Source organism: Populus trichocarpa, chromosome 5 (genome assembly GCF_000002775.5).
Source record: "Populus trichocarpa isolate Nisqually-1 chromosome 5, P.trichocarpa_v4.1, whole genome shotgun sequence".
In the NCBI taxonomy this organism is placed as follows: Eukaryota; Viridiplantae; Streptophyta; class Magnoliopsida; order Malpighiales; family Salicaceae; genus Populus; species Populus trichocarpa.
The window spans coordinates 1,020,558-1,092,646 of record NC_037289.2 but is presented as its reverse complement, the minus strand read 5'-3'; the positions used below and the strand labels follow the sequence as shown (position 1 = coordinate 1,092,646).

The 72,089-nt window shown below is 33.6% G+C and overlaps 4 protein-coding genes across 6 annotated transcripts; all 4 read right to left on the bottom strand.

Annotated features, from left to right (window-relative positions):
• Positions 1–4,238: 4,238 nt before the first annotated feature.
• Positions 4,239–6,177, bottom strand: LOC18098581 (hyoscyamine 6-dioxygenase). The gene is made up of 4 exons (XM_006382325.2): positions 5,918–6,177; positions 5,407–5,663; positions 4,968–5,289; positions 4,239–4,688 (listed from the first exon to the last, which is right to left on the bottom strand). The coding sequence occupies exons 1-4, from the start codon at positions 6,122–6,124 to the stop codon at positions 4,437–4,439; spliced, it is 1,038 nt and encodes a 345-aa protein (XP_006382387.1). The 5' UTR covers positions 6,125–6,177; the 3' UTR covers positions 4,239–4,436.
• A 14,934-nt stretch (positions 6,178–21,111) lies between these two features.
• On the bottom strand, positions 21,112–25,161 carry LOC18110712 (receptor-like protein 15). The gene is made up of 2 exons (XM_024600873.2): positions 24,638–25,161; positions 21,112–23,694 (listed from the first exon to the last, which is right to left on the bottom strand). The coding sequence occupies exons 1-2, from the start codon at positions 25,014–25,016 to the stop codon at positions 21,422–21,424; spliced, it is 2,652 nt and encodes an 883-aa protein (XP_024456641.2). The 5' UTR covers positions 25,017–25,161; the 3' UTR covers positions 21,112–21,421.
• Positions 25,162–28,086: 2,925 nt separating this feature from the next.
• On the bottom strand, positions 28,087–62,140 carry LOC18098576 (receptor-like protein 9a). The gene is made up of 6 exons (XM_024601207.2): positions 61,463–62,140; positions 61,160–61,318; positions 60,700–60,858; positions 60,202–60,336; positions 57,367–59,521; positions 28,087–28,659 (listed from the first exon to the last, which is right to left on the bottom strand). The coding sequence occupies exons 1-6, from the start codon at positions 61,824–61,826 to the stop codon at positions 28,572–28,574; spliced, it is 3,060 nt and encodes a 1,019-aa protein (XP_024456975.2). The 5' UTR covers positions 61,827–62,140; the 3' UTR covers positions 28,087–28,571.
• Positions 62,141–65,880: 3,740 nt separating this feature from the next.
• LOC112327529 (uncharacterized) lies at positions 65,881–69,647 on the bottom strand. 3 transcript variants are annotated; one of them, XM_024601202.2, is made up of 9 exons: positions 69,232–69,647; positions 68,185–68,712; positions 68,041–68,106; positions 67,689–67,855; positions 67,416–67,572; positions 67,233–67,320; positions 66,752–67,152; positions 66,529–66,633; positions 65,881–66,457 (listed from the first exon to the last, which is right to left on the bottom strand). In XM_024601202.2, exons 1-9 carry the CDS (start codon positions 69,361–69,363, stop codon positions 66,161–66,163), a joined length of 1,941 nt encoding a protein of 646 aa, XP_024456970.2. In that variant the 5' UTR covers positions 69,364–69,647; the 3' UTR covers positions 65,881–66,160. The 3 variants fall into 3 exon arrangements, with proteins under 3 accessions (XP_024456970.2, XP_052308743.1, XP_052308744.1); XM_052452783.1 differs by having other exon boundaries at positions 67,233–67,317; positions 69,232–69,645; XM_052452784.1 differs by lacking the exons at positions 66,752–67,152; positions 67,233–67,320.
• Between the last annotated feature and the right edge of the window lie 2,442 nt (positions 69,648–72,089).

Genomic DNA, 72,089 nt, shown 5'->3' with positions numbered 1-72,089 from the left:
TTTTAAAAAGTTCTTCAAAATATTTTCTTTTCGTAATTAAATAATTTATTCATTTAAGTGTTCTATACTTATATTTATTTAGTTACTAATCAGTATTTGTAAAAAAGTTAACAGATTAATTCTTGACATACAGGAACATAAATAAACTATCAGTTATTAAAAATAATAAATTTAGAATCTTATTTCACATTTTCCATATTATATAATATATATTATCTAAAGTTTCCAATTAGGTCATCAATGTTGAATAATTTAATTGCAATTCTGATGTAGAGAGACCTCCAGAAAAAAAATCAGGAAAAACACCAGTAAAGAGAGAAGGGTCAAAAATTAGATATTGCTGCTTAATATCAGGAGCTGCAGTTGCCGATTGGAGTTGCCCCTTTTGCCAGATTGCTGCTTAAGTTTAGGGCTTTTGATTTATGCTTTAATTTGAATTTATTTACTTTTGGAATTTTTAGTATTTTTCCTTATTTCAGTTATTTCTTTCCTAACAGTTATAGTCCTAGTCGAATTAGGATTTGCAGCCTATATAAAGGCCGAATCTTTTCATTGTAGGACACTTTGGATTAAATAAAGAATTATCTCTGATATTTTTATTTTCTAAACTCGTAGATTTGAGTGTGTTACTCTTTTGTTTGAGGATTCGAATGATTTTTCCAATAAGCAGGCAGCGCCCTACTTCTTCATAAGTTTTCGCTACATCAGTTAGTATCAGAGCATGCTTAATCTTATTTATATGGAAAACACATGAAATGAAAGCAAAATCCTTGGCGGCGGTGACCGTGAGGACAATGTGATTACATGAGCTGAATTCAAAGTTTTCTAGCGTGAGACCCAACAAGCGCAACGTGAGACCCAACAAGCATTGCGGGAGGTCCAAGCAGCTCTTGCTAGACTGATGGCAGGGAATAATCAGAGGGGCAATGGTCCTACGGGTCGTCAACCTTATCGTGAGAGGGCGGAAGTTTTTGTGAACGCCAACCAGGGATTCCACGTAGGCAGCTAGCCTATGAGGATAACCTGAGTGAGGATAACCTGAGTGAGGATGAAGAAGATGCTGAAGCCATACTCCGGGATATTCGGAGGGGTTGCCAAAGGGAGCAGGATCGACAGACCTTTTATATGAAGATGGACCTGCCCAGTTTTAATGTTCAACTTCAGATCGAGGGGTTCCTTGATTGGTTGGTATTAGTAGAGAGGTTTTTTGATTATATGGATATTCCTGAAGATAAAAAGGTGAAATTAGTCGCGTACAAACTATTGGGGGGAGCTTCTGCTTGGTGGGAGCAGTAGCAAATTACACGGTTGCGACAAGGAAAGGGGATGGTTCAGACATGGGATAAGATGAGGCTACTGTTACAATCCAGGTATTTGTCTCTAGATTATGAGCAGATTCTGTTTAAATAGTATCAAGATTGTAGGCAGGGAAGTAGAACAGTCGAGGCTTTCCTAGAGGAATTCCACAGGCTGTCGTCATGTAATAACCTGCCGGAAATAGAGGCGCAACAAGTTGCAAGGTTTGTTAGGGGGTTGTGTTGGGCTATACAGGATCGAGAGTTACGATGCAAACAGTCTACACCCTAACCGAAGCCATTGCACTAGCTATTAAAGCAGAAACTCAATTGGACAAATCAAAGGCGGCGGTCGTAGCAAGAAATTCCTTTGATAATAATCGGGCTGCAGTAAACAAAGGAAAGGCCCCAATGACTCAGCCATATTTGTCTAACACCACTCGCGGGACAAGCAGCAGTGGAGGTCCAACAAAGCCAATCAACATTGTTTCATTAGAGGTGGCACCTTGTAACCCTTATGCTCGTCCCGGGGTTGATAAGTGCTATAAATGCGGACAACCAGGACACCGTTCCAATCAATGTCCAAAAAGGGGTACTGTTAACTTAGTGGAGTCAGAAGAAGATGGCAGATTCAAAACAGAGGAGGACAAGAATGAAGTGGCCTATATTTATGAAGAGGAAGAGGTAACGCGTGGTAGCGAAGGGGAATTGCTGTCACGCTCTCTTGTGGTTCAACGACTACTGTTAGCACCAAAACAGGAAAAACCATCCCAGCAGCATAATATATTCTGAACCAGATGTACTGTGAACAAAAGGACTTGTGATATCATTATTAATAGTGGCAGTAGTGAAAATATAGTGTCGAAAGCAATGGTTACCAAGCTGGGGTTGGAAACTAAGAAAACCCTTCACCGTATAAGATTGGTTGGATTAAACGGGGTACTGAAGTGAAGGTAACTGAAATCTGCCACATTAATTTCTCAATTGGGAAGAACTATGCAGATGAGGTTACATGTGATGTGGTGAAAATGGATGCCTGTCATATGATTTTAGGACGACCATGGCAGTTCGATGTGGATGATACATACAGGGGCCATGATAATGTATATGTTATCATGAAGGGCGGCCTAAAGGTCGTTTTGGGGCCCATAAAAGAGGAATTTTCAATTGTTGAATCGAAATCAAAGGGCAAACCAATATTTCTAGTGGATGGGGACAAATTCATAGAGGAAACTAAGGAAGCCAAAGAGATTTTCGTGGTGGTAGTTGGGGGGAGAAGTTGGCAGGGAGTCTATGGAAATTCCACCCATGCTTATACCTTTGTTAGATGAATTTTAGGAAATTATACCATCGGAGCTACCTAATGGGTTGCCTCCTATACGGGACATACAACATTAGATTGATCTCACGCTAGGAGCCAGTTTGCCTAAGTGTCCACATTACTGGATGCAAGGAAAGTCAGATTCTACAAGAACAAGTAGAAGAATTGATCAAGAAAGGATTGGTGTAGGAGAGCATGAGTCCTTGTGCGGTACCAGCTTTGTTGGTTCCAAAGAAGGATGATAGCTGACGTATATGCATTTACAGCCAGGCAATCAACAATATCACTATTAAATATAGGTTCCCTATTTCTCGATTGGAAGATATGCTAGACATGCTATCCGGATCCAAAGTCTTTTAAAAAATTGACTTGTGGAGCGGGTACCATCAGATTCGGATTAGGCCTGGAGATGAATGGATAACTGCTTTTAAGACTACAAAGAGGTTGTACGAATGGTTAGTGATGTTATTTGGACTCACCAATGCGCCGAGTACTTTCATACGAATCATGAACCCGGTATTAAAACCTATCACTGGAAAATTTGTTGTGGTATACTTTAATGATATATTAATATATAGCCAGAACAAATCTGACCATTTTGCACACTTGAGGGAAGTACTTACAATTTTGTAGCAAAATAAGTTGTATGTTAATTTAAAGAAATTCAGCTTTATGACTAGCAGTTTGTTATTTTTGGGATTTATGATAAGTGCCGATGGGATTAAAGTTGATGAAGAAAAGATTCGTGCCATACAGGAGTGACCAACTCCGCAGACAGTGGGCGAGGTTCGTAGTTTTCATGGTCTAACAATGTATTACAGACGGTTTGTTAGAGACTTTAGCAAGATAGTCGTGCTAATTACTGAATGCATGAAGAAGGGAAAATTCCATTGGGGAGAGGAAACATAACAAAGTTTTACACTGATCAAGGAGAAATTATCATCTGCCCCAGTTTTAGCACTGCTAGATTTTGACAAGCTGTTTCAAGTAGAGTGCTATGCTTCTATTGTTGGCATTGGTGCTATACTTTCTCAAGAAGTCAGATCGGTTGCATTTTACAGTGAGAAGCTCAGTGAAGCTTGCCAGAAGTCTTCTCCCCCCTCTTTAAATTTCCCCGTCTTTTAAAATGCCCCCATTCATATCAAATAATTCCAGCCCCTTTGTTCCCCCCCAAAAAAACCCCGCAAATTCCCTGCACACAGCCCTGTGTGAGGGGTAAAGTCACGGGATTATTATTGAAGCAATTTGCTCCATTAACCAAATAAACTAAGTGCTCCTGCCAAGTGGCGCACTAAAGACATATCTTCTTCTTCTTCTTCTTCTTCTTCTTCTTATTATTATTATTATTTTGGGTATGATATTTTATGTATTATCAGCAAGTGAGCTGCACCAAGGCAATAAGCAATTGTCTACTATTCACTGTTTTTGTCTTTGATTTTTATATATACATTGTAGATTAATAAGCAATTCATCTAAAAAATATGATTTCAATAATTTAGTTTTTGTTAATTAGCTAACAAAATCTTGCAACGTATAGCTTTTTATATTAAATTTAGCCATCAAAATCTTGTAAAAGGCTGAAGTTCTTATTCTCAATATAAATAATCCAAATAGTCCGATGGTAGAGCACACAATAGTTTACTATTTTATTCGTAACACAACACAACAGTTCATCATTACAGAATAACTTATGAAGTTTTATTTTACATGCCAACGCAATAAAGACATAACATAAAGAAGAAGTCCCGAAAGCATGATACAGTATAGGGCAAGAGGCCGGTAATCTTCGGGTATTTGACCGTCATTGAAACAATAGCCGGCTAATTAGCCTGCAGCTTAAAAGCCTCCAAGGCGACATCAGTGCCACCAGTCTTTTTCAAGAAATGGGACATGAACTCTTTATACTGAAAGGATTTATAGATTGCAGGATTGCGTGGATCAACAAGAGCTTTGGCAGGCTCTACAATGCTGTCACCATTAGGAATGAAAAACATGGCAACACTTGTCCGAGCTTTCTCTGAATTTGTCACTGCTCGATGTTCGACGCTTCTCAGCTTGTTGTTACTGACAATCTAAACATAGACCAGCCATTTTGTGAGCTTAAAGCTCAATATATATAATCTCATCAAGGATATATTAGTGACATAAAATATAATGAAACATAAACGGAACCTAAGAGTTTGTCTAATGGTTGATTAAGGCCGGTGTGTGCTCCGTTCTTGTCCTTTTAGGATTTAAACTCTATATTATCGGTAAAACTCTCACGATTTTTCTAATTGTGTACAAATAATCTGTCTCTTTACCGATTCAGAGCCGTGAACAAAAAATAAAAAAGATAAGCGGGAGTTTACCTGCATTTGGTATCCCATGTTAACCACAAATGCATTAGAAATTGGCTCAACACCAATCCATTCACCATTCTTTAAGACTTGAAGCCCAAACACATCACTATCTTGTTGTAAAATGGTTATGAGATTAGGATCACAGTGTTCGGAGACTCCGAGGGTCAAACTTGGATCTGGGCATGGTGGATAATGATTGACTAACAAACTTGGGATTTCACTGAGCTTACCCCCAAAATGCCCAGACTCCAACCCCAGTCCTTCACAAAGTAACTCCAAGATTGTTGCAGCCAGTTTTTTTACTTCAGTAGCATAAGCCCCGACAACATGTCTGTAAAAAATAACGGAAATATATATATAAAGTCTGGAAAAACTACAATTTTTAGAGAAATTAAGGTATCGAGAATGATTGTCAGTCCATATATACAAATTTGCAAGCTCAATTTACCGGTATCTTGTTGGTTTTTCGGGCCAGTGTTGAATGCATTCCTCTAGAGGATGACAAGAGTTCCTTAAATTATCTCGCCATAAGTGAACATCTTCAGTAGCATAAAGTAAACTACTTGTATACAAAATGCAATGATTGTTTCTCATTGCATCCTCGCAGTAGAAGCTTGTCTTGTCCTCTTCAGGCAACTCAAAGAATTCCTTGAAGACACTCATTGTGTCATTCATCAAATCTTCAGCGACGCCATGATTGATCACCTGCACTTAATTTGTGAATTTATCATTACTTATATAATTCTCTACCTTGATCATCTATTAGGCATATGATGACCATTAATTTTAAATCAAAGTGGTAAATGATTGCACATACTAAAGCTAAATCACATTCGAGCATGTTACTGTTAAAAGAGGAATAATATAAAACGATATCATGCGATTTTATCATACAGTTCTAGCTCATATAGTCATGGACCGTGTAAATATCAAAGCTCATAATATTTGAAGTTGTGAACCTGAAAAAATCCATAATCTTGACCAGCTTTCAGAATTTTTTGTATAGTAGCATCTCTATCTTGACTAATGGCTATTGCTTCAAGATCTATAACTGGTATGGACTTGCTTGCATTGAAAGTGACATTCCCTGGTCGCTTTTCCGGTGGAAAAATGTACTTCTCAGGCACGGTTTGGACATTGTTCCAGCTTGAAACGAGCTTCTCCATTACCTAGCTATGATGCCAAATTTCTATTTAGCTATTTAGCTACAATAAGCTTGTGGACAATTATTGCTGTCTCAATTCCAAACCAATGTGTCTTATATATATACTTGTGCATGTGTGGACTCAATTGGATTGCTAAGTTATTGGATGCGCTGTTAAGCTTGACGGACAATTTGAACCATAACAATAGAAAACAAATTAACGTGGGGAAAAAAAAAGAATCATATATTTAGACACGCAACACCAGAAAATTAATTGTAATTTTTTTTTATGTTAGATATAATCCCTAGCAAGTCTAATTAAGCAGTAGCAATGGGTGCATTCATATCTTATCTAACAATAATTAACGATTGATAAATGTACAAAGTACAATGCATTATACAATGACAATAAATGTGTTAGTTGCATAATGATATTTTACATCTAAAATTAGTTTAGACCCACTTTTGAATCTAAATCCTCGTCATCTTCATTTTCATCATCTTCTTGTTCATCATCTTTTTTATTGAACTGAAGTTATTCAATCCTTTCATCCTCGTCTTCATCAATTGATGTATTTTTATTGATACTCAATATATCATTTAACTCGTCAATATCAACATGAACATAAGTATTCTTTGCGACATGAAAATTTAAATCTTCTTCTAACTCAGCAAATAGAGCAATTCAATATGGATCAACTAACTCATTTAGTTGAAATACATGTTCTCCTCAGTTACTTCATCGTTACTATATTTAACAACTTGGACATGACTTCTAGGTCTGATTTTCACAACGAATAACCAATAAACTCTATTATAATTATTTTTAAAGGAATGAGTGTATGAGTAATATACTTTTTGGCATTGTTTGGCAAATATGAAAACATCATTGATGTTGCTAAGTCTATCTCTTTTATTGATTTCAACCAAACCATAATGATGATCTACCTTAATTCCTCTATCGATATCATATTAATAGCATTCGAATTAAAAAAACTATATTCATTTGATTGATAATGCAGTTTTTCACCATTGTCAACAATATCCCATTCTTTTGATTTGAAAGTGAAGTTTAGGACCCGATTGATGTGCTTCATAGATCCCTGAGTGTGTTTCTTCTAGAATGGTTACATTTAATAAATCATTATGAAATTAGTTGAATATTCTTCCTTAGATTTATTAATTTTTGACACAACAAATCATTAAACTTTACTTGCTTCACAAATTAGAGATTAAACAATTATGAATTTGATATCTAACCCAATAGTAGATTGCAATGAATAATAAACTAGTAGGCCTTCTAGTAATTAAACGGGACAATCATGAAAATAGGCACCGAAGAACATTTAACACTCAAGGCATAAACTGAACAATAAAAACAAATTAGATCTCATAGTCTTATTGATTTTGAGGTTTCCATTTTCTTTTACCAAATAAAAAGTTAGCTACATAGGACCATTATCGTTACTCATTTTTGGGTCCCCACACAAAAAAGAAGAAAATAAAAAAAATATTCAGAAGAAAACTAAAAAATAATAGCAGTGGGAAAAGGATGTCGGAGCGCCCAGAAAATGACCAAAAATTGGTTGCGGAGGTTTAAAAATACAAAAATTAAAATTTGACAGTATATTTTTGACTCATGAGAGCCTTATTGACAAAGAAAATTCAATTTTAGGAAGAAAAGTCCAAAATAAGATGTTTATGGACTCAATTAAATTTCATTGAAGGTTTAATTGAATATATAGAGAGTTTGATTGCAACAAAAAGTGATTTTTAAGTTAATTTAGGCTTTAATTTGAAGAAACTAAAGTTTAGGGATCAAATTATCGTTTTTAAGAGTTGATTTGGTCAATTAGGAGTTTAATTGCATAAATATTGAAGTTTGATGGCCAATTAGGGACTTGATTGAAGAAATCTGAAACCAAGGACCAAACAAGAAAAGACGTGTAAATATAGGGGCTAGAATTAACTGAATCAGAGGTTAAATTGAAGAAATTGAAAATTTGTTGATCAATTGAGTGTCAAAATGCACAAATTCAAAACCAAGGACTAAAGTAAAAAAGGCGGCCAACATCAGGGTCAACGTTGGAATTTGGTAGGGATGCAATTGAATTGGTTTTTAAAATCAAAATTGCAATTGAGGACTTGACTGAAGAAATCATAAATTGAGGATTGATTTGGAATTTAAAATATTTTGGCACAATTTTCTTTTAAATGAAATGATGCATTTTGGTCAAAACAACGCTGTTTCATTCACTCTTTATTTTTTTTGTATAAAAGAAGACAGAAGCACAAAACAGTGTCGTTTTGAACGACACTACGCTTCTTCTTCCCTAGACACATAGCAGGGGAAGAAGAAGTTTTTTCCCCCGCTTTCCCCCCTTCTCGCCCTCCCTCCCCACTTGCCCAAACCCTGGCATAACCCATACCCCCACATGCCCTGCCACTATGATGAAGAAAAGAGAGGGGAGCCATGCCCTGCGAGCGGCTCTTGGGCTGCTGCACAGAGGTCACCCCATGCCACACCTTGAGCCATGACTGGACAGGGCAGGGTGGCTCCCTCTCCTCCTGCTTATAAATACCAGATGAAAAGAGAGAAATGATCGGGGGTTTTGGGAGAGAAAGATTTTGGTGAGAGGTGTTGAGAGAGAGAAAGATTTTGAAAAAAAAAACAGAGAGAAAGGGGGGAATGAAAAACAGATGGACATTGTTTGAGAACTAGGGGAGTTGAAAAAAAATGAGAGAACAAAAAGACAGAGAGGAAAGAACATAAAAAAGAAAGAAGAGAAGAATAAGAGAGAGAGAGAAAAAATAGAAAGAAAACAAAAAGAAAAGAAAAGGAAAAGCAAAGGGATTTGAAGAGTAGAAACAGAGCAGAAGGAAAAAACAGACAAAGAACAGGGGATGAGAGAACTGAAAAAACACAGAAAGGGGGAGAGGGAAGGAAAAGAATGAAATAGAAAATAGAGAGTTATGCCAAGATTACAAAGCTGTGTCAAAACTATCTAGAATTGTCTAATTAGCTTTGTTTTGCCCTTAATGCCTCCATTTGCATTCTAAATCAAAATATAAAAATAACGAGTGCATGTAGGCACCAAATAAGTATAAAAAACTAAACATTATGAAATAAAAATATGACATTTGGCGTTCTCATCACATATTATGAATTGTTAGGATGTAACATGCTGCATAAAGTATTCTCCGAATATATATGTTATGAACTGTTTGCATGAAACATGTTAAGAACTGTTAGGATGTTGTCGCATAAATATTATTAACTATTATCACGCTACATAACACTATTTCAGTTGTGCTTGCAGGTATACATTAATGAAGCATTTGTTTATGATTGAACTATCTGAACTACTTACATGCTAATTCATCCTCATGATGTTTTGTCATAAATCAACTAAAGAGGGAGATTGTAAATGTCAAAATGTTTGGTTTCGATTAGTGAAAGATTATTTGCGTTGTTGAAGATCATTTTGTTTAGGTTTCTACTTTATTCAAATTAGATAATGAATTAGTCAAGTTTATCTCATAGGATATAACATGATTATTTATGTAATTATCTATGGATAAATTATATAGGAAATTCAGATAAGTTTTATAAAAAAAAGATAAATACAAGTTATCGGAAGATAACAATTAAAGAAGTGTTTTTGTGAAACATGTTAGCAGTTTATTAAGAATGTAACAAACTAGGAAGCTTAAAGATAATGTTTATTAAATGTTCTTATCCTTTTCACATGGATGTGTATATAAGGAAGGACAATCAAAAGCATTTGAGGGTTGCATTGGAAGCGGAGAAAGAGTGCTCAACTAGCTAAAGAATTACACAAAGTTTCACAACATATACTCTTGGCACACAAGTAGAGTGTGAAGAAGATTCTCAAGGAGAATTGTTCTCAGAAGAGTTGGAGAGCCTGCATACTTCCAGGGAGAGTTCATATGTTAACTATTAGCAACTAGATATTCCAGTTAGGATGAGAACAATTTGAAGATCGTTAGTTGTTCTAGCAAGCTATTACAGTAGAAGACAAAACAGAGTGTTTGTCTTCACAAGTAAGGTAGTATAGATGCAAAGGATTGGTAGTGAAAAATACTCCTCTTGTAATCTTCTATACTAGTAAAAAAATTTGTATATCTTGGGTTTGGCTGCCCCATATGGTTTTTTTTATTTTTTTGAAAAGTTCTTCAAAATATTCTCTTCATAGCCAAATAATTTATTTATTTAAGTTTTCCGTACTTATATTTATTTGGTTACTAATCAGTATTTGTAAAGTATTAGCAGATTGCTTGTTAACATACATGGAACAGAAACAAGACTATTAGTTATTAAAAATGATAAATTTAGAATCTTGTATTTTCACATTTTCCATATTATATAATATACAGTGTCCAAAGTTTGCAAGCAGGTCATCAATGTTGAATTATGCTTAAATTACTAGCATGTATTATTAATATTAATATCCGCGTTTATCAGATGGATACCTTTATTAATTGATTTGTTGTTCCCTTTTCCCTTGTGTAGCTATTTGGTTTGGAATGTGCATCCGCGCCAATACTATTTAATTGCAATTCTCTTCATCATGTGATATAATTAAATGATTAAAGTCAAGCCCATTCGTCCGCAACAGTACTCACCAGCCAATGTGAGATTATTTCTTGCAAAAACAAAACTCTTGTGTGTGTATATATATGAAAATAAACTTACTATTTATTTAGTAAAATAAAAATTAGTTGAAAAGTCTTTATTCATTTTCACAATAAACAACGATAAATATCCGCACATAAAGTTTCAACACCAAGAACCATTACAAAAACTTGGTACGAACCATCCATCCACACATGGTATGGACCAAACACCTTAACTATTCATAAAAACTTTAACTATTTAAGTTAATAAAAGCATAGAGAAAAATATAAACAGGTAAAAAAGATGAAAATTGCAGAATATATTTTTGAGTTGTGAATTAATATGTTTTTGTAAAAATATCACTAGGGTGATATTTAGAGCCAAGACAAGACTCTTCTCCCCGGCCCCTCCTTAAATTTCCCCGTCCTTTAAAATGCCCCCCATCCCTATCAAATAATTCCAGCCCCTTTGTTCCCCCAAAAAAAACCCCGCAAATTCCCTGCACACAGCCCTGTGTGAGGGGTAAAGTCACGGGATTATTAGTGGAGCAATTTGCTCCACGAACCAAATAAACTAAGTACTCCTGTCAAGTGGAGCTCTAAAGACATATCTTATAATAATAATAATAATAATAATAATAATAAAAATGGTGCACACGCTTCATCATGTCACTTTTTTGGAATAATCCTCGTATTATATCATTGCTCACAAACAGGATACTTATAAAAAACAAAAAACAGAAAATACAATGGGACGTGATAAACAGGATAGCTCACGGAATTTCAGATCTAAATCATGGAATAAAATCATCTCTGTCTTGCGTGATCGATCGTGTAATTTTTGTTCTTTTTTAAAAAAGTCGTAACCGCAAACTTAAAAAACTGCAAAATCACATCTTTCTTTCTATCTTCCGTTGCCAAGCATTATTTTCAAACTCCTTACGAAGATTTTTTGGTTGTAGATCAAGTGGTCAAGTAAACATCGGTTCTATTTGGGAATGTATTTGTACTGAAGTTAATTTATTATTATTATTTTAAATTAACTTGTTTTGTTTTCAAATTATTTTAATATGTTGATATTAAAAAATTTGACTTGACCCACTTTCTTCAGCATCCAGTGTAATAACTAAAATCAAACGGCATTGCATTTGGTGTATAAACTATAAATTAAGGTGTCAGAAGTGTGATATCCCACTTTCTTCATTATTAGTTTGTAACAACCTTTTCGTTTCCTTATATCACTACTGGCCAAATTGAAGTTTCTCAAAAAAAAAATAAAAAAAATATGCTAACAACCCTTTTAGCTCCAGATGCGGAAGGACCCAAACCCCTTGGGTCTGATCACCGAAGGATTCAAACCCCAACTCTTTTGGGTCCGTACATGGATCGATCCCCAAACCCTCTTGGTTTCGGACACCAAAAGACCCAAACCCCAAACCCCTTAGGTCTGGACATCGGAGGACCCAAACCCCAACCAATTTGGGTCTGGATATGGACCCAACCCCCTTGGGTCCCCACCCGACCCCACCCCCAACCCCCCTGGGTTTGGACACGCCCCAATCCCCAATCCCCTTGGGTCCGGCCACGACCCAAACCCCAACAACATTGGGTTGGGGCACGGACCCAGCCCCCTTCGGTCCGACAACGGACCCAACCCATCCCCCAGCCCCCTTGGGTCCGAGCACAGACCTAAACCCCCAAACCTTTTGGGTTCAAATTCTGACCCAAACCATAACCACCTTGGGTTCGCCCACGGACCCAATCCCCCTGGATCCAGACGTGGACCCAACCTGCAACCCCCTTGGGTCCCCACTCGACCCAACCCCCATGGGTCCTCGCCCGATCCAACCCCCAATCTCCTTGGGTTCTCGCCCTTGGGTCCGGCCACGGACCCAACCCGCAATCCTGTACTTTGAATTATAATAAAAATAATATTATTTTTAAAAAAAATTATAATTCTAAATATTCATATAAAAAATGATGGATTATCGTTTGGCAGTTTCTATTATAATAAGCTGGGAGTTCCTCTAATTGGCTGTTTGCTTTTCTGCTTTCTCATTAAAAAAATGGAATTGGAGTCAAGTAAATTGGTGGGACTGCGCCTTCCTGGAATTTCTTGCACAAAAGACGAGTACTGGGAATCAATTCAAAATTAAAATGTTAATGACTTCACCATTGCCATTAAGCTCCATTGAGTGTAAACAATGAGTTTATAAAATAGTCAAAAGTGGGACGTCGTAATTTCACCATTGCCGTTTCAGAAAATTGATAGTCATGATGAAAAGAGGAAAACAGAATTGTTGAGTTGAAACGTGAACGTCATGCACGCCTGAATAGTGCTCCTCACTCTGTTTCTAAAGAACCCTTGTTAGTGCATGATTAAGTTTGGATTCGTGGAAAACATTACGACATGTTGGAAAATAATGGCCATCACCAATGTTTTCACAGCTCGGAACCTATTCTAACAATCCAAGAGTTAAAATTCATCTTCAATAAAAATATCAGAGAAGGCTAATTAAGAGGACAAAGGATCCAAAAACATCTAGAACACATCATGAAACAGGGGACTGTCCTATTTTGTTGCTTAACAATCTCAACAGCTAAGAGGTTAGATTGTAGGGTCTATTTTGTTAGAAATAACTAGGGGAGAAGGTAGGAAGGGAAGCATGGTGGAAACATATCTCTTTCATATCATATTACTCTTCTAAAAGATCTCAAGAAGTCCATGTAGACTTCAACTTATAATACAACATTCTCAATACATGTATTTATACTAGTGTAGTGTAGGGATAAATCAAGAGACTCAAATGATAAACACATCTTTAATAGTTATTCATGTCTCTAGAAGATCTAAAAGAATACTTTGATTTCAAAATTAATTTCAACACTACCCTTGAATTTTGAAATCTTGCATCTCTTCAATCTTCTTTTCTTCAACAATTATATTTGCTTAAGCATGACTCATCTAGGCTATTTTTCTTGTCTAGTGGCTCTCGTTGCATTCTTCATCATGGCTCTTTGGCCATATATATCATGTGTGATTTTTAAAGAGGAGCTCTCTTTTCTTTTCATCATGTGTGATTTTTACTGCACCACACCATCTCTTGTGCAAGAAGTTGTCGACTTGCACTTAACCTTTCTTTTTTCTTCTTTGAATGTCACTTGTCCATCCACTCTCTTTTGGAGTTTCTCCCTTTCTAAACACACATGCTCTAATTCCATCTATAAAAGTGGTGTGTGCTGCATGGATTTTAGTTTTTAGCATGTGGTAGAACAATAACATGAAAAACAAAAACAAAAATATCATAAAACATTTTTATTAATCATTTTTTAAAATTTGCATTATGGGAAAGCAAAACAAAATCCTAAAACAATGTATCTTTTGCATAATTTATTTTTTCTTTTGTTAAATATTATATTTAGCATAAAAAAATCATTTTGCATGTTTTAACATTAAAAAAATATATTTGTGTTTTTGGCATTGGAATAAAAAAAATATATGTGTTTTTATTTGCATGTATTTTTGGGCTAGATAATAAGTTTATCAAGTTCATTAAAAACTTAGCCCAAAAGTTGAGAATAATTAAGAGGCTTAATTATCTAATGGTTAGCTAACCCTTTCTATATATATGTGTAGGGCAATATACAACAGTAATGGTGGAGATTACAACACAAGAGTATGACTATAATATTTTCTATATAATATACATATAATATTTTCTATATAGATACATTATATAATACCAAATAAAATGGTCATTGAGCCTATATACCAAAAAACAAAAGAGTCAAAATCCATCATATTTTTATTTTTGAAAATAAACAATGACAAGGTTTATGTAAGTTTGCTACAATGAACAAACCATGATTTTTTAAGTCAAATCCTGAAATGTCCTTAATTATTATTGAGGCTTTTTTCGGTGTAAAATTAAAATTTTTGCTACTGTGTTATTTCAAATAATATTTCAGATAAAATTTCTTGCGGTTTTTATCCTTATATTAGAAGTGAATGGGTTGTATTATTTTCAATAATATTTTGGATATTAATCTCATACAGGTTTTTTATCCTTATATTAAAGTGAGTAATAATAAATTATTATTCCTAATAATATTTTGGATATTAACCTTTTTAGATTTTTTATCCTTATATTAAAGTGAATAATATTTTCTTGTCAAAAATAATTTTTTAATATTTTTAAAATATAGGTCAAAATCTCTTGAAATTTTACAAACTTGTTGTAAAATCCATGCAATATCTTTTTTAAAACATGCCACGGTATCTTAGATATTTTTTTAAAAAAAATATAAATGCTCAAATAATTATAGAAATTTTGGCTAAATGCATGAAAAAAAAATATTTTTTTTATTATTTTCTTAGGCTTTGTTTGATAAAAACTCCTTATTTCTTGAAATAAAACTGCAAAAACAGGCCTATGGAGGTGTTTGTCAAACATATCCTTAAAGTAAAAAACCCTTTAACAAAAAGATTACAAGCCAAATAGGGTACTAATCAAACATTTTTTTTTTCCATTAACTAATTTTGTTCTTGGAGGGGAATTGTTAAAGGGAAAGAAATGAGTGATTATCAAACATAAACTTGATGGAATAGCAAGCAAAAGGGTTGTTCTACGAAAATGGTTTGATTGTAGTTCCAAAATCTACATGGAAGAGCTAGTTTGACATTCTTAGAATAAACAAAAAGCAAGTAGTTATATGTTGAATTAAGGAGCTATGCTTGGAGGGCTTAGATGGCAATGGTGCCATAAATGATGATCACTACAAGATTTAACAGTTTTACCGACAGAATTTTTCCGTCGACGTAAGACACATATTCCGTCAGTAATTAATTTACCAACGAAATCATCGACGGAAATTCTCCATCGGTGAATCTTTCATCGGTAATTTTTTGTCCATCGGTAAATCCGTTGGTAATAAAAAAATATTGTTATCGACGGATTTACTGACGGAACAGACGCGTCGGTAATAATATTTTTTTATTCCATCGGTAATTATTTAAAAACATTTTAAAAAAATCATTTTATAAAATTATAAAATAATTAAATTAACATAAATCAACACTCTATAATATATACTCAAAATGCTTGGAAAAAAGAATAAGAAAATCAACTCAAACAAATTTGCAACAAATAAATAAAACGAAAAAATAAATTCAACTAAAAACATTCATATGAAAAAAATGAAGTTGCAATTGCTAAAAATTTAAAAATCCTATAAATAAATCAACTAAAAATTGATCTCATATGAAAAATAAATCTCACAACAACATTTATACAATTATTAAGAACAAAAACAATTAAAAATAAAATAAAAAACAAATATAGTGAAAAAATCATGAAAAAAGAAGAAAAAAGAAAAATCTTACCTTAATGTAGTTGCAAGTGAAGCTAATGAGAGAAAATAAATTTCGTAAAGCATATTAATTAAAAAAAACTAAGAGGATAAAAGAAGAAAGAAGAAGAAGACATACCCGAGCATGGAGAAAAAGAGAAGGAGATGAAGAGAGAAAAGAAGAGAAAGAAATAAATATTGATGTTTTTTACATATAGTGAAGAAGAAGAAGAAGAAGAAGAAGAAGAAATAAGTCTGTCTCTTGTGAAATAAGGGGATTCAGGCTTTTTATTGGGGCACGTTAGCGACGGATTTACCGACGGATAATTGAATATTAATATTTTTTAATTATTCCATCAGTAATTCCATCGGTAATATTTAATTTAAATTTTCAATTTCGTAAAAAGTTTTCAGAAACCGCCAACAATTACCGATGATTTTTTAAATCCGTCGGTGATTTTGTCTGTAATATTTAAATGAAAATTTTAAATTACTTCAATTTTTTCAGAAAACCGCCAAATAACACCGATGAATTTTCAATCCGTTGGTGATTTTGTCTGTAAAGAACAACAATTAACAGTGCAATTGGAAAGTGAACAGTTCTGGAGCTCTCTGGAAAATATCGACGGAAAATTCCGTCGGTGATTCCCTTTGTAATTGACATGATGAACAGTGTTCACAGTTTACCGACGAATTTACCGACGGACTTTATTCCGTCGGTAATTCTGTTGGTAAAAATGACACGTCATCAATTTTTTTTTGCTTTGTTTTAATTTTTTTTCCCACTGTAATTCCTTCGGTATATACCGAGGGAATATTTGCGTCAGTAAAATCCCTCAAAAATTTACCGACGGAAATATTCCCTCGGTATTTCCGTTTGTATTTATCGATTTTCTGGTAGTGGATATTGTGAAGCAGCAACCACATAGAAGATTTATATTATTCTATGAGATAGTTCTTTGATATGATATCAAAATTTAAGTTGTTAGATAAGGTCTCAAGATATAATTTATATTATTCTCTAACATAAACAACAAGCACTTCTAGTTGACAAAGGCCAACACCATGAGCAGCATCCACACCCACATTTGCCTCATCTTAATAACAAAGCCTACTTGACCACATACAAAAGCAAGCAAGCTGTTTCTTATATACAATTTTCTCCTCTTCATGCATTTGATCAACGGACGGTGCTGACTGTTAATGTTAACTAGCCAGGGCCTGCACCATGGCACAGATCAACGTGTTTCTTGATATATATTTATTTATTTATTGTAATAATATCTAATTTTATTGTGTTTTTATGGATTTCGCTTCATTTAATCACATATGTCTTATGTCTTCCTTGGCTAGCTAATATTGCGTTTACCACCTTAAAATATGCTTTCACACTGTCCTCAATTAATTGATTTTCCTATGATAACTTTGCAGACGTTGTAAATTTTTTTAATATAATTTTACTGTATTTATTTTTGGGTGTTTTTAGTTTTACAAACCACATTGTCTCTCAATTGATTTGATCTGTGGAAGATATTACACGAGATAAGAAAATAATTGCTTTTGTTCAATTTAAAACTTCACTAAACAATTTGCACAGACCAAAAGAAGGATATTCCACTTTTTCTAAAGCATAAAATGTGTTGTACGCAGACGTGCCATTCGCGGAAGCAGTAATTTCCTGGTGATTTCCTAATGGACATCGGTGGTCTCCTCACGATATTTTTTTCAGAGAAATCTGCTTCTCATTTGTAGTTTGCCATCTTCCTACTGGCACTAGCTTTAATGATATATCCACTTGATTATTATAAAAGAAAAATAAAAATACTCCACATACAATATTGTCAGCTTTCGAGAACGCATGCAGGACCCAGTTTAATCTCAATATGGATTTTTATAAGCAAATCTTAGAGAAACAGTTTCCTGCATAATTACTAGAATTTTTTGGTTTGATTTAATTTGATATTAATGATTTTTCACCTTTTGTTTGTGATCAATTATCTAAAGAAACCTTGAATGGGGCAGCCATTTGTACGCATATGCTTGACTTGCGGTCTGCCATTTTGATTTTAAAACACCAGCAAGCAGTAATTTCTTGGTGATTTCCTTATAGAAACTGGTGGTCTCCTCACGACCTTTTAATTTAAAAAAAACTCTTGTCGGAGCATGATTAAAGCTAGGATTCAACCAGTATCAGGAAATGACTGTCATCTTTTAAAGAAATTTGATCACCCCACTTTTTTTAACATACTCTTAATTAATTCATCACCCACTTTCACTTGTTTTTCTTCATAGACTTGTGAAGTCAAGATTCCCATAATCCACATCATCAAAATGAATTTGATCCTTGATAGTGCTGTGTTTTGATGCTTGTCGATGAGCCACAATAATGTTAAATTTACAAGGACAGATCCAAGAAAAGCAATGCAGGCCTGTATTGGTCTCTGGGAGTATAAAATAAGATCACCCCATGATAAAGGCTGCAATTATTGCTTGAACCATCATAAAGGGAGTATAAAATAAGACCCCCTGTTAAATTTATGTTAAATTACTTGATTAACTAAACTTAATCCTGTAATATTGAATTATTTGATGAAAAAATTATTTAAAACATGATCAAGTGACATATTTAAAGTCAAATAAAAAACAAACCCCACTTATTTTTAATGTTAAAAATTATTTTTCAACATAAATTCTTTAACATATTAACATATTAACATGATCAAGTGACATATTTAAAGTCAAAAAAAAAAAAACTCTTGTTAGAGCTAGGATTCAACCCGTATCAGGAAATATGACTGTCATCTTTTAAACTTTTTTAATAAATTCAACCCGTATCATGATTAAACTCTTAATTTCATTACCCACTTTCACTTGTTTTTCTTTGTGGACCTCCGTTGCGAAGTTGCAGTGAAACAAACTCGCAATTGCCTAATAATGAACAGGAAGATAATGGTTTCATAGATATGTTCTCCGTGCTTTGCCAGGTTGAACAATTTAATTTATTTATTTAAAAAAATTGACAGGTTAATAAAAATTCAAGTTTCAAGTCATTCGTTCAAGGAATAATTTAAATAATATATATAAAAAATAATAACAATAAATAAATAAATAATTAAAAAAAACAACACTTGATTCTATTAGATTATTAAATAAACCAATGCTAATCTAATTAAAGAAAAAACACTATAAAAAAAAGTAAAACTAAAAAAAGAAGAAGCAGAAAACATACGTACCAAACAACACGTACACATAAATCATGGTACACACGCTTCATCTAATATAAATGCATTTGTAACGTGTTACATGTTAGAATTAAAGCGTAAAATGTCGTGGACGCCGATGCTTGACTTGCGGTGTTCCATTTTGTTTTTGTGGTGCATTTTTTAAACTTGTTTTTTGGATTTCTTTTTTTATTATTATTAAGCTAGGCAAACATACCACATCAAACTTAATTAGGCAATGAAATTTATTTGTATCAATGAATTTTCTTTGCTCAATTATATCTAAAATAAGAATTGAATACATTATATATAAAAATTACATTTATTTATTTTGAGACCATGACATTGATTATTAGGGCACTTCATCATCAAATCAAAATTAAAAATGTTAATTAGGGCACTTCATCATCAAATCAAAATTAAAAATGTTAATGAACTCACCATTAATTGCCATTAAGCTCCATTGAGTGTAAACAATGAATTTATAAAATAGTCAAAAGTGGGATGTCGTGATTTCAACAATGCCGTTTCAGAAAATTGATAGTCATGATGAAAAGAAGAAGACAGAATTGTTGAGTTGAAACGTGAACGTCGTGTACGCCTGAATTGTATGGTGACGATGGTGGAACTGATGCGTTTGCATAGCACCAACCAGTACTTTCCTAATGATTTCCTTGCGGAAGAAATTATGGCATGTTGGAAAACGATGCCACCCTAACAATCCAAGAGTTCAAATTCAACTTGAATAAAAGCATGATAAATGGATAATTTTGAAACAGGGGATTGTTCTATTTTGTTATGTAACAATCTCAACAGCTAAGAGGTTAGATTGTAGGGTCTAATTTCAAATGCAAGACTCTATTGATTCTCATCATTATAGTAATAAAACCATGTACATTTTTATTAAACTAAGAGGAAACGCAAAATTAAACAAGAAAATCTTAAGAGTTCAGAAATAAATCTAACATTGCCGAACAGACTGTGAGCAAACCCAGATTTGGTGGAAGATAGAAATATGAAGAGAGAGCAGAAATTGATGGTCTCTTCTGCTTTTTATGGCCTACTTGTTTTGCATATAAGGTTCGGCCATCTAAGCTTCTCATTGGGTTTTAATTTCCTGGCCTCCTGGGTTAATTTCATCCTGGCTGGACTTGAATATCTCTATATATACACTTAAGGCTGGGTTAGCTTGTCTGTTTAGCAGGCCTTCTTAGGCTTTTGTTCTTTCAAACAATGTCAGCTCTAAGCCCATTATTATCTGAATGAAATCATTGCGTACTTGCTATCAAGAAGAGGTTTTTCCAGTTGGATTACTCTCACATTGCGACAGCAGTAATCAATCATGGCACCCAACTCAGTGGAAACGGTGATTGGAACAATGACTTCAAGTCACGGTTACCTCTTCTTTTCTGCAAAAAACCTTCAAGGAAAAAACCTTCAAGGAAAAAAATCAGGAACAAAAATGCTGAGAGGTCCATCTTGGAGGTCAGAAAGCTGGAGTTCTACTAGAAGAAGATACCTCTGGAGAGAGTAATAAAGGAAGCCTGAACTGCTTAGAGTTTTCTTACCGAAGCTTCAAGTTGAGATCATTTTCATTTCAATTTGGATGTAGAAATAATGATGGGTTATGAAAATTAGGTTAATTATATTTTGAAAAAGGGTATATATGAAAGTTAAATCCTCTGTTCAAATGAACAAAGGGCTGAACTTGAGCAAGAGTAAACAAGCTATCCTTCGAGGTCATTGGAACATACCACTCATATTAATCTTTTCTATTTAGGGGAATTCATACATCCACTCATTTTAAGCTGGAAAACTTATGGAAAGCATTCGCAATAAATTCATAAATCCCGTATTACAAGAAGCCAAGAATTGGTTGGTTGCTCAGCAAAACATAACTGATACAAACAATTACTGATACAAGCACAAGGACAAGCACAAGTCACATCAAAACAGAAAGGCTAAGCAACAAGAACACTTCCACAGAACACTTCTCACAGGCAAATTGCTAAACATGCAGTGAGCAACCATTGATTTGGAATGCGACTGCTTCTCCACAGAGGATTACAACAAATTCAGAAAGCAGACCACACGCTCCTGATAAGATCCAATCACCTTCTGAATCTGGACAACTTGGGAAAGTTAATAGCCAAAAAGCAGTAGCAAGTGTCGATGCATTCTTCAATGAAGTAAAACCACCTGCGTCGCCAATGCGGATTTATGCACAGTACTGCTGCAATTGTCAATACCATAATTATGTAACACACACCAAAGCTGGCATAGAAACTGTACATGTCTATGAAGCCACCATCTCCATTGGAATCGTTAGGCACTCTCGCGGATGGTGATTCTGTCTTGTCGCAACTGTTTTGCAATGGAGGTCCACAAAGAAGAGGATTCCCTTTATAACTGCTCTCATCGAAGGTAGCAAATTGATTTTTCATCTCCGGTGTTCTTCCTGACAAATTATTGTACGACACGTTGAAAACTGCTAGAAAGGTCAGTTCAATGAGTTGTGCAGGAATTCTCCCATTCAAGTTGTTGTGAGAAAGATCCAAGCTCTCTATCTGCTTCAGGTTGGAGAAGGATGAAGGGATCAATCCAGTGAGATTATTTTGCGACAGATTTAGAGCATATATCCCACTTAAGTTTCCCCATTCTGTCGGGATTTCTCCAGTGAATCTGTTACAAGAAAGATCCATAACAGACATGTAACTAAGGATATCACCTTTGTAAGTGTAGAAATTTTTCTTTGCTGTAAGCTCTACAGATATTTTTACACTGATCTCTGGCCACAAAATTTTGTCATCAAGATAAAAACCTTCGTTCTCCAATTCTCTTCCCCCTATGGATGCAAATATTTCTTTCCGGCTTCCATCATCTCCTGTCTCCCTACCAGTGTCAACCCAAGTTTTTTCATCCGATGCCGTAAAATCTAAATTGCTCAAACATGAGGGTAACGGACCAGAAAAGTTATTTTCTGAAAGATCCAATATGCTTAAGTTCCTTAACAAGCATAACTGATAAGGTAGTTTCCCATTGAATTGATTAGATTTGAGAACAAAAATGCTCAATTTCGAAAGGCTATCAATCCAATTTGGAATGGGCCCAGTTAAGTTGTTATCGCCGAGATCAAATGTCATCAACGAAGAGAGATTACAAAAAGCATATGGCAGTGGACCGCTCAATCGATTTCCATATAGGTGGACATAGCGTAAATATGATGCAAGGAAGCCCAATGGCAAAGACCCAGACAGATTGTTTTCAGAAAGATCTAAAAATTCAAGCCCAGAAGAATTGAAATATTCTATTGGAATGGTACCTTCAAACTGATTTCTGGACAAATCAATTCCCTGCAAGCTGTTTAGTGAAGAGTTCCCAATTCCCCGCAAGCTGTTTAGTGAAGAGTTCCCAATTCCCCGCAACCTTGGAAGCATGCCTGACAAAAGATTGTTACTAATATCAAACCACGAAAATGATGATGCAAGAGAAAAGGTACCCGATACTTGTCCTGCAAATTTGTTTCCATCGAGAAAGAGGTAGTCTAGGTCAGTCATGTTGAGCACAGAGAGTGGTAATCGCCCTTTGAAATTGTTATTGGACAGCTTTAAAAACCACAACGAGGTTGGCAAATTATGCTCAAGCAGTTCACAAGACATGTGATTGTTGGAAAGATCCAAGTATTCGAGAGAGCTCATATTCCCAAAACAAGGAGGAATACAACCTGTAAGGGTGTTGTTAGCCATCATGAAGTTCTTCAAACGTGGAAAAATCGAACATATGTTCCTTGCAATTTGACCATGTATGCTGTTGCCAGACATATCTACTGTCTGAAGGTTGGGTGTTGGATGTTGTGGCAGCTGCAAAGGACCTATAAATGAGGTGTCTTTCAAATATAGTCGATTTAACTTTGTATTATTCTCAAACAGCCAAGATGGGAAAGGTTCTCCAACGAATTTGTTGTGGGATAGATCAACAAACACCAAATCATATTGGCTCTGGAGGAAGTTTGGCAATCCAGCCTCGAGTGGTTTTGGAGTACAGTTTGAAGCACTAAAAACACGAAGCCGGAACTTTGGAACTAAAGGCTGAAAACTGGGTGTAGCTATTAGCTCATTGTTATCGCATAAAAAGAACTTGAGGTTGGAGAGGTTCATAAATGAAGCAAATGATATTGGAACTTGAAAGTAGTTATTTGAAACTTTGAGGTATTGAAGCTGCGGAAGATGTGAAAGGTGACTAAGGGCAATATTGCCCTCCAATTGGTTGTCAGATAAATCCAAGGATCGTAAAGATGATAGATTTCCCAAACAAGGAGGGAGTACGCCCTTTAGATTGTTTCCTGAGAGAGATAGGTGTTCAAGATTCTTCAGTTCACACCAGCCTGCAGAATATATCCATATGTTCATGTTAAGGGAATAGGAATATATCAATTATGTACTGTTTATTGAGAGATCTATTCAACAATACAAGTTTATTAGTGATTTAATTTACTTTGGTGAGGCAGGGTGCCATTTAGCATATATACTAGCTTTCCAGAGACAAAATTCTATGAGCAGGCAGTTGTCCATTATTTCGTAGAAAACTTCTTGTTATGGTGCCTTCTTAATATCAGACAATAGTTATAATTATAATCTTTTATCCGATCTGTTATATCAAACTGATATTTTAACAATGTTCTATAGGTTTTGTTCTCTAATTAGGCCTAGAATTTTTTTTGGGATTTTTATTTATTTTCTTAGTTATTTTTATATAGGAAGCAATTTTTTTAGTTATTTCCAAAAACTTTCCACAAATTTATACATACATACATACATACATACATACATACATACATATATATATATATGTATATATATGTTAACCCTTCCCCAATATCCATATAAGTTCAATGAAATATAAATTTGTGTTAATTTTTTGATATTATATCAATATTTTAATAACCAAATATTCATGAATTCTAATATATCACCTCCATTCCTTTAATAAAATTTTAAAAATTGAACAAAAGTTAATGATTAAGACACATCTAATTATTAAATAATCTTAATAAAGAATAAATTATGCCTCACTAAGAAATGCCATCCGAGTTAGGAATGATTTACAACTCTACCTTTGAGATCAATTGTTCCTGTGAACCTATTGCCTGATAGATCTAGAGATTTGAGAGTTGAAAATCTACTAAGAGTTGATAAAATGTTGTCGTTAAATTTATTGATATATATATATATATCAACCATCCCAATATCCATAAAGATTCAATGTAAAGTTACTTGAAATATAATTAACTTTATGTGTTAACTAAAAGAAAATTGAAAGCATAGAACCTTGATTCTTTAAGCCACCAACTAATTGGTTGCCGCTTAAGTCGAGAATCTCCAGTTCTTTGAAAGGCAGAAACAAAGACGAATTGAGATCCAAGTCTTCGACTGCATTGAGACCATCATAATTTACGCTAGAAAGATGTAGTTCGATCACTCGGTTTGTGGTGTTGTCACACACAACCCTATAATAATCCCAATTACAGCAATTAAAATGCTCTTTATCCCAACCTTCTAGCTGATCATAGGACCCAGCTGCACCTGCATGATTGAACCAAGCTTTTATCTCTAAGAGACTAATTCTCTCTTCCTCCAAACAACAATGGCACCGCTCGTTGACGAAGGCCAGTGCCATGAGCAGCATCCACACCCACATTTGCCTCATATTCATAACGCTCCACTTGACCACATACAAAAGCAAGCAAGCTGTCTCTTATATACAATTTAATTTGTCCTCTTCATGCATTTGATCAAAGGATTTAATTTCCCGTGATAAACTTTTAGACTTTGGTGGTCTCCTCTTGTTTGAGATCAATTACCTAAAGAAACCTTGAATGGAGCAGCCATTTGTACGCATATGCTTGACTTGCGGTCTGCCATTTTGATTTTAAAATACCAGCAGGCAGTAATTTCTTGGTGATTTCCTTATAGAAACTGGTGGTCTCCTCACGACCTTTTAATTAATTTAAAAAAAACTCTTGTCGGAGCATGATTAAAGCTAGGATTCAACCAGCATCAGGAAATGACTGTCATCTTTTAAAGAAATTTGATCACCCACTTTTTTTAACATACTCTTAATTAATTCATCACCCACTTTCACTTGTTTTTCTTTGTGGACCTCCGTTGCGAAGTTGCAGTGAAACAAACTCGCAATTGCAGCAGGTGCCTAATAATGAACAGGAAGATAACGGTTTCATAGATATGTTCTCCGTGCTTTGCCAGGTTGAACAATTCAATTTTTTTATTTAAAAAAAGTGACAGGTTAATAAAAATTCAAGTTTCAAGTCATTCGTTCAAGGAATAATTTAAATAATATATAAAAAAAACAATAACAATAAATAAATAAATAATTAAAAAAAACAACACTTGAGTGTATTGAAAGCGCTGACACCAAGGCTTTTATCATCATTAAATTAGGACATGCAGTTTTGATGATAGGACTTCGAAGCCTGGAAGAGATTAATCATCAAAGGAACATAATTGACATTAAACACCAGCTAGCCACTTCATCAGCGTAATTTCAGTGTAAGATTCACACAATAATATGAATTTATTTTATGACCTTGATTCTCAGAGCAACCAACTAATCCATTAGAACTCAAATCAAGACTTTGCAATTCCTTAAAAGGCAGAAACAAAGATGCGTACGTTGAGAACCCAATCCCCCAAACTCTGATCCCTTGCAGCCCAAAGAGAGAGTTGGATCACTGTTTTGTCAGCATTTGATGTCAGTAACAACCATTTAGCAGGTTTTGCTGCCGAGGTGGATAGGAAATTTATCAGTTATCGAGGCAATTGATTTGTACAAAAATCATTTCAATGGTCCGATTGTTGGAAGAAAGATAGGAATCTTCTTGGTACGAAGTATGCTTATTGCCATGATGCCTTTATTTATTTATTTTTATCATTTCATATTATATTATTGTGGGGGGATTTAGACACTGTTAGGACCTTTTTTGTACCATAATCTTCACAAAAGTTATTAAAATTATTTGAACAAAATTCATCTCCTATAGAATTTCATTCTAAGTGAATTTATAGAATAACTATTTTTTTTTTAATTAATGTCTTAAACTTTTTAAAACAATTAAACACATTAGACTTTTCTTTTTTAGAATAAAAGGTATAGAATACAAATTTTTACCAAATGAACATGGTTTGATAGAGTTAAAACAAAGTCTGTGATAATTGAGAGGCCTAACCTAATGAGATAACCACCTTTGTTATTTATATTATTAGGGCAGTACATGTGTTACGGTGTAGCATACTACACACGATAAGTAAATACATTAATAATACAATATTTCATATTCTAACACAATCCATATATGATACACGCCCTCAAGCTGAAGGTAGGTTATCCACATGAAGCTTGGAACGTAAATGAGCAAATATAGAGTAAGAGAGTGGCTTAGTAACAACATCTGCTTGACTTGCGGTGTTCCATTTTGTTTTTGTGGTGCATTTTTTAAACTTGTTTTTTGAATTTTTTTTTTATTAATCTTGTCAATCAACTCATCAGCCAAACATACCACATCAAACTTAATTAGGCAATGGAATTTTTTTTTTATGAATGAATTTTCTTTGCTCAATTATATCTAAAATAAGAAGTGAATACATTAGATATAAAAATTAAATTAATTAATGAGACCTAGACATTGGTAATTGGGGACGGTGTTCTTAAACAAAAAGTTTTTAACTCCAAGTCAATTCAAGTAGGCCTTATTGATCGGGAGTCAATGAGATTAGTAATAATTGCCACTTCATCATCAAATCAAAATTAAAAATGTTAATGAACTCACCATTAATTGCCATTAAGCTCCACTGAGTGTAAGCAATGAATTTATAAAATAGTCAAAAGTGGGATGTCGTGATTTCAACAATGAATTAAAATTAAAAATGTTAATGAACTCACCATTATTTGGTTTGGTATGTGCATCCGCGCCAATACTATTTAACTGCAATTCTCTTCATCATGTGATATAATTAAATGATTAAAGTCAATGTGCTAAATGTCAATGCAGAGCTTTAAATCATCTACAGAGGCTCATGAAGAAAATAGGCATAAATGATAACAGATAACACACCAGAGCACTCTACGTAAACTGATATCTTTAGAAAATTCAAAGGCATGAATGAAAAAGAAAAGCTAGAAATATCTAAGTCAACTCTTAATTTGTAACAGTCCACAACTTCATGTTTGGTGTGTACTGTAAACTTAAGCCATGCTCTCCACATAATCATGAGCTTCATCTGCAAAAAACCTTCAAGGAAAAAAATCAGGAACAAAAATGCTGAGAGGTCCATCTTGGAGGTCAGAAAGCTGGAGTTCTACTAGAAGAAGATACCTCTGGAGAGAGTAATAAAGGAAGCCTGAACTGCTTAGAGTTTTCTTACCGAAGCTTCAAGTTGAGATCATTTTCATTTCAATTTGGATGTAGAAATAATGATGGGATATGAAAATTATGTTAATTATATTTTGAAAAAGGGTATATATGAAAGTTAAATCCTCTGTTCAAATGAACAAAGGGCTCAACTTGAGCAAGAGTCAACAAGCTATCCTTCGAGGTCAATGGAACATACCACTCATATTAATCTTTTACTATTTAGGGGAATTCATACATCCACTCATCTTAAGCTGGAAAACTTATGCAAAGAATTCGCAATTGTTTCCAATGTATGGATTGTAATCAATCAAGAGATCATCAACTATTGAAAGTTTCCTGCTCCCTATATAGAGAATGTCTGATTAATTTCATTAAATATGCATGATTCCAATGTATGTTAGCTAACCAAAAGAGCCTACAGGCCAAATAAACAACAGGAATAAGAGAAACCACCTCCGCCGCCATCGTTTCTCCTTTCTAGTAGCCTCTGAGCACTCCAAATTAATTTTTAAAATAAAATATCAAGACAGAGGCCAAAGAAACAACAGAAAATGAAGGTCAACACAACATAACAAGACAGAACAAAGCATAATAAGACATAACCAAGAAACAAACAATTATGGATACAAGCACAAGGACAAACACAACTCACATCAAAACAGAAAGGCCAAGCTACGAGAACCAGACGGAACACTTCTCATAGGAAAACAGAAAGGCCAAGCTATGAGCAACCATTGATTTGGGCCACCAACGCCCGCAGCCATGCGACTACTTCCCCACAGAGGATGACAACAAATTCAGAAAGCAGCCCACACGCTCATGATAAGAACCAATCACCTTCTGAATCTGGACAACTTGCGAAAGTTAATAGCCAAAAGGCAGTAGCAAGTGTCGATGCATTCTTCAATGAAGTAAAACCACCTGCGTCGCCAATGCGGATTTATGCACAGTACTGTTGCAATTGTCAACACCAAAATTATGTAACACACACCGAAGCTCACATAGAAACTGTCCATGTCTATGACGCCACCATCTCCATTGAAATCGTTAGGCACTCTCGCTGATGGTGATTCTGTTTTGTCGCAACTGTTTTGCAATGGAGGTCCACAAAGAAGAGGATTCCCTTTATAACTGCTCTCATCAAAGGTAGCAAATTGATATTTCATCTCAGGTGTTTTTCCTGACAAATTATTGTACGACACGTTGAAAACTTCTAGAAAGGTCAGTTCAATGAGTTGTGCAGGAATTCTCCCATTCAAGTTGTTGTGAGAAACATCCAAGCTCTCAATCTGCTTCAAGTTTGAGAACGTTGCAGGTATAGATCCAGCAAGATTGTTGTGTGATAAGTTTAATGCATGTATCTCACTTAAGCTTCCCAATTCTTGTGGGATTGCTCCTAAGAAGTTGTTGCTGGAGAGATCAATACCAGACATTAAGTCGAGAATTTCTCCTTGGTAACTATAATACATATTTTTCGTCTTAAATTCTATCACTTCATCTGTATAGTAATGCCAAAAAGGGTTTCTCAAGAATTGCAAACGATCCACCAAAGCGGAACTTTCCTTGAAAGTAAGATTGCCCAAACAGGAGGGTAGTGGGCCAGAGAGGTGATTTTGTGAAACATCCAAAAACTTTAATTTTTCTAACCAGCATAAATGAGCAGGGAATTCACCATCAAAGTGATTAGCCCTCAGAAGAAGAACACTCAATGATGAAAGATTGCCAATCCAATTTGGAATGGAGCCAGTGAAGTTGTTATCTCGAAGATCTATCGTAATAAGAGAAGAGCTGTTATAAAATCCATTTGTTAATGGACCACTCAATCTATTTTTGGATAGATGCACTTGGGTTATCTGTGGTGGACTGAAGCAAGATGGTATAAAACCAGACAAGTTGTTCTCAGAAAGGTCCAAATATTCAAGCTGGTCAAGCTTACAAAAATCTTCTGTAATTGGACCATTAAACTGGTTTTTGGACAAATCAAATGTGAACATTTGTGTCGAATTGACAAAGCACCTTGGAAGCATGCCTGAAAATTGATTGTTACTCAAATCCAATTCAACCCATATTTCCCAAGAGGGTGATGGAAAATCTTGTATTTGACCCCAAAAGTTGTTACCACTTAGGTAGAGAAAAAGCGAGCCAGAAGAATTGAAAATCGAGATTGGTATTTGCCCACCCAAATTGTTGTTTGACAGCTGGAGAGACCATATTCTTGGTTGTTCTAGTTTTACCGTAGACAATTGGTTGTTGGATAAATCTAAAATTGCCATTGAGAGATTATTTCCTAAACAAGAAGGAATACAACCTGTGAATCCATTCTCAGCCATCCTTAAGATCCATAGATTTGGAAAGATCAAACAACTATTTTTTAGAATTTGACCGTGCATGTTGTTGTTGGATATATCTAATTCAGTCATATGCGGATTTGGGTGATCTTGCAACTGCAAAGTACCAACAAAGGAGTTCTCGTTTAGCAGTAATTGCTCCAACTGTGTATTGTTCTTAAGCAACCACGATGGAAACATTCCAGTGATGTTGTTGTGGGAGAGATCAAGGACTCTTAAGTCGTATTGGGAATAGAGGAAGTTGGGAATCTCTATATTGACTGCTTCCGATGTTGGACTATTTGACAAGCGAAAAAAGACTAGTTGGAACTTTGGAATAAAATCATGAAAGGACATGGGTTCTGTTACTAGTTTGTTGTTCTTACTGTAGAAGAACTTGAGGCTTGAGTGGTTCATAAAAGGCTTCATTGAAATGGGAACTTCAAAGAGGTTATTTGATAGTGAGAGGGATTCAATGGATATGAGGTTTGTAAGAGAACCGGAGGCAATATTTCCAGTAAATTGGTTATTAGAAACATCTAATAGTTGTAGAGATGATAAGTTTCCCAAACAATCTGGGAGTGAACCTCCAAAATTATTTCCAGAGAGATCTAATTGCTCCAAATTCTTCAATTCACACCAACCTGTACAATTTATCTTGAAATAGTTAAAATATATAGTGTTGAAAGAATCTTGAGTGGATGGAGAGTTGTTAATTTACCTTGAGCGGGCAGGGTGTCATTGAGGTCACATTGGCCAACAGACAATACTTTAAGAGTAGGCAATGTTCCGATGTTCTGGAGAAAGTTTAATGGGAGAGAAGTACGATCTAGATGTAATTCTTCAAGGGTGCTCGAATTAAAGAAAGTCCCTGTGAAAGATAAAGAAGAAAAGGCACGATGAAAATAGTGGTGGTACAGAGTAGCCATTCCTTTCAATATTATTAATTAAGATTTTAAGAAACTAAACACTAATTTACGTTGACTTGAAGTAGTATCCTTGAGAGAAAGGGTTTTTATTCCTTAAGATTGCGTTTTTGTCAAGAAGGATAGATTGGAAGTATCCATTTTGTGTATTGTAATATAATCAATCATCTGTTAAGCAGAAGGAAAACAGAGAAATAAATGAGAGGAGAATGACTCTGTTATTTCTTGCGTGCGTAATCCTCCTACCATTATATATATATACTTCCCCACATGCATTACACGATTTATTCTATTGTTAACTAACTCTAACCGTCTCTTAACAACTTCTAACACGTGTCCATGCATCTGCCAGCTACCCTAAATTTAAGACTGAGAAATTTTAGAGATTGAGAAACTCTAGATTTTATCCTTTTCTATACGTAACATTAGGAGTAAACTTCTAGTGAACAACTGTTATTTGGATTTCAATACTCTTATAATTGTTCTTTTGTAGAATTACCTTCAGCAGGTAGGGTGCTACTGAAGTCAACTCCTGTCAATGATAGGACTTTAAGAGTAGACAAGGGTCCAATGTTCCTAAGAAAGCTTGCTGGGAGAAAAGAATCATCGAGGAACACTTCTTCAAGGCTAGACGAATTAGACAACCCTGGGGAACAGATCAGATAAATCCATCAATATATAAATAAATATCATATTGTTTTAGGCACCAAAACTGTCACTGACCTTTCCCAAAGTGTTTAAATTTACTAAAACTTGCATGTAAGGTCTTGAGGGATGGCAACGCTCCCAATGACTCTATCAAAACGCTTTCCTTGAAGTCATTTGAATTCAGATACAAGATTTCTAAATTCCTTAAACCTGTGACAGAGAGAACAATCAATAACAATTAAATAATTTATAATGTTACAAGACATAGCTTAAGTTTTAAAATTAAAATAATTTTTAATATAATATTAAAATTTTAATAATTAAATATTCATATCACCTTCACTTATTTTCAAAAAATTCAACAAAAATTAGTAGTGTGTATACGTAAGAATTATTTCACTTAAGAAAAGAAAATGCGTTAAAGAATTAATTATATAAAGCCTTTTTAAGGCAATAACTTAAGGCTTAATACACATCTAATTATTAAACCTCGCGAGAGAATGCCATCCGAGGTAGGAATGATTTACAACTTTACCATTGAGACCAGTTGATCCTGTGAACCTATTGTTTGATAGATATAGAGATTTGAGAGTTGAAAAACCACCGAGAGACGATAAAATAATGTCGTTCAATTTATTGTGAGTCAGATAAAGTTCCTCCAAATTCCTCAATCCTGAAGCTAGCACTTGAAAACCTGAAAGAAGATTGTCAGAAGCAAAAATATTAACCATAAAGAATCAAATATGTAAAGTTACTTGAAATATAATCATCTGTTAAGCTTGTCTTAACAAAATGAAGCAGAAGGGTGAGAAGCAGGGGAGGAGAAGAAGGAAAACAGAGTAATAAATGAGAGAGGAATGATTCTGTTATTTCTTGCGTGACTCTTACGTAATCCTCCTACCATTATATATATACTTCCCCACATGCATTACACGATTTATTCTATTAACCGTCTCTTAACAACTTCTAACACGTGTCCATGCATTACTTGATGATAGGACTTCGGAGCCTGGAAGAGAAACATCAAAGCAAAATAATTATTTTATGATTATAAGAGCAGAAAGATTGAACCAACCTTGATTCTCAAAGCAACCAACTAATCCATTAGAACCCAAATCAAGACTTTGCAATTCCTTAAAAGGCAGAAACAAAGATGCGTTGAGAACCCAATCCCCCAAGCTCTTATCCCTTGCATCCCCAAGATTGAGTTGGATCACTCGCCTTGTAGTGTTATCACACTCGATCCTAGGCCACTCACAACAATTACTACTGTCCACCCAATCTCCCAAGAAAAGGTGATTTGGGTCGATCAAAGCTTTGATCTCCAAGAGACCAATTCTCTCTTCCTCCAAACATCCATAACAACAACCACACCAGTCGCCAACCAAAGTCAATAATGTTAGCAACATCCAAGCCCCCATTTTTTTCACCATCATCTTAGATAATTCTATGAAGCACTACAGTTTGTAGAATATTGTTGTTTGTTATGTGAGTTTGGGCAACCATAGCGAGGTCCTATTTATAACACACTTTGTCCATTTCCATGACTTTTATCTGCGTACCTGGTGCCGATTCTATGGTTTGAGATGTTTTCTTTATTTCATTTCTTTTTTTAATATTATTTCATTTATTTGTTTAACCTTAGTGTTGTTTGGGAGTGTGGTTAGGTGTATTAAGGCGAACCTTGAAAACACGGTCAAAACAATATTTTATAAAATTTTGATTTTTTTATTAAAATTATTTTTTATATATTTTTAGTTAGTTATAATGTTTTGATACCAAAAATAAATTTTAAAAAATAAAAAATATTTTATTTTGATATATAATCGAGAAAAAAAATATTTTAAAAAACAATCTCTGTCACAATACTGGTGGTCTTCCATAATCTTTTTCCAAAAAACCACCATAGACTCGATTCGGGGTTGATCTGGGGTAAGGCTCGTGTCATGATTTTTTTATTAGGTTACTAGATTAACTTAATTCAACTCCAATATATATATATATATATATATATGTGTGTGTGTGTGTGTGTGTGTGTGTGTGTGTGTGTGTGAAACAACGTTGTTTTACATATATAAAAAAATTAAATAATAAACGGGTTGCAACTAGATATTTTTTCAGGTCAGGCCAATTATTAATCGAGTCATTTTGATTATTTTTTTATTTTTTTAAACTCGGCTTTGTTCTGATCCTCAATCAAACGGGTCTCGACTCGATTTTATAAAAACTATCATATGATGTTGATTTGAAGAATGCATATTTAAGATTGCTTAAAAAAAATATTTAGTTTTAGTTCACATATAAGCTAATTGGATAATACTTTTTAATATAAAACAAAAAAAAATGAGTGCTATCGTCATCAACTTTATTTCGTTTCAATTTATGTTGTTCGACATATAAATATTGTTCAATGTAAATCAACTTCTCAATAAATTTCCACCTAGTTTAAATCGAAACAAATGGTTGCCAGTAGTTAATACGTTATGAGCCTGTAGAATGCTTGCCAATAGTTAATGTTAATTGAGATATCTGGTTAGCGTGTATTTAGGAATGTGATACTGATAGTGATAGTTTTTGATTTAGAGATGTATTAAAATAATTTTTTTATTTTTTAATATTATTTTGACATCAATACATCATAATAATTTAAAAAATAAAAAAATTTTAAATTTTTTTTTAAAAATTTAATAAAAAAAATTAATTTCACCACACCCTACATACACCCGGAACCACCTGATTCAAACAAGGGACCGGAGTTGCATTCAATAGATGCATGAAGTGAGTTATGTGAGGGGTGCTCACCGTCCATAATACTTCTTAAAAGAGAGGCTAATATCACATAATTGATTAAAAAGATGTTCGTCACTGTTGAACCAAAAACAAAATTGAGACATCTAACTACTCACCTTTGATGAATTATGGTAACTTTTGTGGTTGTGGTTTGAAAAAAATTATTTTTATAAAAAATACTTTTAGTTGAGGTTGGTTTGATATTTATATATGTTTGGTTAAAACTGTGATTAAAATTGAGGTTGAACAAAAAATAGTTTAACGTGTTTGGTTAAGAATGCGTTTTAAATTGAGGTTATATATATATATATATATATATATATATATATATATATATATATATATATGATTTTAAATTTAAATATATTGTAGATTTAACTACTACTATTACATCATGAAATAAATAATACTTTATATAAAATATTTTTAATTGTTCCATTAAACTATCTACAATTCCATTACGTACAAAATTCATCCGACAAGAACTACATTTTCCATGATTTTTTGAGCATGCAATAAAATTAGGTAAAATATTATCAGGAATAAAATTGAGATTACAGTGCGAGTAAATTTAATTCACTCTAAACTAGTTTTTCAAAAAAAAATTATTGTTCACGTGAACGTGAACAATGCGAGTGAACTGCACTGGTTTTTTTTTTAAAAAAAAGCATTGTTCACTTATAAACAATGTAGAGGAAGAAAAGCAGACGATAGCTGCTTTGAATTTAACTGCGTTTTAAACGCAAAACTCAGTGGGCTCTATAAAAATAAATTATGTTTTGAATGTTACCAAACAATTATTTGGCCGTGGTTGCTTCAAATACGGAAGCAACCACGCAAACAAACTAACTCTTTCAGTGTGTTTGATAATGTAGTGGGGACTAAATAGTAGTAATTAGATAGGAGGTCCTCCAACTTGTTGTGTAAACTACTTTGCTTTTTCTTCATGTATAGACATGGAAAGTCATGTGTTCTGAACAATTGATTTGATCTTGTGGAATGAAAAAATTTCTTCCTCAAACTTTTTTTCATGGAATGAAGTGATTTGCGGATGCTTTTCTTGCTGATGAACACAACTGATTTGATCTAATGCTCCACAATCACTCACTAGTCAATTCCTCCAACTTGTTGAGTAAACTACCTTGCTTTTTCTTCATATATAGACATGGAAAGTCATGTGCTCTGAACAATTGATTTGATCTTATGGAATAAAAAAATTTCTTCCTCAACTTTTTTTTCATGGAATGAAGTGATTTGCCGATAGCTTCATCATCCACTTGCACTTCTTTTTCTCCGTAGACTTGTGAAATCGGTCAAGATTCCCAATATATTATCAACATCATCAATTGTTGCTAATTTGATTGAAGAAAGAAATATCTGTTAGGCTGATTTACTTCCATATTAATTATTGTTGGATTCTTAATCTGAATGATATTAGTCCATTCAAAACAAATTCATTTTCTTTTTTATAAATATATTTATATAACTACGAAAGAAGAAAAATATGCATTCATTAAAATATTGATGTGTTTGAATGAAGAGAGTTAGGGCAGAGATGACCATCATAGACCACCTTGTCGGCCAATAAAATTGAAAACGAAAGACAATATCAATGGCTTGCAAAAAAAAAAAGTTTTATGTTAAATTTATCTATATGTTAAATTACTTGATTAACTAAACTTAATCCTGTAATATTGAATTATTTGATGAAAATATTATCTAAAACATGATTAATTGATATATTTAAAGTCAAATAAAAAACAAACCCCGCTTACTTTTAATATTAAACATTATTTTCCAACATAAATTCTTTAACGTAAAAATTTCACATAATTAAAATAAATTATGATTACTGTTTGAGCAATTGATTTGATCTTGGGCCCTACAATTATTTTCATTAGTCTGTTTTTTTCTTCAAGCTTGTGGAACGGGGTGCTCCTCCAACTTGTTGTGTAAGCTACTTTGCTTTTTTCTTCATAGACTTGGGAAGTCATTTGTTCGAACAATTGATTTTCTGACAAGTCTCTTAAATCTCATCATCCACTAGAACTTGTTTTTCTTCTTCGTAGACCTGTGAAGTCAAGATTCCCAATTATCCACTGCATCAATCTATATCCTGTAAAGATATCAAAGAATCCAGTCTTACCACATGTCAAGAGATTAGAGAATCAAGCAGTTAAAATTATGTTAATATTGTTAGACAGTTAAAAAAGTCTGTTAGCATTGAGGTTAGAAGCTTGATCACGTCTATAGCCTGTTATAAAGGTCTGTAACAGTGTGAAAGAATTAATTAACAAAAGAGTACAGTTGATTCTTCTTTCTTTCCTCATCAGAAATTCTCTCTGCTTCCCTTCACTTCTCTGTTTACTTCTCTGCTTTACTTTTGTGTAAATCTGCTATCTTCACATATCCCATCACAATGAATTTGGGGCAAGAAAAAAATATCTGATATATGTGATTTACTCCTGGTTTTATAAATTAATTAGAAAGTGTAAATTGTGAAACCCAACCATTAAGATATCTACATGCATGTAAGACAGTTTCTATATATATAAGGAAGAAGGAAGAAGGAAGAAAATGCATTGATTAAAACATGGATGTGTTTGAATGAAGAAATTTAGGGCAGAGATGACGTATACAGACAGAGTATGCCAAGAACGAGGGGGGGTAAAAACATTATCAATGGCTTGAAAAAACAAGAAAAAATAAAATCATTAGTTTTGAGCTTTAGGAGACAATTTTAGCCTTTTTTTTTTGTCTTAAACTCGTTACAAAAGCCCTTGTCATTTGAGATTTCATGCTTGTAATGTTTCTGTTTTCAATTAGTATTACGCTTCCATTTGTCAGATTACTGTTGAGCTTGATAAGAACTTTGAGCAAATTCCAATTTGATTTTTGTAGCGAGTTATATCACTTAATTGTGTGCTTAGGCTTATTTTAATGTTCAATGAAGTTTTACCAATCAGTCATCAAAGTCTGTAAATGTTGCAGATGATTGCTAGGAATAAGTCGAGTACAAAAGTAAGATTCTGAAGAAGCACAATCACAGTATCAACTGACAATGTGGAAGATATCAGAAGATATCAGAACAACTGAAAAGAGAAGCAAATAATTGATAAGGTGGAAGAAAAGAATAGCAAAATGCATAGGCAAATTTCAACGGTATCAACTGACAATGTGGAAGGAAAGAACAGCAACCTGATAGATCATGCGAGGCTTCTGTGGTTTACGAACACCTGATTTGCAGAAGCTGGGGATAATGTTGAAACTCAAATACACTCCTACAATGAAAGGTTTTCTTGAAAACTATCATAATTAAAGCATAAAATGTAAACCATCCCACTATCCATATAAATTCAATGAAAACTAAATTTGCTGGAGGGGTTTCACAGATTTTGACCAAATTGAATTTCACGAGGCGTCTAGCGTGAATGAATAAGGGTTTTCTTCTAGCCTTGAAATTATAGAGGAATAGAGAAAAAAAAAAAACTCAGATTTTTCCAGAAAACAGTAATTTCCTTATAGAAACTGGTGGTCTCCTCCCGACCTTTTTTCTCAAATAACTTTTGTTAGAGCATGATTGCAGTTAGGATTTAACCCGTGTCGGAAACTTAATGACTATCCTCATTAACAGTAATTTATTAAATATTTGTAACATATTTTTAGTTCATGTGAGGTTGTGTTTTCAAAATCTTCCGAGAAAAAAGGACTAAATGATGACACACACGACATTAATGCAAAACTAAAAGATAGCACTACTGGCCAAATTAAATTTCACGAGATGTATAAATTTAAACTAGGATTTTCCAGCCTTTAATACTCTATGGAGAAAAAAACTCTAATATTTTTATAAAAAGTTTATAATTTAATAATCCAATCTTAAAACAATATTTCAATTGTTGATATAAAAATTTAAAACTGATCTAAGAAAACTAAGTGGAAAAAATAATAAAATATAAAATTAATTAAAACAACTAAAATAGAATTTTTTTTTGTCTAATTTGAGAAGATTTGCGTGGCGGATGACCAAACTTTGTAGAATCATTAGATAAAATTTAAAGAGAATACAATAGTCGGATATAAAATTATGATTATTTTTATGAGTTTCATATCGAATGCATTTATATTTCATGAACATGAATACAAAGAATAGACAGAGACACAGAGAGGAATCATTCACATTTGCACTTGAAAGAAGCCAACTGTATGCAAAGAGGGCTAAGAAGAACAAATGAATTAGTTTGCTGAAACAGACAATACAAACAAAAGGAGAAGAATGAGAAATCACATGGGCAGTACTGTGATGGTATTTTCAGAACTATGGAAGAGAATGTGCTTCTTCTCTGACCACGCATTCTGTACAAATATGGTCGTTGTCTCATCAGAATCAGAGGGCTGATTCTGCCTTCTCCTTTACAGCTTCCAAAAGAAAAGGTGAGAATGGGCTATTCTAGCTTTTGATTGAAATCATAACATGCTCCACTGATTGACTTTTGGTGTAACATTTTGATCCTTAAACTTCATTTGGCCGTAATTTCCTGATGATTTCTTAATGGGAAACAGGTGGTCTTCTCGCAATTCTTAAGATTTGTACCATCATCAAAAAATGACTGTCATCATCATCACAACGTATTTCCATTTCAATTAATTCTTTATATTATCAGGCAGCAGAACATAAAATAATGGGTGAAGGGAAATTTTTTTCTAATTGAAAACGACTTGTCAGTTTTAGAAAATGCATGCAGGACCCAGTTTAATTTCAATTTCTCATTCTCTCCTTAATGCAAGTTTGGACAGCTTGGGGATGTGTCGTCCATCCGGTATCCATTTTTGTCAGCATTTGATATCAGTAACAACCATATAGCAGGTTTTGCTGCCGAGGTGGATAGGAAATTTATCAGTTATCGAGGCAATTGACTTGTACAAAAATCATTTCAATGGTCCGATTGTTGGCAGAAAGATTCTTGGTACGAAGTATGCTTATTGCCTTTATTTATTTATTTTTATCATGTCATTTATTTGTGGGGATTTAAACATTATTAGGATTCCTTTATACCATAATCTTCACAACAATCATTAAAATCATTAGAATAAAACTCATCTTTTATCCATTCTAAGTGAATTTATAGAATAATCATTTTTTTTAATTAATGTCTTAAACTTCTTAAAATAATTAAATACATTAGACTTTTTTTTTATAGAATAAAAGATATAAAATACAAATATTTACCAAATGAACATGGTTTGATAGGATCCCAGACATAAGCGAATGTGAGATTATTACTTGCAAAAAGAAAACTCTTGTGTGTGTGTATGAAAATAAACTAAGGAGTCCTGTCAAGTGGAGCACTAAAGACATATCTTATAATAATAATAATGGCGCACACGCTTCATCATGTCACTTTTTTGGAATAATCCTTCTATTATATCATTGCTCACAAACAGGATACTTAAAAAAAAAAACAAAAAACAGAAAATACAATGGGACAATTTGAATGCTGTCATTTGGATTGCTAAGTTATTGGATTGCTGTTAAGCTATTGGATTGCTAAGTTATTGGATTTAACAGAAGGTCATAAAAAAGCCACTGGACTCAATTGGATTGCTAAGTTATTGGATGCTGTTAAGCTTGACGGACAATTTGAACCATAACAATAGAAAACAAATTAAAGTGGGGAAAAAAAAAGAATCATATATTTAGACACGCAACACCAGAAAATTAATTGTAATTTTTTTTTATGTTAGATATAATCCCTAGCAAGTCTAATTAAGCAGTAGCAATGGGTGCTTTCATATCTTATCTAACAATAATTAACGATTGATAAATGTACAAAGTACAATGCATTATACAATGACAATAAATGTGTTAGTTGCATAATGATATTTTACATCTAAAATTAGTTTAGACCCACTTTTGAATCTAAATCCTCATCATCTTCATTTTCATCATCTTCTTGTTCATCATTTTTTTTATTGAACTGAAGTTATTCAATCCTTTCATCCCCATCTTCATCAATTGATGTATTTTTATTGATACTCAATATATCATTTAACTCGTCAATATCAACATGAACATAAGTATTCTTTGCGACATGAAAATTTAAATCTTCTTCTAACTCAGCAAATAGAGCAATTCAATATGGATCAACTAACTCATTTAGTTGAAATACATGTTCTCCCCAGTTACTTCATCGTTACTATATTTAACAATTTGGACATGACTTCTAGGTCTGATTTTCACAACGAATAACCAATCAACTCTATTATAATCATTTTTAAAGGAATGAGTGTATGAGTAATATACTTTTTGGCATTGTTTGGCAAATATGAAAACATCATTGATGTTGCTAAGTCTATCTCTTTTATTGATTTTGACCAAACCATAATGATAATCTACCTTAATTCCTCTATCGATATCATATTAATAGCATTTGAATTAAAAAAACTATATTCATTTGATTGATAATGCAGTTTTTCACCATTGTAGGCCAACAATATCCCATTCTTTTGATTGGAAAGTGAAGTTTAGGACCCGATTGACGTGCTTCATAGATCCCTGAGTGTGTTTCTTCTAGAATGGTTACATTTAATAAATCATTATGAAATTAGTTGAATATTCTTCCTTAGATTTATTAATTTTTGACACAACAAATCATTAAACTTTACTTGCTTCACAAATTAGAGATTAAACAATTATGAATTTGATATCTAACCCAATAGTAGATTGCAATGAATAATAAACTAGTAGGCCTTCTAGTAATTAAACGGGACAATCATGAAAATAGGCACCGAAGAACATTTAACACTCAAGGCATAAACTGAACAATAAAAACAAATTAGATCTCATAGTCTTATTGATTTTGAGGTTTCCATTTTCTTTTACCAAATAAAAAGTTAGCTACATAGGACCATTATCGTTACTCATTTTTGGGTCCCCACACAAAAAAGAAGAAAATAAAAAAAATATTCAGAAGAAAACTAAAAAATAATAGCAGTGGGAAAAGGATGTCGGGGCGCCCAGAAAATGACAAAAAATTAGTTGCGGAGGTTTAAAAATACAAAAATTAAAATTTGACAGTATATTTTTGACTCATGAGAGCCTTATTGACAAAGAAAATTCAATTTTAGGAAGAAAAGTCCAAAATAAGATGTTTATGGACTCAATTAAATTTCATTGAAGGTTTAATTGAATATATAGAGAGTTTGATTGCAAAAAAAAATGATTTTTAAGTCAATTTAGGCTTTAATTTGAAGAAACTAAAGTTTAGGGATCAAAGTATCATTTTTAAGAGTTGATTTGGTCAATTAGGGGTTTAATTGCATAAATATTGAAGTTTGATGGCCAATTAGGGACTTGATTGAAGAAATCCGAAACCAAGGACCAAACAAGAAAAGATGCGTAAATAGAGGGGCTAGAATTGACTGAATCAGAGGTTAAATTGAAGAAATTGAAAATTTGTTGATCAATTGAGTGTCAAAATGCACAAATTCAAAACCAAGGACTAAAGTAAAAAAAGCGGCCAACATCAGGGTCAACGTTGGAATTTGGTAGGGATGCAATTGAATTAGTTTTTAAAATCAAAATTGCAATTGAGGACTTGATTGAAGAAATCATAAATTGAGGATTGATTTGGAATTTAAAATATTTTGGCACAATTTTCTTTTAAATGAAATGATGCATTTTGGTCAAAACAACGCTGTTTCATTCACTCTTTATTTTTATTTTTTTATAAAAGAAGACAGAAGCACAAAACGGTGCTGTTTTGAACGACACTACGCTTCTTCTTCCCTAGACACATAGCAGGGGAAGAAGAAGTTTTTTCCCCCGCTTTCCCCCCTTCTCGCCCTCCCTCCCCACTTGCCCAAACCCTGACATAACCCATACCCCCACATGCCCTGCCACTATGATGAAGAAAAGAGAGGGGAGCCATGCCCTGCGAGCGGCTCTTGGGCTGCTGCACAGAGGTCACCCCATGCCATACCTTGAGCCATGATTGGACAGGGCAGGGTGGCTCCCTCTCCTCCTGCTTATAAATACCAGATGAAAAGAGAGAAACGATCGGGGGTTTTGGGAGAGAAAGATTTTGGTGAGAGGTGTTGAGAGAGAGAAAGATTTTGAAAAAAAAAACAGAGAGAAAGGGGGGAATGAAAAACAGATGGACATTGTTTGAGAACTAGGGGAGTTGAAAAAAAAATGAGAGAACAAAAAGACAGAGAGGAAAGAACATAAAAAAGAAAGAAGAGAAGAATAAGAGAGAGAGAAAAAAATAGAAAGAAAACAAAAAGAAAAGAAAAGGAAAAGCAAAGGGATTTGAAGAGTAGAAAAAGAGCAGAAGGAAAAAACAGACAAAGAACAGGGGACGAGAGAACTGAAAAAACACAGAAAGGGGGAGAGAGAAGGAAAAGAATGAAATAGAAAATATAGAGTTATGCCAAGATCACAAAGCTGTGTCAAAAACTATCTAGAATTGTTTAATTAGCTTTGTTTTGCCCTTAATGCCTCCATTTGCATCCTAAATCAAAATATAAAAATAACGAGTGCATGTAGACACCAAAAAAGTATAAAAAACTAAACATTATGGAATAAAAATATGACATTTGGCGTTCTCATCACATATTATGAACTGTTAGGATGTAACATGCTGCATGAAGTATTCTCCGAATATATATGTTATGAACTGTTTGCATGAAACATATTAGGAACTATTAGGAAGTTGTCGCATAAATATTATTAACTATTATCATGCTACATAACACTATTTCAGTTGTGCTTGCAGGTATACATTAATGAAGCATTTGTTTATGATTGAACTATCTGAACTTCTTACATGCTAATTCATCCTCATGACGTTTTGTCACAAATCAACTAAAGAGGGAGATTGTAAATGTCAAAATGTTTGGTTTTGATTAGTGAAAGATTATTTGCGTTGTTGAAAATCATTTTGTTTAGGTTTCTACTTTATTCAAATTAGATAATGAATTAGTTAAATTTATCTCATAGGATATAGCATGATTATTTATGTAATTATCTATGGATAAATTATATAGGAAATTCAGATAAGTTTTATAAAAAAAAGATAAATACAAGTTATCCGAAGATAACAATCAGAGAAGTGTTTTTGTGAAACATGTTAGCAGTTTATTAAGAATGTAATAAACTAGTAAGCTTAAAGATAATGTTTATTAAAGGTTCTTATCCTTTTCACATGGATGTGTATATAAGGAAGGACAATCAGAAGCATTTGAGGGTTGCATTGGAAGTGGAGAAAGAGTGCTCAACCAGCTAAAGAGTTACACAAAGTTTCACAGCATATACTCTTGGCATACAAGTAGAGTGTGAAGAAAATTCTCAAGGAGAATTGTTCTTAGAAGAGTTGAAGAGCTTGCATACTTCTAGGGGAAGTTTCTATGTTAACTATTAGCAACTAGATGTTTCAGTTAGGATGAGAACAATTTGAAGATTGTTATTTGTTCTGGCAAGCTATTGCAGTAGAAGACAAAACAGAGTGTTTGTCTTGACAAGTAAGGTAGTATAGATGCAAAGGATTGGTAGTGAAAAATACTCCTCTTGTAATCTTCTATACTAGTAAAATTTGTATATCTTGGGTTTGGCTGTCCCATATGGTTTTTTTTTTTATATCTTTTGAAAAGTTCTTCAAAATATTTTCTCTTCATAACCAAATAATTTGTTTATTTAAGTTTTTCATACTTATATTTATTTGGTTACTGATTAATGTTTGTAAAGTATTAGTAGATTGCTTGTTAACATACATGGAACAGAAACAAGACTATTAGTTATTAAAAATGATAAATTTAGTAGCATGTATTATTAATATTGAATTATGATTAAATTAATAGCATTTTCCAATGTCCAAAGTTTGCAAGCAGGTTATCAATGTTGAATTATGATTAAATTAATAGCATGTATTATTAATATTAATATCCGCGTTTATCAGATGGATACCTTTATTAATTGATTTGTTGTTCCCTTTTCCCTTGTGTAGCTATTTGGTTTGGAATGTGCATCCGCGCCAATACTATTTAATTGCAATTCTCTTCATCATGTGATATAATTAAATGATTAAAGTCAAGCCCATACGTCCGCAACAGTACTCACCAGCCAATGTGAGATTATTACTTGCAAAAACAAAACTCTTGTGTGTGTATATATATGAAAATAAACTTACTATTTATTTAGTAAAATAAAAATTAGTTGAAAAGTCTTTATTCATTTTCACAATAAACAACGATAAATATCCGCACATAAAGTTTCAACACCAAGAACCATTACAAAAACTTGGTACGAACCATCCATCCACACATGGTATGGACCAAACACCTTAACTATTCATAAAAACTTTAACTATTTAAGTTAATAAAAGCACAGAGAAAAATATAAACAGGTAAAAAAGATGAAAATTGCAGAATATATTTTTGAGTTGTGAATTAATATGTTTTTGTAAAAATATCACTAGGGTGATATTTAGAGCCAAGACAAGACTCTTCTCCCCGGCCCCTCCTTAAATTTCCCCGTCCTTTAAAATGCCCCCATCACTATCAAATAATTCCAGCCCCTTTGTCCCCCCAGAAAAAACCCCGCAAATTCCCTGCACACACCCCTGTGTGAGGGGTAAAGTCACGGGATTATTAGTGGAGCAATTTGCTCCACGAACCAAATAAACTAAGTACTCCTGTCAAGTGGAGCACTAAAGACATATCTTATAATAATAATAATAAAAAAAATGGTGCACACGCTTCATCATGTCACTTTTTTGGAATAATCCTCGTATTATATCATTGCTCACAAACAGGATACTTATAAAAAACAAAAAACAGAAAATACAATGGGACGTGATAAACAGGATAGCTCACGGAATTTCAGATCTAAATCATGGAATAAAATCATCTCTGTCTTGCGTGATCGATCGTGTAATTTTTGTTCTTTTTAAAAAAAGTCGTCACCGCACACTTAAAAAACTGCAAAATCACATCTTTCTTTCTATCTTCCGTTGCCAAGCATTATTTTCAAACTCCTTACGAAGATTTTTTGTTTGTAGATCAAGTGGTCAAGTAAACATCGGTTCTATATGGGAATGTATTTGTACTGAAGTTCATTTATTATTATTATTTTAAATTAAATTGTTTTGTTTTCAATTTAAATTATTGTTTTAAATTATTTTTTAATATGTTGATATTAAAAAATTTGACTTGACCCACTTTCTTCAGCATGTAGTGTAATAACTAAAATCAAACGGCATTGCATTTGGTGTATAAACTATAAATTAAGGTGTCAGAAGTGTGATATCCCACTTTCTTCATTATTAGTCTGTATCAACCTTTTCGTTTCCTTATATCACTACTGGCCAAATTGAAGTTAATTTCTCAAATTCTAAAGCTATAGTTTTAAAATTATATAGAAATTGAGAGAAAATTCTGATATTTTTATTGAAAAGTTAGTAATTCAATAATCTAATCTTAAAACAATACTCCCTTTGTTGATATAGAAGTTTAAAACTGACCTAATCAAAAGAATTAAAAACTAAGTGAGAAAAATAATTAAAATCCAAAATTAATTAAAACTACAAAAATAGAATCTTCTAGGCCTAATTTAAAAAGATTTATGTCGTGGATGTAGAATCATCTAGAGTACAATTCAATAGTCGAATATAAAATTATGATTGTTTTAGATACGTTTCATGTCTTATATTAATGCTTTGAACTATAATAAAAATATTAATATTTATAACACAAATAATAGCATTTTCAATATTAATACCTTCAATTATAATAAAAATAATAATATTTATGGCACAAATAATAATAATAATAATAATTTTTAATTTTATCCTTCAAAGCAACTATATGATTTTTCTTCGAAGGTTATTATTATTATATTATATACATAAAGCTAAATCATATGAGAAAAGTCATGTTCATCAAGACTTATAGCACTGTGGATTGCACATTTGATGGGGGCATGGTGTGTTGCAGCCCCACACACAGACACCTGGCGCAAGGGCATTCATGCCCAGCCACAAAGAGTTCCAAGGCTGCAGGGGGGAGAGGTTAAGCCCCAAGTTGCGGATACCTGGTGGTAGGGCCAGATTCGTGAGTCTGTTGACCTGTACGCTGGGTCCGAACATGGACCCCCTTCTATTGGGTCAGGCGTCCTCACCCAAATCACTTGGGTCTAGACACGGGTCGAGCCCTTAACCCTCTTGGTTATGTCAACGGTCCAATCCCATACCCCTTAGGGTTCGGACATGGCCCCATCCCCAACGCCCTTGGGTCCAACCACGGACGCAAACCCCAAACCGATTGGGTCTGGACACGGACCCAACCCCCTTGGGTCAAGACATGAACCCATCAACCACCCCCCTTGGGTCCCCACCCCATCCGACCCAACCCCCTTTGGTCCTGACGCGAACCCAACCCCCCATGCGTTCGTACTCCGAAGGACCCAAACACCAACCCTTTTGGGTCCGGACAAGAACCCAACCCCCCTTAGTATGGACACGGACAGACACAACCCCTTTGGGTCCGGACACAAAAGGACCCAAACCTCTTGGGTCCGGCCACCGAAGAAATTAAATTGTTTTGTTTTTAAATTATTTTAATATGTTGATATTAAAAAATTTGACTTGACCCATTTTCTTCAGCATCTAGTGTAATAACTAAAATCAAACGGCATTGCATTTGGTGTATAAACTATAAATTAAGGTGTCAGAAGTGTGATATCCCACTTTCTTCATTATTAGTCTGTATCAACCTTTTCGTTTCCTTATATCACTACTGGCCAAATTGAAGTTTCTCAAAAAAAAAAAAAAAAAAAAAAAGAAGATGCTAACAACCCTTTTAGCTCCAGATGCGGAAGGACCTAAACCCCTTGGATCTGATCACCGAAGGATTCAAACCCCAACTCTTTTAGGTCCGGACATGGATCGATCTCCCAACCCCCTTGGGTCCGGATACCGAAAGACCCAAACCCCTTAGGTCTGGACACCGAAGGACCCAAATCCCAACCAATTTGGGTCTGGATATGGACCCAACCCCTTTGGATCCAGACATGGACCCATCCCCCAACCCCCTTGGGTCCCCACCCGACCCCACCCCCAACCCCCTTGGGTTTGGACACGCCCCAATCCCCAATCCCCCTGGGTCCGGCCACGACCCAAACCCCAACAACCTTGGGTTGGAACACAGACCCAGCCCCCTTCAGTCCGACAACGGACCCAACCCATCCCCCAACCCCCTTGGGTCCGAGCACGGACCTAAGCCCCCAAACCTCTTGGGTCCAAACTCTGACACAAACCCTAACCACCTTGGGTTCGCCCACAGACCCAATCCCCCTGGGTCCGGACATGGACCCAACCTGCAATCCCCTTAGGTCCCCACTTGACCCAACCTCCATGGGTCCTCGCCCAACCCAACCCCCAATCTCCTTGGGTTCTCGCCCTTGGGTCCGGCCACGGACCCAACCCGCAACCCCGTACTTTAAATTATAATAAAAATAATATATATATATATATTTTAATTATAATTCTAAATATTCATATAAAAAATGATGGATTATCGTTTGGCAGTTTCTATTATAAAAAGCTGGGAGTTCCTCTAATTGGCTGTTTGCTTTTCTGCTTTCTCATTAAAAAAATGGAATTAATTAAGGAGACCTGGAAATTGGAGTCAAGTAAATTGGTGGGACTGCGCCTTCCTGGAATTTCTTGCACAAAAGACGAGTACTGGGAATCAATTCAAAATTAAAATGTTAATGACTTCACCATTGCCATTAAGCTCCATTGAGTGTAAACAATGAGTTTATAAAATAGTCAAAAGTGGGATGTCGTGATTTCAACAATGCCGTTTCAGAAAATTGATAGTCATGATGAAAAGAGGAAAACAGAATTGTTGAGTTGAAACGTGAACGTCATGGACGCCTGAATTGTGTAGTGACATTCTAATTTTTATATTTGGTGATGAATAAATGATGGTGGAACTAATGCGGTTGCTTAGCACCAACCAGTAATTTCCTAATGATTTCCTTAAGGTCTCTAGTGCTCCTCACTCTGTTTCTAAAGAACCCTTGTTAGTGCATGATTAAGTTTGGATTCGTGGAAAACATTACGACATGTTGGAAAATAATGGCCATCACCAATGTTTTCACAGCTCGGAACCTATTCTAACAATCCAAGAGTTAAAATTCATCTTCAATAAAAATATCAGAGAAGGCTAATTAAGAGGACAAAGGATGCAAAAACATCTAGAACACATCATGAAACAGGGGACTGTCCTATTTTGTTGCTTAACAAACTCAACAGCTAAGAGGTTAGATTGTAGGGTCTATTTTGTTAGAAATAACTAGGGGAGAAGGTAGGAAGGGAAGCATGGTGGAAACATATCTCTTTCATATCATATTACTCTTCTAAAAGATCTCAAGAAGTCCATGTAGACTTCAACTTATAATACAATATTCTCAATACATGTATTTATACTAGTGTAGTGTAGGGATAAATCAAGAGACTCAAATGATAAACACATCTTTAATAGTTAAACATGTCTCTAGAAGATCTAAAAGAATACTTTGATTTCAAAATTAATTTCAACACTACCCTTGAATTTTGAAATCTTGCATCTCTTCAATCTTCTTTTCTTCAACAATTATATTTGCTTAAGCATGACTCATCTAGGCTATTTTTCTTGTCTAGTGGCTGTCGTTGCATTCTTCATCATGGCTCTTTGGCCATATATATCATGTGTGATTTTTAAAGAGGAGCTCTCTTTTCTTTTCATCATGTGTGATTTTTACTGCACCACACCATCTCTTGTGCAAGAAGTTGTCGACTTGCACTTAACCTTTCTTAACTTCTTCTATCATTCTCTTGGTGTAAAGTTCTAATTTTCTTGTTGGACTCTATTATCTTGCACCTTCCTTTTTTCTTCTTTGAATGTCACTTGTCCATCCACTCTCTCTTGGAGTTTCTCCCTTTCTAAACACACATGCTCTAATTCCATCTATAAAAGTGGTGTGTGCTGCATGGATTTTAGTTTTGAGCATGTGGTGGAACAATAACATGAAAAACAAAAAAAAAAATATCATAAAACATTTTTATTAATCATTTTTTAAAATTTGCATTATGGCAAAGCAAAACAAAATCCTAAAAAAATGTATCTTTTGCATAATTTATTTTTTCTTTTGGTAAATATTATATTTAGCATAAAAAAATCATTTTGCATGTTTTAACACTAAAAAAATATATTTGTGTTTTTGGCATTGGAATAAAAAAATATATGTGTTTTTATTTGCATGTATTTTTGGGCTAGATAATAAGTTTATCAAGTTCATTAAAAACTTAGCTCAAAAGTGGAGAATAATTAGGAGACTTAATTATCTATTGGTTAGCCAACCCTTTCTATATATATGTGTAGGGCAATATACAATAGTAATGGTGGAGATTACAACACAAGAGTATGACTATAATATTTCCTATATAGTATACATATAATATTTCCTTTATAGATACATTATATAATACCAAATAAAATGGTCATTGAGCCTATATACCAAAAGCCAAAAGAGTCAAAATCCATCATATTTTTATTTTTGAAAATAAACAATGAGAAGGTTTATGTAAGTTTGCTACAATGAACAAACCATGATTTTCTAAGTCAAATCCTGAAATGTCTTTAATTATTATTGAGGCTTTTTTCGGTGTAACATTAAAATTTTTGCTACTGCGTCATTTCAAATAATATTTCAGACAAAATTCCTTGTAGTTTTTATCCTTATATTAGAAGTGAATGGGTTGTATTATTTTCAATAATATTTTAGATATTAACCTCATACAGGTTTTTTATCCTTATATTAAAGTGAGTAATAATAAATTATTATTCCTAATAATATTTTGGATATTAACCTTTTTAGGTTTTTTATCCTTATATTAAAGTGAATAATATTTTCTTGTCAAAAATAATTTTTTAATATTTTTAAAATATAGGTCAAAATCCCTTGGAATTTTACAAATTTTTTGTAAAATCCATGCAATATCTTTTTTAAAACATGCCATGATATCTTAGATATTTTTTTTAAAAAAAAAGAAATGCTCAAATAATTATAGAATTTTTGGCTAAATGCAAAAAAAATATATATTTTTTATTTTTTTATTATTTTCTTAAGCTTTGTTTGACAAAAACTCATTATTTCTTGAAATAAAACTGCAAAAACAGGCCTATGAAGATGTTTGTCAAACATACCCTTAAACCAAAAAACCCTTTAACAAAAAGATTACAAGCCAAATAGGGTACTAATCAAACATTTTTTTTTCCATTAACTAATTTTGTTCTTGGAGGGGAATTGTTAAAGGGAAAGAAATGAGTGATTATCAAACATAAACTTGATGGAATAGCAAGCGAAATGGTTGTTCTACGAAAATGGTTTGATTGTAGTTCCAAAATCTACATGGAAAAGCTAGTTTGACATTCTTAGAATAAACAAAAAGCAAGTAGTTATATGTTGAATTAAGGAGCTATGCTTGGAGGGCTTAGATGGCAATGGTGCCATAAATGATATTTAATAGTTTTACTGACAGAATTTTTCTGTCGGCGTAAGACACATATTCCATCGGTAATTAATTTACTAACAAAATCATCGACGAAAATTCTCCGTCGGTGAATCTTTCATCGGTAATTTTTTGTCCATTGGTAAATCCATTGGTAATAAAAAAATATTGTTGCCGACGGATTTACTGACAGAACAGACGCGTCGGTAATAATATTTTTTTTATTCCATCGGTAATTCCGTTGGTAATTATTTAAAAACATTTTTTAAAAAAGCATTTTATAAAATTATAAAATAATTAAATTAACAGAAATCAACACTCTATAATATATACTCAAAATGCTTGGAAAAAAGAATAAGAAAATCAACTCAAACAAATTTGCAACAAATAAATAAAACAAAAAAATAAATTCAACTAAAAAAATGAAGTTGCAATTGCTAAAAATTTAAAATCCTATAAATAAATCAACTAAAAATTGATCTCATATGAAAAACAAATCTCACAATAACATTTATACAATTATTAAAAAAAAAAAACAATTAAAAATAAAATAAAAAAACAAATATAGTGAAACAAATCATGAAAAAAGAAGAAAAAAGAAAAATCTTACCTTAATGTAGTTGCAAGTGAAGCTAATGAGAGAAAACAAATTTCGTAAAGCATATTAATTAAAAAAAAAAAACTAAGAGGATAAAAGAAGAAAGAAGAAGAAGACATACCCGAGCATGGAGGAAAAGAGAAGGAGATGAGGAGAGAAAAGAAGAGAAAGAAATAGATATTTATGTTTTTTACATATAGTGAAGAAGAAGAAGAAGAAGAAGAATAAGAATAAGAAGAATAAGAAATAAGTTTGTCTATTGTGAAATAAGGGGATTCAGACTTTTTATTGGGGCACGTTAGCGACGGATTTACTGACGGATAATTGAATATTAATATTTTTTAATTATTCCGTCGGTAATTCCATCAGTAATATTTAATTTAAATTTTTAATTTCGTAAAAAGTTTTCAGAAACCGCCAAGTTTCATAGCATAACATGGTGTAGTTAAATAAAGATGTAAGTAATTAAGTGGAATATAGTAGAGATGATTAAAATGTGATTAGTGGCAGCTGTCAATAAAAAAGAGGTGAATGCAAAAGATTGAGTCATAAATGAATGTGATATATATGACATTGTAAAAGAATGATGTGGTTTTGCATTCCCAGAAACTAAAGAAAGGTAAATGTGAAAGATGTGTGTTTTTAACGTGAAAGGAATGCAAATTCAAAGGATAAAACGTCATAATGTGTGGAGCAAGAGACTGGTCAAAATTGTGAAGTACATTAATAATTGTGTTTATCATATTGACACCAATATGGAAAGGTTCAATGCAACCAAGACAAAACCAACCATTAAAATGCTCTTTATCCCAACCTTCTAGCTTATAGGACCGAGCACCTGCATGATCGAACCAAGGTTTTATCTCTAAGGGACTAATTCTCTCTTCTTTCAAACTGTTAGAGAATAATATAAATTATACCCTGAAATCTCATCTAAAAACTTAAGTTTTTGGATTGAATTCATTTTTTGACATGGTATCAGAGTCTTGATGACCAAGTGGTTATGAGTTCAAATCTCATTATCCTTATTTATTTGATTAAATTTAAGCACAAGATAATGTGAGTTTGTGCAAATTTCAAGCTCAAAGAGTTTTCACTTGAGGGGATGTGTTAGATAATAATATAAATCATATCTTCAGACCTCACATAACAGCTTAAGCTATTGAGTTGAGATGATTCTTTGATATTAGTTTAAGCTATTAGGTTGAATTGATTCTTTGATATGGTATCAAAGTCTTGATGACTATTAAATTGACTCTTCATGCATTTGATCAACGGACGGTGCTGACGGTTAATGTTAACTAGCCAGGGCCTGCACCATGGCACAGATCAACGTGTTTCTTGATATATATTTATTTATTTATTGTAATATTATCTAATTTTATTGTGGTTTTATGGATTTCGCTTCATTTAATCACATATGTCTTATGTCTTCCTTGGCTACTATTGCGTTTACCACCTTAAAATATGCTTTCACACTGTCCTCAATTGATTTTCCAGTGATAACTTCGCAGACTTTGTAAAAAAAAAATATATAATTTTACTGTATTTATTTTTGGGTGTTTTTAGTTTAACAAACCACATTGTCTCTCAATTGATCTGATCTGTGGAAGATATTACACAAGAGATAAGAAAATAATTGCTTTTGTTCAATTTAAAACTTCACTAAACAATTTGCATTGACCAGAAGAAGGATATTCCACTTCTTCTAAAGCATAAAATGTGTTGTACGCAGACGTGCCATTCGCGGAAGCAGTAATTTCCTGGTGATTTCCTAATGGACATCGGTACTGGTCTCCTCGCGATATTTTTTCAGAGAAATCTGCTTCTCATTTGTAGCTTGCCATCTTCCTACTGGCACTAGCTTTAATGATATATCCACTTGATTATTATAAAAGAAAAATAAAAATACTCCACATACAATATTGTCAGCTTTCGAGAACGCATGCAGGACCCAGTTTAATCTCAATATGGATTTTTATAAGCAAATCTTAGAGAAACAGTTTCCTGCATAATTACAAGAATTTTTTGGTTTGATTTAATTTGATATTAATGATTTTTCACCTTTTGTTTGTGATCAATTATCTAAAGAAACCTTGAATGGGGCAGCCATTTGTACGCATATGCTTGACTTGAGGTCTGCCATTTTGATTTTAAAATACCAGCAAGCAGTAATTTCTTGGTGATTTCCTTATAGAAACTGGTGGTCTCCTCACGACCTTTTAATTTAAAAAAAACTCTTGTCGGAGCATGATTAAAGCTAGGATTCAACCAGTATCAGGAAATGACTGTCATCTTTTAAAGAAATTTGATCACCCACTTTCACTTGTTTTTCTTTGTGGACCTCCGTTGCGAAGTTGCAGTGAAACAAACTCGCAATTGCAGATAATGAACAAGAAGATAATGGTTTCATAGATATGTTCTCCGTGCTTTGCCAGGTTGAACAATTTAATTTTTTTATTTAAAAAAAGTGACAGGTTAATAAAAATTCAAGTTTCAAGTTATTCGTTCAAGGAATAATTTAAATAATATATATAAAAAACAATAACAATAAATAATTAAAAAATTAAAAAAAAACAAGACTTGAGTCTATTAGATTATTAAATAAAACAATGCTAATCTAATTAAAGAAAAAAAAGGTAAAACTAAAAAAAGAAGAAGCAGAAAACATACGTACCAAACAACACGTACACATAAATCATGGTACACACGCTTCATCTAATATAAATGCATTTGTAACGTGTTACATGTTAGAATTAAAGCGTAAAATGTCGTGGACGCCGATGCTTGACTTGCGGTGTTCCATTTTGTGGTGCATTTTTTAAACTTGTTTTTTGGATTTTTTTTTTATTATTTAAGCTAGCCAATCAACTCATCAGCCAAACATACCACATCAAACTTAATTAGGCAATGAAATTTATTTGTATCAATGAATTTTCTTTGCTATATTATATCTAAAATAAGAACTGAATACATTATATATAAAAATTAAATTAATTAATGAGACCTTGACATTGGAGTCAAGGTAATTAGGGGACTTTGTTCTTAAGCAAAAAGTTTTTAACTCCAAGTCAATTTAAGTAGGCCTTATTGCTTGGGAGTTAAAGAGATTAGCTGCCACTTCATCATCAAATCAAAATTAAAATGTTAATGAACTCACCATTAATTGCCATTAAGCTCCATTGAGTGTAAACAATGAATTTATAAAATAGTCAAAAGTGGGATGTCGTGATTTCAACAATGCCGTTTCAGAAAATTGATAGTCATGATGAAAAGAAGAAGACATAATTGTTGAGTTGAAACGTGAACGTCGTGTACGCCTGAATTGTATAGTGATTTCCTTGCGGAAGAAATTATAGCATGTTGGAACACGATGCCACCCTAACAATCCAAGAGCTCAAATTCAACTTGAATAAAAGCACAATTAATGGATAATTTAGAGGAGAAAGGATCCAAGAACATCATGAAACAGGGGATTGTTCTATTTTGTTATGTAACAATCTCAACAGCTAATTAAGAGGTTAGATTGTAGGGTCTAATTTCAAATGCAAGACTCTATTGATTCTCATCATTGTAGTAATAAAACCATGTACATTTTTATTAAATTAAGAGGAAACACAAAATTAAACAAGAAAATCTTAAGATTTCAGAAATAAATCTAACATTGTCGAACAGATTGTGAGCAAACTCAGATTTGGTGGAAGATATAAATATGAAGAGAGAGCAGAAATTGATGGTCTCTTCTGCTTTTCACGGCCTCCTTGTTTTGCATATAAGGTTCGGCCATCTAAGCTTCTCATTGGGTTTGAATTTCCTGGCCTCCTGAGTTAATTTCATCTGGGCTGGACTTGAATATCTCTATATATACACTCAAGGCTGGATGAGCTTGTCTCCTTAGCAGGCCTTCTTAGGCTTTTGCTCTTTCAAACAATGTCAGCTCTAAGCCCATTATTATCTTAATGAAATCATTGCGTACTTGCTATCAAGAAGAGGTTTTTCCAGTTGGATTACTCTCACATTGCGACAGCAGTAATCTCACATAGTTACCAAACTCAGTGGAAAAGGTGATCGGTACAATGACTTCAAGTCACGGTTACCTCTTTTTTTTTTTTTGTTACGAAAAAATAAGTGAAGTGTGTTTATCTATGGAATTCAGTTACAGAAAATGTAAAATACACTTGTCATGGCTGATTGACATCGTGGAAGAAAAAACTAGAGGAAAGATAACCGATTGACCCCCAAAGAAGACCAATGCAGAGGCATTTCAAAGGGGAAAAAAGGTGGCGGCTCAGAAAGGCTTTACAATGCAGTTCATCTAAGATAAACCTAATCTTACAATGCAGTTCATCTGAATTAATTGTTCGGTCTCCTGCAAAGCGAAATAACTTTGCCAGGTTTCCTCCCAGTGACATTACATTATTAAAGTTAAAAGTGCTGAAGCACAATTCCAAGACAATAAGTAGTATTAAACTTAACAAGCTAGTTCAATGGAGGAGAATGGTGTGCTGAAACACCATGATTTTCAAAAAAATTGAAGCATATCAGATACATGCTGCTGCATTCGCAAGAAACGAGCACCCATCAACCAGTGTCCTATTGAATGTGCTAAATGCCAATACAGAGCTTTAAAGCATCAAGACAGGCTCATGAAGCAATTAAACATAAATGATAATAGAACACACACCAGAGCACTCTATGTAAACTGATATCTTTAGAAAATTCAAAGCCATGGATGAAAAAGTCGAGCTAGAAATATCAAAATCAACTCTTAATTTGTAACGGTATACAACTTTATGTTCGGTGTGTACTGTAAACTGATGTCATGCTCTCCACATAATCATGAGCTTTTTGAAACAAATGGGCTTCATCTGCAAAAAGCATTTTCAGTTCTTGGGACAAGGGGTCAAACAGATAAAAAACCTGTTGTTGGATTACATTCATAATTTATATCAAGCCCCAGCTGCTGCTCGAAGGAAGTCCTTCTAGGAAAAAAATCAGGAACAAAAATGCTGATAGAGTTCCATCTTGGAGGTCAGAAAGCTGGAGTTCTACTAGAAGAAGATACATCTGGAGAGAGTAATTAAGGAAGCCGGAACTGCTTAGAGTTTTGTTACCGAAGCTTCAAGTTAAGATCCTCCGACCATCTCAAGCTGGAAAACTTATGGAAATCAATCACTGCAAAACAGTTGCAATTGTTTATGCAATGTTTAATGCTCGTAGCCTCTGAGCACTCCAAATTAATTTTTAAAATAAAATATCAAGAGATGGCAGAAAATGAATGTGCTCATCAATATTGTCCTCATTGAAAGTATACTGTGGTATTTTAAATTGCTCCAGTTTTTAAAAAAGAGAAGGCCACAGGCCAAAGAAACAACAGGAATAAGAGAAACTATTTTTTATTTGAGAAAATACGATACTGCAAACTATTTCTTATGAATAAATCCCGTATTACAAGAAGCCAAGTTGGTTGCTCAGCACAACATAACTGATACAAACAATTACTGATACAAGCACAAGGACAAACACAAGTCTCATCAAAACAGAAAGGCTAAGCAACAAGAACACTTCCACAGAACACTTCTCACAGGCAAATTGCTAAACATGCAGTGAGCAACCATTGATTTGGAATGCGACTACTTCTCCACAGAGGATTACAACAAATTCAGAAAGTAGCCCATACACTCCTGATAAGATCCAATCACCTTCTGAATCTGGACAACTTGGGAAAGTTAATAGCCAAAAAGCAGTAGCAAGTGTCCATGCATTCTTCAATGAAATAAAACCACCTGCGTCGCCAATCCGGATTTATGCACAGTACTGCTGCAATTGTCAACACCACAATTATGTAACACACACCGAAGCTGGCATAGAAACTGTACATGTCTATGAAGCCACCATCTCCATTGGAATCGTTAGGCACTCTCGCGGATGGTGATTCTGTTTTGTCGCAACTGTTTTGCAATGGAGGTCCACAAAGAAGAGGATTCCCTTTATAACTGCTCTCATCAAAGGTAGCAAATTGATTTTTCATCTCCGGTGTTCTTCCTGACAATTTATTGTACGACACGTTGAAAACTGCTAGAAAGGTCAGTTCAACGAGTTGTGCAGGAATTCTCCCATTCAAGTTGTTGTGAGAAAGATCCAAGCTTTCTATCTGCTTCAGATTGGAGAAAGATGGAGGGATCAATCCATTAAAATTATTTTGTGACAGATTTAGAGCATATATCCCACTTAAGTTTCCCCACTCTGTCGGGATTTCTCCAGTGAATCTGTTACAAGAAAGATCCATAACAGACATGTAACGAAGGATATCGCCTTCGTAAGTGTAGAAATTTTTCTTTGATGTAAGCTCTACGGATATTTTTACACTGATCTCTGGCCACAAAATTTTATCAAAAAGATAAAAACCTTCGTTCCCCAATTCTCTTCCCCCTATGGATGCAAATATTTCTTTCCGGCTTCCATCATCTCGTGACTCCGTACTAGTGTGAACCAAAGTTTTTTCATATGATTCCGTAAAATCTAAATTGCTCAAACATGAGGGTAACAGACCAGAAAAATTATTTTCTGAAAGATCCAATATGCTTAATTTCCTTAACAAGCATAACTGAACAGGAAGTTCCCCATTGAATTGATTAGATTTCAGAAGAAGAATACTCAATTCCGAAAGGCTAGCAATCCAGTTTGGAATTGGCCCAGTTAAGTTGTTATAGCCGAGATCTAATGTCACCAAAGAAGAGATGTTATAAAAAGCATTTGGCAGTGGACCGGTCAATCGATTTCCGTATAGGTGGACATGGCGTAAATGTGGTGCAAGGAAGCCCAACGGCAAAGACCCAGACAGATTGTTTTCAGAAAGATCTAAAAATTCAAGCCAATAAGAATTGAAATATTCTTTTGGAATGGTACCTTCAAAATGATTTCTGGACAAATCAATTGCCTGAAAGCGGTATATTGAAGAGTTCCCAATTCCCCTTGGAAGCATGCCTGACAAAAGATTGTTACTGATATCAAACCACGAAAATGATGATGCAAGAGAAAAGGTACCCGATACTTGTCCTGCAAATTTGTTTCCATCGAGAAAGAGGTACTCTAGGCTAGTCATGTTGAACACAGAGAGTGGTAATCGCCCTTTGAAATTGTTATTGGACAGCTTTAAGGACCACAACGAGGAGCCTACTGTTGGCAAATTATGCTCAAGCAGTTCACAAGACATGTGATTGTTGGAAAGATCCAAGTATTCGAGAGAGCTCATATTCCCAAAACAAGGAGGAATACAACCTGTGAGGCTGTTGTTAGCCATCATGAAGTTCTTCAAACGTGGAAAAATCGAACATATGTTCCTTGCAAGTTGACCATGTATGCTGTTGCCAGACATATCTACTGTCTGAAGGTTGGGTGTTGGATGTTGTGGCAGCTGCAAAGGACCTATAAATGAGGTGTCTCTCAAATATAGTCGATTTAACTTTGTATTATTCTCAAACAGCCAAGATGGGAAAGGTTCTCCAACGAATTTGTTGTGGGATAGATCAACAAACACCAAATCATATTGGCTCTGGAGGAAGTTTGGAAATCCAGCCTCGAGTGGTTTTGGAGTACAGTTTGAAGCACTAAAAACACGAAGCCGGAACTTTGGAACTAAAGGCTGAAAACTAGGTGCAGCTATTAGCTCATTGTTATCGCATTCAAAGAACTTGAGGTTGGAGTGGTTCATAAATGAACCAAATGATATTGGGACTTGAAAGTAGTTATTTGAAACTGAGAGGTATTCAAGCTGCGTAAGATGGGAAATGTGACTAAATGCAATATTTCCCTCCAATTGGTTGTAAGATAAATCCAAGATTTGTAGAGATGATAGATTTCCAAAACAAGGAGGGAGTACGCCCTTTAGATTGTTTCCTGAGAGAAATAGATGTTCAAGATTCTTCAGTTCACACCAGCCTGCAGAATATATCAATATGTTCATGTTAATTAAGGGAATAGGAATATATCAATTATGTACTATTTATTGAGAGATCTATTCAACAATACAAGTTTATTAGTGATTTAATTTACTTTGGTGAGGCAGGGTGCCATTTAGCATATATACTAGCTTTCCAGAGACAAAATTCTGTGAGCAGGCAGTTGTCCATTATTTCGTAGAAAACTTGTTGTTATGGTGCATTCTTAATACCAGACAATAGTTATAATTATAATCTTTTATCCGATCTGTTATATCAAACTGATATTTTAACAATGTTCTATAGATTTTGTTCTCTAATTAGGCCTAGAATTTTTTTGGGGATTTTTATTTATTTTCTTAGTTATTTTTATATAGGAAGCAATTTTTTTAGTTATTTCCAAAAACTTTCTAAGTGAGGTTTTAAAGTTTTAGTTGATTTAGGTCGGTTTTAGATTATATTTAAATAGCTTTGTTTGTTTTTTTTTATTAGAGATTGATTATTTAAATTATTGATATTCATAAGTTTTTTTAATTCAAAGTTTTCTCTTTAGTTTAGGTCCAAGAAATTTTAGAGATAGAGAAATCCTAGATTTTATCCTTTTTTATACAATATAAATATAGATATAGATATAACACAAATATCTATATTCATGTTTTAGGCACCAAAACAGTCACTGACCTTTTCCAAAGTGTGTAAATCTACTATAACGTGCATGTAAGGTCTTGAGGGATGGCAACGCTCCCAATGACTCTATCAAAATGCTTTCCTTGAAGTCAGTTGAATCCAGATACAAGGTTTCTAATTTCCTTAAACCTGTGATAGAGAGAACAATCAATAATAATTATTTACAATATTTAAATAATTTATAATGTTAGAGTTAATATACAAGACATAGCTTAAGTTTTTAAATTAAAATAATTTTTAATATAATATTAAAATTCTAATAATTAAATATTCACCTTCATTTATTTTTTAAAAATTAAAAAATTAAACAAAAGTTAATAGTACTGTGTATATGTAAGTTTCAAATTATTTCACTTAAAAAAATACGTTAAAAAATTAATTATATAAAGCCTTTATAAGGCTTCATCCAAACAACTTAAGGGTTAATACACATCTAATTATTAAACCTCACGAGGGAATGCCATTCGAGGTAGGAATGATTTATAACTTTACCATTGAGACCAGTTGATCCTGTGAACCTATTGTTTGATAGATCTAGAAATTTGAGAGTTGAAAATCCACTGAGAGATGATAAAACGCTGTCGTTCAATTTATTGTAACTTAGATCAAGTTGCTCCAAATTCCTCAACCCTGAAGCTAGCACTTGAAAACCTGAAAGAAAATTGTCAGAAGCAAAAAAATTAACATATATATATATCAACCATCCCAATATCAGTATTTTAAATTCAATGAAAAATAAATTTATATGTTAATTTTTTGACATTATATCAATATTTTAATAACCAAATATTCATGAATTCTAATATATCACCTCCATTCCTTTAATAAAATTTTAAAAATTGAACAAAAGTTAATGATTAAGACACATCTAATTATTAAATAATCTTAATAAAGAATAAATTAAGCCTCACTAAGAAATGTCATCCGAGGTAGGAATGATTTATAACTCTACCTTTGAGATCAATTGTTACTGTGAACCTATTGTTTGATAGATATAGAGATTTGAGAGTTGAAAAACCACTGAGAGATGTTAAAATGCTGTCGTTAAATTTATTGTCATTTAGATAAAGTTCCTTCAAATTCCTCAACCCTGAAGCTAGTACTTGAAAACCTGAAAGAAAATTGTCAGAAGCAAAAAACATTAACTGGTTATATATATCTCAATCATTCCAATATCCATAAAGATTCAATGTAAAGTTACTTGAAATATAATTAACTTTATGTGTTAACTAAAAGAAAATTGAAAGCATAGAACCTTGATTCTTTAAGCCACCAACTAATTGGTTGCCGCTTAAGTCGAGATTCTCCAGTTCTTTGAAAGGCAGAAACAAAGACGCATTGAGATCCAAGTCTTCGACTGCATCAGAATTTACGAAAGAAAGATATAGTTTGATCACTCGGTTTGTGGTGTTGTCACACACAACCATATCCCAGTTACAGCAATTAAAATGCCCTTTATCCCAACCTTCTAGCTCATGGGACCCAGCACCTGCATGACTGAACCAAGCTTTTATCTCTAAGAGACTAATTCTCTCTTCCTCCAGACAACAATGGCACCGCTCGTTGACGAAGGCCAGTGCCATGAGCAGCATGCACACCCACATTTGCCTCATCTTCATAGCGCTCCTACTTGACCGAATACAAAAGCAAGCAAGCTGTCTCTTATATACAATTTAATTTGTCCTCTTCATGCATTTGATCGGACAGTGACAATATCTGTATCGTTGAATTTTCTATGCTGAATTATCCAAGGGAGACTTGGGCTTCATTGAATGAGAGAGTCTTCACGGACAGTGCTAGCCAGGGGCCCGCACCACGGCACAGATCGCTCGGTTTGTGGTGTTGGATTAAAGGATATTCCAACTTCTTGTTTTCTGCTTTGCTTTTCTTCATAGACTTGGGAAGTCAGGTGCTGTATATGAACAATTGATTTGATCTTATGAAATACATGGCAGAAGAGATTAGAAAATGATTTATATTATCAATAATTTCTTCTTACTGCACCTACTGATTTTTATTTCTTGTGAAATATTTAGAATATCTCTTTTGAAATATCAATATCGCCTACCCCCACTTCCTTAATTTTTGTCAATGGAGTGAAATGATTTCCGACGCAGCTATTAATTTCATCAGCCACTTTCATTTATTTTTCTTCATAGACTTGTGAAGTCAAGATTCCTATAATCCACATCATCAAAATGAATTTGATCGAAGACAGGAAAAAAATGAGAAAAAAAAACATTATCAATGGCTTACAAAAAATAAATAAATAAAACCATCAATTACGAGCTTCATAGATAATTTTAGCTATTTTGTCTTAAACTCAACAGAATATCCTTTAATCTTCAACTGACCAACCAAAGATCATAAATGATGCCAAAATTGTAGTCAAGGAGACTTGGAACTCCCTGCTGATGGGCTGTTTATTCTGCCAAAATTGCATGGGCTGTTTTACAGCCTTCGTAATGGGCTTGGCTACTTTGGGTAATTAAAAAAACCCAAATCGATAATGTTTTCTTTTCCTTTGGTATCCGTTTAATCTTTCTTCTGGTTTGATCCTTGATAGTGATGTGTTTTGATGCTTGTCGATTAGCCACAATAATGTTAAATTTACAAGGACAGATCCAAGAAAAGCAATGCAGGCCTGTATTGGTCTCTGGGAGTTCAAAATAAGACCCCCTGATAAAGGCTGTAATCATTGCATGAACCCTTGTAAAGGGGCCTTTACACATGCGGTCCACTGAAGAAGTACGACACCGTTCTTTATTTAATTCTTATGGTTTAAATCTACTAATAACTTAGTCATTTTGCATGCTATTTTTCCACTTGTTTTGTAAAATAGAGAAAATAACAAAGTAAAACTTAGTCATTTTGCATGCTAGTTAATGGTACTAGCAACTGCGGCAGTTTTGTACACAAACCCATATTGGCGACAAAGGTGGTTTTACTTCATTGAGAGTGCATGGAGACTTGCTACTACTTTGTATTGCATACATTTCATAAGCTATCCTCCTTCATAAGGCCATAGGGTCTGATGCGTGCCTTTTGTTTTTTCATTTTTTTTAGTTTGAACTAATAAAACCTTTACTTTTTTTCAAGCTTCAGTTCATTTTATTGCAGTTTCTCAAATGAATTCTACAAATTCAAGATATATATGCATCCTTAATGCCATATTAAAGAGAATATATAGATAGAAGAAGAGGAGCTTTACGTGATATGGATAGCGTGAAGCTCCTAAGCCTAGAACCAGCTAACTGAACATAGAAATCAAAGCTCCTTACCCTCTCCCTATTGTATCTTCTTCGAGTGGAACCCTAGCTTTTTGCCCTCCAAGATATATGTTCTCATCTTTCTCCAGTACTCTCTTTCCATCCAGCATAAGCAATCACAACTTACCTCAACGGAAAACTTTATAGCCAACTTCAACCAATATTTAAAAGGAATTTTGTCCTTTGTTTGATAAGCAAAATCAACAGAACCTGTCTTTGACTTTCTAGCTCATATATAGCAGTAGCCATTTTAAGGAGCAGAAACAAACACTGTAGAGATTTATCATCACGAAAATCTAGTTGAAGCCAACTACATCAAAACTCCACAGCCAATGTACTAATCCCAGCCAATGTATTAAAAAGATAATAAATAAAATTAGAGTAATAACATTGATACAACTTAATTATCATTAAATTTCATTTGCAATTTCCTCTCAATTTTCTGTAGTTTTGTAGAGACAAAGATTAGTTGGTCCTTACGGGAATTTTTCTTCCTTAATTTCACTCCCATTTCCCAAACGATGGAATTCATTCAACCTTTCGATTTTATTTCCACGTAAAATCCATTCTTCTCTATCAAACAGAACATAATAATGGGCCATATTTTAATTTAAATATCTTTTTCCTAATATTTAAAGCTTTTTTGCTGGGAAAATATCATGGGGATTTGAGAGAAAAGACAATAGATAAGAAAGGACATGAAAAAAAGTGAGAGAAAATGATGGTGGGTCTTCATTCTTCAAGGACCGTATTGGAACTCTTTGGAGGCATGGGTGAGAGGTGAAATGGAAAAGTATAGGGACCAAAGTATAATTTCAATGAATATATAGGGTTTAAAATGCAATTTACCCTTAATTTTTTCATGGATGACGCAGTCACAAGGAGAGGATAGATGTCATTTTTGAAATGATAAGACAGGCAGTGACAATAAGTAAAATTTCGTAAATCATCATCAATCAAAAATCATGACGTGGGGACAGATCAGACGGTTGATTGTGACTCTTTTTACCCTCTCTTTCTCCCTGTGGGGGGGTTTTAGGACAGTATCGCGCGAGATGCGCGGGCGCTGTGCTCTTACATTTCCAAGGTGTATAGTGGGATCCATGTCTTTCAATTAAAATCTTGTACTCCTTGGGAACCACTGGGATTCTAGTTTTTTTTTTTAAAAAAAAACATTTCATAAAAGTCCTCAAACTTCGAGGCTCCTCTCAAGCTAGTCTCATCTCTATCATAGCAATTTTATAATTTTTATTCATTTTTAGTTAACAAAAAGTTTATGTAATCACTTGAAGTTTATATGGTTTTTTTTATTAAAAAAAAAACCAATGAATTCTCTAAAAATCTCATTTTAAATCGCTTGAAACTAATTTCATAAAGAAACACAAAGATCTTACATTTATATAATTTATATAATTTGTTTAATTACATAAACAAATTATATGATAAGATGAAGAGATATCACATAATTGATTGATTTTACAACCCTTTAAAAACAAACTCATCAAAATATTTAATCCAAATTCTGAATAAGTAACAATATCTAATGTAGATAGGTTTGAATAATTTGATAATTATTAATAGTCAATTGTAGATTTATCACAATTAGATCATATATATAAACCCAATATTAAACTCATAATATGAACAAATATAACTGGGCTAACTTAATAAAAAAACACGTTGGTATAAAATGACTAGTATAACTAAAAAAGTTTAAATTTTAATTTGACCTCATGGAAATCATTCTCAAATTTTATTAGAAGATTTTATGGTTTTATTCTATAAAGGGTATGTGTAGACTTGAAAGAAGTTGTTTGAGCCAATTTAGTTATTTTTTTAATCTTTTCACAATTCTAATCTAATTTTGGATTTTATATTGTAAAAACCTATATCATATCAAGATTAAATTTCAGTTAAAAAAATATTAGAACTCTAGTTGTGGAGAGTTTTTTTATATATAGAATTACGTTTTTCTTTGAGCTTGTTTTTTTCTTAACCGGATCAACTACATCAATCTCCTAAAAAACAAAAAAAAAGTTTGGAATGAAATTTAACAGTCAGCAACAATAATCCTTTACCGTCCACCATGAAATGATCAACAGGTGTTTTTTAAGGACAATATAAATTCTGAAAGAGTGTAGACATGAATGACAGCCAAGAACCACCCAACAGCCATGCAGGGTCTAGTCTGCATGGCAATGGTCCACTCAATCGCTGAATCCACATGAACACAGTCTAATGAACTGCTCAACATGCATTTGGTTCTGGTAATTCAATTATGCGAAGGGTGTAGGTCCGAATTCTTCAACTTAAAACGAACATGTTTGCGTAATTAAGTGTTCAATCACGTACTTAATTTGCTATTGAAAAAATTTAGAATTTATCAACAATTTAATTAAGCAGGTGTATACAAACTTCCAACATTTGTAGATATCATTGAATCATTAGTTAACACTAAGTAGACTGAGATCAGATCAAAATGTGTCACTTAAGCTCTTAATATTACAGAAAACTTACAATTGCCCTGATGGTTAGCACAAAAGACCGGCTTGGAGTTCAGACTAGCCAAATTGCCCAACTCTTTAAGCCTGAATTTTATCAGTACCATCATAAAATGGGAAAATTAGTTTAGATATACAAGGCAAAATGGAATTAATTACCTCACATTTTGAACTTCAGATTGGTCATGCATGACCACTTGCAGGTCCTCCTAGTGTTAGAACCACACCTTGAAGATCACTTCTTGGATTTGATTCTTTGGCTAATGATGGAGCAGCTCTGATTACCGGATATGTTCTGGTCACTTGAGTTTGTCGAGAACTATGACTGGATTCTTGTCCTGAGAATGTTGTTGGATGATGAGAAGGCTTCAAGGTATCAATATGATTGGAGTTTGGAAATTGATGAACAATGGGGATTTGAGTTGCTGGTGATGCATGATTTTGAGCTAGAATTGCCCCTCTCGATACGAAACCAGGTGCCTGATAGATAAAATTAGGTTTCAATACGAGTTCGAAATATACTGCTAATGAGGAAGTAATGAGGAGCTTACAGGTGAAAACAAGACCCCTCTGAAAATCTTCCCATTAACGGTTGCAGTCATTAGAAGGCCTGAGTCGAAGGCTCCATCAACTTTACCTCGAACCTCAGCACCAACCTATGGAGAACGAGAAGAAAGTGAAAAGCATGTATTAGCAGAACAGGAAGAAAAACAAAGACAAGAAAAATTGTAATCGACAATGTTTTGCATTGCATATATCAACTTAATGATTTACCAGGTTTTGAATACACCCTGGCTCCATGGGTCTATGTTCCACTGCTGGGAATGGTGTTCCTTGCCTGCCAAACCCAGCATGAACATATTGTTCTACTCTTTTATTCTCTCTTGAAATTTGGAGCCTGTGCCGGGTTTTTTGGATCACAAGTCTAGGTAGTTTCTGATTACTTGCAACACTATCAGCCTGGTAATTTCTTGGAATTTTGTTTAACTGCCTAAAGAAATTAAGTCCTTTGCAAGATGTGAGGGAATCAACTGATTTCTGAACCGGTATCTGTTCTTGGTCGGACTGAGACGGAGATGAATTGTGAGAGGGTGAAAGAGAATGCTCTTCTTGTTCTAAATCAATCTCCCATGCTTTTGAATTTGTAGGTCTTATCTTCTTATGATGCAGAGTATCTGAAAGGAACGTTGGAGTTAATTATGTTCGAAGCCTTCATCCGTGCTACTCAGGACAAGGTTTTTGTTATTAAAACTACCTGAACTGAACTGAAAAGGTTGCTTTGATTCTTCTGATTCATATGAGCCCTTCATGTCTATTTCATTGTTTCCCAGAAACATTGACTGCTTCACAGAAAAAAATTAATAACCCTCCCAACTTGAACAGGCATATTTAACAGGAGGTCAAGTGTTTGCATTTTGAGAGTAAATAGTTTAGTTACCGAAATATCTTCTGATCCTGGGAGAAATCTTCTCTTTTCTTGATTCCAATGTTGTCCAAAGATCTTGCACATGGAAATGTTGTATCGACCATTGGGATGTTCTGCTCCAAGTTGCAAGACCAACAACTGATTGAGAGGACGCTCATCCTCTCTGCACCTGCACATACATGCATGCATACATACATACAGAATTGAATTAAGAGACACATGAAGATTATGGGAGGCAGTGTTGAGAACAGAAGCTGCAGATGCAAAACAAAAACTTTCAGTTACCCTCCATAGATGACAATATCCAAGTCGGTGACAATCGCAGTGTGAGAAAACCTCCCTTGAGGTTGCTGGCCAGATATATCAAGTTGAGTCCATGAACAAGTACTCACATCAAGCACCCAAACATCATTGTAGTAATGTTTGTCCCCAACACCCCCAATGACATAAAGCTGCAGACCATGAAGAGCACATTAAATCTCTTTTTGAAAGCCAATAATTGGTAAAGGAGCGTCGAAGAATCAAAGCCTTCAAGCAAAAACAGGTGAGCATCAATAGCACAGACAACAGAATAGGGTATAAAATTCCGAAGAAAAACTAGTCTAATTTTCAAATCTATTTTAGTGCCATGACTTGCCTTTGTTCCAATATTCACAGAAGCATGACCTGCTCGAACACCTGGCGAAGATCCTTGCACAACAAGCTGTTAAAAATAAAAACCATTACCATTGCTTCAAGTCCACAAAATTCTAGAGTAAAATAGAGTAAGTGAAGCTAATGCCTTTGTCCAAGTCATTGTATCTGTATCAAGCACATCCACGTCACCGTGATACCTATCACCACGATCACCACCGTACACAAAAAGCTTATTACCGATTTCAACCGCACTGTGACTATCCCTAGGAGCCGGAATACTGCCCTTAACCTCTGGAGAAGTCCATCTCATGGACTTGAGGTCTAAAACATGCAAATCATTTAAATAATTTGCTTCACCTTCTCCACTTCCCCCAAACACCATGATTCTATCATCACCAATCAAAGTTGCAGTGTGACTTTCACGAGGCAAAGGAGGAGTCCCTTTGCATTCAGGGCTTATCCACTCCTTGGTCCCAAGATCCAATATATGAAGATCATTCACCTTCTTAGAGCCATTAGTGCCCCCAAACACAATCATTTGACGCCCCACAAGAACAGCACTGTGGCTGTCTCTTGGACCAGGCCCTTGACCTGTGGTTGCCAGAGTGTTCCAAACCATTGTATCAAGATTTAGCATTAGAACATCACTGAAATCAAGACCCCCACAACATCCCTGAAATGATGAAACAAATATCACAATTCAGTGAAGAAATTGAAACTGAGTAACAGCATAATCAATTTGCTAGCAGTTCACAAAGCAATTAGATATTTCTTTCTAGAAAACACAGTACTTAAATAGTAGACAGAGCCATATTTCACCAAGAAAGCAACAGCCACAGCTTTTAATAAACATATCTATATCTAGAAAGCAGGATATGTATAGTAATCATCTTCCTACCAAATACTAATTGCCACACTAAATAGAGAAACTTCAGACAACATTTTCAACAATGAGCAGAAGAACAAAAAAAATAGCAAAAAACTAAAATACATGAAGAAAGTATGTCTACTTTGCCTAATGTTGTACATAAAGAACAAAGGGAAACAAGATTTACAGCTACAAGTTTTGACAGAGAAAAAACTATAAATAGTGGCCACCAACACACACAAAAATTACATCTAGTTGAACAAAGAGAAATTTCTCTATGCATTATGAAATATAAAGTTGATGTTGTTAGAAGATTAGACATACCCCAAAGACATATACAACACCATGAGAGTAGCAAGCAGAGTGACCCCATCTTTCAGAAGGATTAAATCCTGAAACCTTAGGATAGAGCCACATTTCCATCTTCTTTGAAGCTTCACGTCCCAAAGACCCCATTACTAGTCTTCTCCCTTTTTTTCTCCTGAGCTAAAAGGCTTTATTTATTTCTAGTTCAACACAAGGCTTGGTGATGATAAAGAAAGTTGAAGAGAGAAATATAAAGCGAGTCAAAAGTGCACATGAACAACCAAGTGATATATCAACTATCAGTGTCAATAGACATGAAAAGATGGGTAACTGTGGCAACCAACATCAACAGAAGGTGGTGGTGAAAGGAGCTTTTTTTTTGCCATATAAACCCTCTACCACTTTAAACAAATTTTCTTTAAATGTAAAGTATTTCTACACTTTATTGTTGGTATGGTAAACCATCAAATAACACAAGTGTATAGGCTTAAAGATATTATATGTATAATAAGACTACAAAAGTGATGTAAATCATGGAAACATGACTCTTAAGTGTATTTTTTTACATTCTTAATGATTTTTTATTTTTTGGTTTGTTTACTTTCACAGTTTTGTCTAACTGAAAATGATGGAGGGTGGGGGCTATGGTTCTGGGAAATGATGGAGGAAGTGTGAGAAGTTTGAGGAGCTTTTTTCTTGGTTTTCCTTTCTGCTAAACTCACATGCTATTTCTCTCTTTTGTGACTATGATATTGGGATTGATGGAAGTGAAGTTTACCCTCTTTCTCTTTCCCTCCATCATCCTAATTTTCAAGGTGGGTTATCAATGTGGATCAAGAAATGTCAATTCTCAAGGATCTTTGGGAGAAGTGTGGGGGCTTTGTGTTGTCCAAATTCTTTTTAGTTTTGGGAAATGAGCATGGTGTTGTTTCTCTCAAAAGGCTTGGAGGTTCTTGAAAGATGAAAAAAAAAGCACTAAACCCAACGCAATTTACCTTGTATAGTATTTTAAGGGAATCTCGAGTTAGTAACTGATGTATATATCCATTCTCAATTAAGTTCCACGACAACATATTTTATCAATTAGGTCCCAAATGCTTAAGACATTTCTCAATTGGGCCATGTTTCCAATGTTTATGAAAATTTCCCATCTAGATTGGATAGTTTGAGCTATAAAAAGATGTCAATTTGGAAAATCAAATTGATGAGAAAATTAATAAAAAAACCGATTAAAGACTGAATTAGAAATGTCAAGAACGTTTGAGTTAAGAATTAGAAATACTTTAGGGATAAATATTAAAGTCTTCCCCTTATTGTACTTGGAAGAATAAGCTTCACCTAGCTCTGTAGGGTGGATATATACCTTAAAGCTTATAGTCTGATTGGGATTGTGATTATAATTATAATTTAAAGAATTTTTTATTTAAAAATGTATTAAAATAATATTTTTTTTTATTTTTAAGATGAATATATCAAAATTATTTAAAAATATAAAAAAATTAATTCTTTAAAAACTCGATGATCCTAAATAATATGACAAGTCATGCACATGGAAGCCATTCACCTCGCCATTCGTGAAATATTATTGCTGGGATTCCCCTTTTTTTCCCTTAATATCTTCTGTTTTCGTAGCTCCAAACTACTTTTACATGAGAATTTCACCTTCAACTATTATCCCATTTTCTATTAAGCCCACTTTTTATACCTTTTTATATTAATTTTTATTATAAAAAAAAAACATGTTGAGAAGCAACACCAAATAAAATCTAAATCTCTCAACGAAACAATTTCTTGAATTAAGTTATGAAGTTATCAAAACGTTGTGTAATTCAAACCCCCGTCTAATTAATTCATGTTCAATATTCAATTTAAATTTGAACAATGTGGGGGTTTAATTGGAAAATATACTTTGAGAGAAATCAAATTACGAATATGATAGCCTTTAAGGGGTATATTTATCCTCTCCCCTTTTTTGATATAGTCTTGACGTCTTAACTGGTGTCAAATTTAAGGATTTTAGCTGTCTCCCCTTCACATGGGAAAAGAAGTAAAGGAAAACCATTGATTTTGCTTATTCTTTTCTTAAAAAGACAAAAGAAAAAACAATGATATATAATTCATAGGCTATAGTTGTCTACCTGTTTTAATCTAATGATTAATCTTGCTCAGGATGGACGACTTTTCTAGCTAATCATATTCACCATTCAAGATAGAAAAACAATTATTAGACAATTGACATTAAATGAATTTTAAAAATAATCTGCCTCTACAATGTGATTATTCAAGTTGAACGAACTTGAGTTTTAGCGCGTGAATTCTTCTTTTTTATTTCTTTTTTCTTTTTATTTTTGGCTATTGAAAATTTTAAATTTTAAGTGATTAATGTTTTAGTATCGTGTTTTTTAATTAAAAATATATTAAAATAATATTTTATATATAATATAATTTTTTAATTTTTTATATCAATACATGAAGACCATAAAAAAACCATGTAAATAATATCAATTTGATATTTTTCAATGGTTTTGATATATTAATGTTATATATATATATATATATATATAAATCAAAGATTAATGATTAAATTTAATATAATTAACAAATGACAAGATATTTTTAATTTTTTTATAATTTTTGTAAATTGAATTCTACCTAAAATAAAAAAGAAAATACTTTTTCAAAAAACAAGTCGAATTTTCTTTTGACCATAAATTATTTTACATTAATCAACTTTTCTAATAATAAATAAATATATAAAAATTTAAATAGCGAAAAAATCATTTTTCATGGAACAATAACACAAATTTAACGGAATTTTTATTTTTTTTAAGGTTGCATTACATTTAATTAGCGTAACCTACACAATATCTTTTTTT

Bases quoted from the DNA above. Each gene is read 5' to 3' on its own strand.
- LOC18110712 (XM_024600873.2), bottom strand. From the start codon at position 25,016: ATGAGGCAAATGTGGGTGTGGATGCTGCTCATGGCACTGGCCTTCGTC. The intron at 23,695-24,637 runs GTTCTATGCTTT...TATATTCTGCAG, and splicing joins TGGTGGCTTAAAGAATCAAG to GCTGGTGTGAACTGAAGAAT.
- LOC18098576 (XM_024601207.2), bottom strand. From the start codon at position 61,826: ATGAAGATGAGGCAAATGTGGGTGTGCATGCTGCTCATGGCACTGGCC. The intron at 60,859-61,159 runs GTAGAGTTATAA...ATTTTCTTTCAG, and splicing joins AGTAACAATTGATCTCAAAG to GTTTTCAAGTGCTAGCTTCA. The intron at 59,522-60,201 runs GTCAGTGACTGT...TATATTCTGCAG, and splicing joins ATTTACACACTTTGGAAAAG to GCTGGTGTGAACTGAAGAAT.
- LOC112327529 (XM_024601202.2), bottom strand. From the start codon at position 69,363: ATGGGGTCTTTGGGACGTGAAGCTTCAAAGAAGATGGAAATGTGGCTC. The intron at 67,321-67,415 runs GTAACTAAACTA...TTTTCTGTGAAG, and splicing joins CAGGATCAGAAGATATTTCG to CAGTCAATGTTTCTGGGAAA. The intron at 66,634-66,751 runs GTAAATCATTAA...CGTTCTCCATAG, and splicing joins CAGGGTGTATTCAAAACCTG to GTTGGTGCTGAGGTTCGAGG.
- LOC18098581 (XM_006382325.2), bottom strand. From the start codon at position 6,124: ATGGAGAAGCTCGTTTCAAGCTGGAACAATGTCCAAACCGTGCCTGAG. The intron at 5,664-5,917 runs GTTCACAACTTC...AATTAAGTGCAG, and splicing joins AAGATTATGGATTTTTTCAG to GTGATCAATCATGGCGTCGC. The intron at 4,689-4,967 runs GTAAACTCCCGC...GTCTATGTTTAG, and splicing joins ACATGGGATACCAAATGCAG to ATTGTCAGTAACAACAAGCT.